This window comes from Trachemys scripta, chromosome 1, assembly GCF_013100865.1.
Source record: "Trachemys scripta elegans isolate TJP31775 chromosome 1, CAS_Tse_1.0, whole genome shotgun sequence".
In the NCBI taxonomy this organism is placed as follows: domain Eukaryota; kingdom Metazoa; phylum Chordata; order Testudines; family Emydidae; genus Trachemys; species Trachemys scripta.
In genome coordinates, this window is record NC_048298.1 from 62,884,732 (window position 1) to 62,956,820 (window position 72,089).

Sequence of the window (72,089 nt, forward strand, 5' to 3'; positions counted from 1 at the left end):
GTGCAAGAGAGATAGGATGGGAAACAGCCAGGGTCTATACAAGTGTGCCATACTTACGCAGCCACTTAGCTCTTTGCTCAGAGCTTCTAAGAACTGTGCCACCTCCTGGATGTGTGGATAATGGTTCCTGGGTGCAGAGAGAAGTACTTCATTCACTATGATCTCTATTACCCTCTTCATTACATAGCAGCGATTAGTCTCCTGCAAAACACAAAGTAGGAGGGTCACACTATATAATAACAGATCAATAAATGCAGCTTAGGCAGCTGGCTGTGTGCAGCATATGTAAAGCTCACCTGGACATTAACGTACAGCTGCTGTCCAATGAGCCTGTTGTCTGTGTCCTGGTCCGAGATTCTAGCCTGAGAGGTAGAAAGGAAGTCAGCATTCTACAACAATAGTGCCGGACACTACAAGGGACACCCTGCTTTGAGTGACGGCTGCCGGATTCGGGGATTATACCTCAGAGGGGACCCTGGTGAGATGGAGAAGGCTCAGCCTACTGGGGAGGAGGGAGAGTCAGAAGTGTGTAGAAGGTTACACTCTTAGGAGGAGCTTACTAGTTATTTCTAGAGTCATGTCCATGCCCAGCTTTGAATGGGGTGAGGGAGAGAGAGAAATGAAAACTCTTGTTTCAAAATTTGCCAGCCCCAGGTAAAGCAGAAGAAATTTAGCTGAGTGCACAGCAGTTCATTAGAAATAAGCTGTGCTTCACCAGTGGGTTATCCCTCCACAGATCGCTGGGGGAGTTACAGTGGGTTGTGGTTTCACAAAGCTATGTACTTAGCAGGTAGTATACTATACTTGCCTCTAAAAGCATCACTGCAGCATAAGTACATGTCCATGTAGAGGTGGGAGGCAGGGGTAGAAAGAAAGTGGAATATGGGAGGGGAGACCCATGGAGAGGAGAGAGAGCACTCAAGTACTACCATAATAGATAGATAGGTTACTATACCAGTTTGGCCAACGTGTAGGTGCGATTCCTGATGTAGGATTCCTGGAAGCTGATCTTTCTGAGTCTGCAGGAGTGACTGGCAGGAGCAACTCCTGCTCCTTTTGGAGGCATGGGGAGGGCCAGGAGAAGGAGAGGAAGACAGCAGAAGCAGAAAAAGATCCATGCCGGGGAGCACCTCATCCAGTTCTGTATGGACACCATGGCTTAAAATCCAAAGTAGTGGTTTCAGCTGGGTCACAGCTACAGTACTCTGCACTGATGAAAAAGAAAGACGGCCATCATCAGAGAGAGAGACTGGGTAAGACAAAGCAAGAAAGCCAGGTAGACTTCAAATCTTACCTTTGCTGGGATTCTTGTTGTGCTATGCAGGAGTCTAGGTGCATCTTATATAGACCCAGCAGCATCTTTTTCCTCAGTGTCTGGTGATGAATTAAAAATGACATCAGCAAGTCTCTTACTTTCCAGCATCCTCTTCTGAGAATAACCACCACCAAAACCCACACAGAACACAACCGCAAGGGCTTTGCACTCTTCTGTTTCTTATAAGAAGTAACCCCATTTTTAATGTTGGGGTAGACAGAGGCTTTTCCTGACGTATTGGTGAAGTTACACAGATGTGAACCTGGGATGTTCTTTTGAAAAAAAGTATTTATTGTAAAGTTGACAGGTTTTGTGACCTCTGTCTTGATCATTACACATCAGCTCCCTCAGCAGTTTGATTTTAGTCTTGATTCAATTTTGCAAAATACGTTCTACATTTATATTTATTATTTTTATTATTGTAGCACCAAGAGGCATTAGTGGAGACTGGGGCCCTATTGTGCTAGGTGCTGTACAAATACACAGTCAGACACTGTCCCTGCCCCCAAGAGCTGGGGTCCATGCACCTGCCCAGAACCCTACTGACATTGATGGAGTTCCGCCTATGTCCACACAGCTCTCTTTGAAAGATCAGGGTCTAAATATAATCAATATAGTAAGACCTCATTTATTGGACCCCCCTTTGCTCTCAAATCCTCATTTTCCAAAACTGAAACATGTCCCACAGTGAGCATCATTTGCACTGAACGGCCTCACATTTGTACAACTGTTTATCTAAATGAATTCCATGTTCTTCATTCTATTCAGATAAACCAGAGTCTTCAGAGCACAAATACTTCACTTTGTGTTTAAAATAATGGGGGTGCGGGGGAAGGGCAGCAAGCTAAGGGGGAATTTAACTTTTTGTAAATATTACCCAAAATCAAATGGTAAGAAAAATGTATTATTATTATTATTTATTAGGCACCGACAATGTGCACAAGTAACAAATATTGAGATAGTCCATGTCCTGTCGCGCTTGCAAATTAAGACCCCATCCTGCAGCTAACTGTGCAGGGGGCTATCCCTGTAATTGGATCCAAGGCAGATGCAGGGCTGTTGCCATGTACAGTCACTGGGGAACTGAGGCATAGAAGACAGACAGAGGTAAGACAAGATGAGCTGGAAGAGCGAAAGGAGAGTTAACTAAGATTATGTTTTATTTTTAATATAATGTTGTGATGGGATGGGCACTTAATATGGGTTAATTATAGTCCTAGGCTGGAAAAAGGATGGAGGGGATTAGAAGATGGGAGGGCTTGAGGATTTGGCTACCCAATGGCTAAACCCAGAAGCCAATGCAGTGGCAGAGCTCATGAACAATATTGTCCTAGAACAGTGGTTCTCAAACTTTTGTACTAGTGACCCCTTTCACATAGCAAGCCTCTGAGTGTGATCCCCCCTTATAAATTAAAAACACTTTTAATATATTTAACACCATTATAAATGCTGGAGGCAAAGCGGAGTTCTGGGTGGAGGCTGACAGCTCGCGACCACCCCATGTAATAACCTCACAATCCCCTGAAGGGTCCCAACCCCCAGTTTGAGAACACCTGTCCTAGAACAATAACGGCACGTTCTCCCTATGTTGGTACAAACCTGGGTTTGATGGTTTTGCCCTACATCCACTGTGGAGGCAGTCAAGACAACTAACTGGTTCTTGGAGGTCAAGTTAGCAAGGAGTGGGAAGGCTGGTCTACCTGTTGGCTGGCCACATTTAGAACGGAGGTGAGAGATGATAACTTACCAACCTAGCAAGTGTCACAGTATTGGTCCACCTTGAGTGACTGAAACTTTCCACCCCATCACAAGCTCCCCACCAGGAACAGGGGCCCCAAGATCCCAGACTTTCAAGAGACTACTATCGCCCTCCCGCAGAGGGCCAGTGGTATGTTATAACTGTGGGCAACTGGGCACATTCAATGGGAATGCCCTACGATGGAATGCGACTAGATAGGATGCCTCTTCAGTCAAGTAGATGAGAATCCAAACCAATCAATAGAACTGATCCCAAGGTACTTCAGGGTCCTGATAAAAATAGGGCCAAACATGAAGGAAGAATTGATAGACTTGGGGTATGAACAAAATCTTCTTCAACTGGATTTAGTCTTACCCAAAGCCCTGGATCCAGAGCAATACGTCCAGTATTCCTGCATCCATGGAGAAATCAATATGCACCCAACAGCTTCTGTCATTTTGTAGGAAGCAGACCAGGTAGGGCGCCTCTGGGCAGGAGTGGCAGATTGCCTACCCTGGCCAGTGATCATGGAATGCAACTGGGAACATCTTTGGACCCTCCTGCGAAAAGAAACTGTTCCCTCCAGCCCAGACCCCCTTCAGACGCAAGAAAAGACACCCCTTGCCCCTGAGGATGCCTAGGACATATTTCCCCATCACTCGATCTGATCTTTTTGAAGTCTCAAGAAGGTCCCAGGGCTCAGAAAAACAGCAAAAGAAGTCTTGGATGGAGGACGAGTCTGGGCCTGTGCTGCAGGCAACTCCATGGAGCCTAGAGAAGAACCTTCCCAAAGGGTAGACCCTGGGGAGGGAACATCCCAACTGTTTGTAGGTTATCCCCCATCCACGAACACTGCAGAGCCCCTTCACAACCTAGACTACAGCATCCTGAGTGACACCCTTGATGTTATGGCAACTCAACACGACAACCAGACACTCTGGGAATGTTACAACCAACTACCCACAGTCAACAGGGTGATTACCACTCAACATGAATCTCATCAGTTTCCCTGCTTTGAATTATGGGATGAGATTTTTTTGTACAAAGTAGAGAATCTAAAGAACACAGATATCAACTCCTAGTCCCCAAGCCCATCTGTCAGGAGCTCCTATGACTACCCCATACCCTTCCCATCGGACACCTGGGTAAGGTGAAAACCCAAGAAAGATTGTTGGCCTGATTCTTTTGGCCAGGGATGTATAAAGAGGTAGCCAATTTCTGTTTATCATACCTCGGTTGCCAAAAAGTAGCCTCAAAGGATCAGGACTGGGCACCCAACATCCCCCTCCCCTCATTGCAACCCCCTTTGAGGGGGTGGGGATTGATATAAGAGACCCTCAGGAGAAGAGCACCTAAGGTCACAAGTTTATTTTGGTACTTGTGGTCTATATTACCTAATATCTAGAGGCAATTCCTTTATGAAACACCTTTTCCTCCACCCTAGTGTGAGAGCTACTCCAAATGTTTTCCTGGGTTGGTCTTCCATCAGAAGTCATCACTGATCAAGGGATGAATTTCATATCCCAGGTGTTCCAACAAGTTTGGGCACTGTTGAAAGTATGACCGCTCTGGACCTCAATCTACTTTCCCTAAACAGATGGTCTAGCAAATATGTTAAATAAGTTTCTGGGACCAGAGACAGCTGCTCCCCTATCATTTCTTTGCAGTGCAAGAGGTACCACAGTCCTCCACTGGTTTCTCCCCTTTAGAGCTTTTTAATGGGAGACAGCCTTGAGGAAGATTAGACTTGGTTAGGAAGTTTTGGGAAGCTCACCTCCACCCACTCTACCACTGTCTTCCAATATGTCATTCAAATGAGGGAAAGGTTAGAAAGCTTAGGCCATTTGGCCCAAACTAACTTCACTCTCTCAGGCCCAATAGACCCAAATGTGACAATATAATTTCTGGGAGACTGAGTGTTCCTACTCCCTCCCCACTCATACAGCAAGCTCCGGCCAAATGGCAGGACCTGTATGAAGTGTTCCATGGGGTGGGACCAATAGATTATAAAATTTATTGCCCAGACCAGCAAAAACAAAAGCAGATTTATCATGTAAATGCATTAAAAGCCTGGCGGGGGAGGGGTAAAGGAGAGCCTTCATCCACCTGGAGAAGGAGAGGAGGATCTGGGGCCTCAGCTCCCTAAGAGGGCCAAAACTGGGATAGAGGACGTGTCACTTGGGGAGGAGCTGTCTAATGGGCGGAAAAGACAAATAAACAAACTCCTGGGAGCTTACAAGGAGGTGTTCTTCCCACTACAGGAACAAACCTTGCTGGTGACTTGCCACATCCACAGAGGGCTGGGGCCAAGCCCATTCGGAAGTCATATCAAATACCAGAAGGGATAACACCTCTGTTAGTTCAGGAAGTCCAGGAAATGTAAAGATTAGGAGTAACTGAGGAGTTTCATAGTCCCTTGTGTAGTCTGATGGTTTTGGTACCAAAGCCAGATGGAACTGTCCAATTTTGTGTTTCAGTCAGATAAATGCCATTTTTGACGTTGATGCATATCCAATGCCCCAAGTCAATGATCTGCTGGATCGCCTCAGTCAAGCCCACTTTATCACATTAGATCTAACAAAGGACTATTGGTAAATTCCCCTTACTCCCAACTGCTGAAAAAAAACATCTTTTCTACCCCAGTGGGCCTATTCCAATTTGTTACCATTCCCTTTGGGTTGCCTGGGGTTCTGGCCACCTTTCAAAGGCTGATGTACCAAGTGTTATGGCCCTACCATCACTATGCCGTGGCCTAACTAGATAATGTGGTTATCCGGACTGGCCCACACACCTCCAGAACCTAGCAGTCATACTTCAAGCCCTACAGGAGGCCCAGCTATCAATAAACCCAAAGAAGTGCAAGATGGGAAAATGGGAAAAGAAATATTTGGGGCATCTAGTAAGGAACAGTAATGTCCAAGCCCTAGTGGACAAAGTTGAGGCCTTAGCAAACACCCCATACAAAAAACTAAAAAGCACATCTAGGCCTTCCTAGGCCTAGCAGGATACTAGAGCAAATTTGTGCCCAGCTTTGCCTTATTAGCCATATATCTTACCGACCTTGTTAAAAAATCAGCCCCTCAACAAGTTACATGGTCCCCATGTCTGATCAAGCATTTCAAAAAATTAAACAGATTCTCTGCAGCACATCCCTGATTTCTCTCAAGAATTTAGTTTACAAAGAGACACCCGAGGTGTGGTGCTATCCAAAACTTTCCATGGGCAAGAGCACCCTCGCCTTTACAAAAGTAGAAAACCCTTAGACTGGGAAACCCAGTACTCTGTCCTCAAGAAGGGGAATGCCTGGCTGTAAAGGCACTGAGATACTTCCTGGTTGGAACATCCTTTGTCTTAATCACTGACCATGTGGCACTAAGGACTCGAACAGCCTTGAAGGACTCAAATGCCTGTATGAGACAAGTTGGTACTTATTTAGCTTTACAACCTTTTTGATTTCAAAGAGAGCACTAGCCCGGGAAGGCAGATTTCCTTTCAAGAACCAAAGAAGGCGGAGGGCTCTGTGGTGAGTGCTTCTATAGGGCCACTCGAATGGAGGTGGCAGGGAGGTATGTCAAGGTATATGGGATACCATTCCTCTGGGGTCAAGGGCCTGCAGCTGGCTAGCTTACTGATTAGCCCTTCCTGCTGCACCTGAGAAAAGAGCTGAAAATTAATTAGCTGATCGTTATAAAAGAGGGCAGCAAGAAATAGAGAGGGGGAGACTGTAACTCTGTCCAGAAAGCTGAGAGCCAGGGTGCCATGCTCTCAACAGACTGCTACTCGAGCTACTGCTGAGATGAATTGCTCCAGAAGCCTAATGGACAGAAGGGGGACACTGTGATGTCCTCTGTTGCTGAGGCTCTGAGGTAAGAACCAGGAAATTTTGGGTTGCTGAAGTTACTGGTTTGAGGACAGACTTGGGGAAGGGACTACTCGGCCTGCACGGGCTTTTGAGGGAAGAGTCTGTGAGGTTTTGATTTGTTTTGTTAAGAAGGCTTAAAATAAAACAACTAACCCCACTGGAAACTGCTTCCCTGGATTCCTTGAGTGAGCTTGGGCAGATCTGCCTCAGGGAGTGAGCTGGCTCGGCAAGAGCAAAACCTGGCCCAGTGGAAGGATGGCCCAGTGGAAGGAAGGCGCTATAAGACAGGCAGCATGTGAAGAGGTGGGAAGGAGAGTGGGAGGAAAGCTACAAAGAGAGAGGTTGGGTATGAGGCTCAAGTTTCTTTCAAGTTTCCTTCTTGAACCATTCCCCAGTTACTAATTGCTGTCCTGTAGCCAACTCCCTTTTGCCTTAGTAAGGCTCTGGTGGTCTTCTCTCACCTTTCCATCCACCACTGCAAGAGAACCGCCAGGATCGACCATTGTCAATGAGGATTCAGACATCCTCCTTCATAGTAATTAACTACTGACCCCTGGGCTTGGCATCTGTCTCCTCTGATCTGACCTGACCCCACCCTGGGTGTCTGTTAGTTCTGTCAGTCACCCTCTCCATGAGCATGCTAAACAAGATCCAGTTTTGCCTGCACTCTTCTCTCTGGGTTTGAGTCCTCTGGGCCAGATTCATCAGCTGTGTAAGTGACTACACTGACTTTAGTAGAACTGTATCAACCTACACCAGTGGTCCAATCCCAGCCAGTCCTTTTCCTTTCTGCTGAAGGCTTTGAAAGCCCAGTTCCTCACTGCTTTTGGTCTTGTTTCATCATTTATACCTATGAAACATGGGTGTAAAATGCTACTATTCAGCTGTGGTAGCATTTCACATGTGCCCTCCCCTGACACGGCACAGGTGTAAATGATGACATGAGGTGCAAGGCAGTGAAGAATTGGGTCCTGAATCTTTCCTTCATCCCTACTTTTATGTAGTGATCGAAGGCTTAACCTTCATCCTTTTCTCCATCTGGCTTCCCCTGTATTGCTAACTGCAAATTTGAACATATGTTTTTTTCCAGACAACACAAGTAATGCTTCATGAGCCTCTCTCTTCCATCTGTATAGTAAATGACTGTCTCAATCATATCATATCCCCTGCCTACTTCATAATGTCTTATTGCTAAGTCCTCCAAAGAGTGAACCTCCTCCTGGTAAAAGCTTTTTTACACCACATGTCTGACTCCATAGTCACCCTTCTTTGCTCTTCCGATCAGAAATCTTGAGAGTCATAGTTGGCCATGAATTTTCTCTTTCCTTCCATGTTGCCCTTCACTGCATCTGCCTAGTTCCACAGCCGTAGTTCAGCTTTAATTTGGCTATACTGACAGTCTCACCCATGTATTAATTACTTCCTATTGTACAGTACCCACTTTTATGAATTTCCTAAATCTCTTTAACCTTGGGGAGTCCCGGATTCTGGAATAGATCAGCCCATCCTTCTAGCCCTTCCAGTTGCAGAGGAAAGCTTGAAAGTGCAAACTCTAAAAGTCTCAGAAAACAGAAGGCAAATGAAAAGATCACAACTTATTTTATTTTAAAGTCTTATGACTTTTTTGCAGGGTCTGACTCATAATTTTAAATGACAGGTTTCAGAGTAGCAGCCGTGTTAGTCTGTATCCGCAAAAAGAACAGGAGTACTTGTGGCACCTTAGAGACTAACAAATTTATTTGAGCATAAGCTTTCATGGGCTCCAGCCCACTTCATCAGATGCATAGAATGGAACACACAGAAAGAAGATATTTATACATAGAGAGAATATGAAAAGGTGGGAGTAGCCATACCAACTGTAAGAGGCCAATCAATTGAGATGAGGTATCATCAGCAGGAGAGAGAACAATTTTAAATGTGTGGGGGTGGCCACCCTGTTTAGCAAAGATGTCTGCCAGAGGATAGCTGGCCTTCTGAAATGGTCAGGGGTGCACATACCTCTGATAGGCTCCACAAGGGAAATGAGGCAACTCAGATTCATATGGGACTAATTAACTTAGGGTACATCTACACTACAGGGGGGAGTCGATTTAAGATACGCAAATTCAGCTACGTGAATAGCGTAGCTGAATTCGACGTATTGCAGCCGACTTACCCCGCTGTGAGGACGGCGGCAAAATCGACTTCTGCGGCTTTCTGTCGGCGGCGCTTACTCCCACCTCCGCTGGTGGAGTAAGAGCGCCGATTTGGGGATCGATTGTCGCGTCCCAACGGGACGCGATAAATCGATCCCCGAGAGGTCGATTTCTACCCGCCGATTCAGGCGGGTAGTGTAGACCTAGCCTTACTGAGTAACTGGAAGGCAGTTAATTAGGCAGGGAAGTCCCTGGGCTTGATGTAAGGAAAGGAACAGCCCCCTGTATGAGAGTGTTCCCAAGGGGAGGGCTTCTGAGGAGGAACCATGTGATGGGGGGGCTCACCAGGAAAGGAAACTAAGAAAGAATGCTCCTAGGTGGGAAACGTTTTGAATGGGATGAGCTACGAAGGCCTAGTCTGACCAGAATGTGCCTCCCATAGAAAGACTTCACTAGGTAGCACCAGAGTCCCCAGATCAAAGGGAGTATATGCTGTTCTGAGGAAGGGTTGTCGCAGTTTCCCCTCTGTGGGCACCTAGACCCAAGAGGAGATACACTTCCCCAGCTGATAACAAGAGGCCCTGGCTCCAGAAAAGGGTTTCAAGTCAAGAAGGCTTCACTGTTAAAGGGACTTGGACATAAGTGGGGTTGTTGGACTAAGGGTAACTCAATCCCCTCCTCCTCCTGCTTCAGATGCTGGGGTGAGGCCTATTTATATAAGCTTCATCTTTGAGTTAAAGAAAGTAGACCCATGAACGGGCACTGCACATAGACATAAGCCTTTGTGCGCTTATTGAAAGACCATTAGGGGAAACTGAGACAGGGATGTAATGGTGGTGCTGCACTGGGCTGCCAGAGGGTGCATGCATAACAGTGTCTAAATCAAGTAAGTGGATCCATGGTAACTCCGTTTAAACTGCAAAAAAAAAAAAAACCTTTGATCCTCAGAAAAATGTTCTTCGTAACGTTTTTTTAAAAATCAGCCCAACTAACTATATTAAAACTGCACACGATGAGCTTCCATATCTTTAACCTCATTTTTTCCAGTGACGTCTCAGAAATTAGCAGTGTCCCCCATGACTGAACCCCAATGATAACCCTTTAGGTGTAATTACGTATGGAGTTTCCTTAATTCACTGGGAAACTATTGTGGTTTTACATTCTCGACAATGACTTACTAACCCATATATCGTTTTTGGGGAGGACTGGAAGTTTACATCACTTCTGCCCCTAAAGCCACAAAAGCTTCCTCCTTGCTTTTCAATCAACTCATAGGTAAACAACCAACACTACTTTGATGTACATCCATTATGCACACCATCAGGACGGTCATTCAAGAATTTTCTTGTAGTTGACTAGGGATAGGTTAGGGAGGTTCAGTCCTTCCCAATTCATGGGCTGGTCCTTGGCACAAAGCCTATGTACTCCAGCATTGCATGAGGGACGTGAGTTTCACCCATTTCCCATGGTTATAACACTTCTAGTTTCTCTTGTACTACTGGGGCTCTTCTACAAGTTGAGTTGTCTCTGACTTTAAATTGGTGCAGTTATGGTACATTAAATAAGAGATGCTACTTAAATATTATAATCTAAAGGTTTTGTTCTTGAAAGGGTCATACTGTGATGCTTTTTTAATAATAAAGAAACTGAATAGAGAAGGAACTATTAGCTAATTGTGGCCTAAACTTTAAATAACTTTGTGCGGCTGATTTTTTAAATATTTTTATTCTTCTACCAAAAGCACTGAGATGAATGTGGTCTCAATCGAACCCCCTACTGAGCCAGCTTTATGTATCAATATATGGGTGCTATATGTATTATTCTGCTAGATGTGATTATAACTTCCGTTGTAGTGACATGAAGATTCAACATAATTTGCAAACAAAATTGGACTCAGTTTGTTTATTTCAACAGCGCTACAATAGGCAGGAGGCTAGCCCATTGTCTGGTGATAGTAATCATCCATAGATGTATTGTTGTACAACAGTAATGCATAAATAAGAGTTATTAATCAAATCTGCTGTGGTAGGCGCCATCCCTCTGAAGAAGTAGAAGTTTACAAACAGAAAGCAGAATCTCATTTTACCTGTTCACAATTTTATGGTAAATAAGTTCTAAACCATTATCAGCTATTCCACCATATGTATGATTCCTTTGAATTTTAGAAATGAAAACCAAGCTATATCATGCTAATTATGAGATACCGCTGATCTACTTAGTGACCTACATATATACAACTCTTGAGAAGTTAGGTCAGGTGTACTGAAATTTCTGTATTTCCTGTTGTGTGGTGGTGATGGTGGTTACTCTGACTGCAAGACAGTGACTCAGTGACTTGGCAAAGTGGAATTACTGACATATGCAAAAACCCCACTGCTAATGGGAGTAGAATTTTTCAAAGCTGTGTTAAAATCTGAAATTCAATGCTGCCTTAATATTACCCCCATTGAATTTATCCAGTAGACTAGGTCTTATTACATAATCATTCAAGGTATCTGCAGCAATAGTAATTAAAAAAAAAAACAAAAAACAAAACCACACACACTGCACATACATCTGACCTTAGAGGAAAAGGTGCAATTGAAACATACTCAACAAACATGGTTATTTAGTCATTGAGAGGGCATGTTAGAGTCATCTTCAGAGAAATAGAATGGAATACAACAGATGTAAACAGCTTAAAATAAAGAGTAAAGTTAAGACCCAAACTCCCAGTGGATGTGTGTGATTAAAAAATGAGCCAAAAGGTAAATTGAAAAACAAAAAATACCTCGTCAATTATTTCCATTTAATGTAAATAAACTTAAAATAGAAATATTTAGGGTATTAGGTCCTTCACACACACTGCTGGAGGATTTATCAATCTCTGGAGGATCTGAATAGTGATGTGATACAAGACCACTTCAGCTGTTGTCTTTTCTCCCATCTGAGGCCATGTCTCCATTAGAAGGGGCTTCCCAGTATAGCTATATTGGTATATATCTACACAAGCAAACTCTCCTATTGGAGAGACAGTTTATGCCAACTGAAGAATCCTTTTGCTAGTGTAGCTGATATCAGTTCCCCCAAACAAAATAAGCTCTACTGGCAAAAGGACTGCATTAGGGCTTTTTGCTGGCATAGCTATGCCCATTAAAGGAGTTAAGTCAAATTTAATTAACTCTTTTTTTTTTTAACAAGCGTCGTCAGCATGGGAACATGTCCTCTGCCATAGTGGCCGAAGCATGAAGGGGTATATGAATGTTTAGCATAACTGGCACGTAAATACCTGGCAGTGCCGGCTACAAAAGTGCCATGCAAACACCTGTTCTCACTTTTAGGTGACATTGTAAATAAGAAGCGGGCAGCATTATGTCCCTTAAATGTAAACTAACTTGTTTCTCTTAGCGATTGGCTGAACAAGAAGTAGGACTGAGTGGACTTGTAGGCTCTAAAGTTTTAAATTGTTTTGTTTTTTGAGTGAAGTTGTATAACAAAAATCTACATTTGCAAGTTGTACTTTCATGATAAAGAGATTGCACTTCAGTACTTGTATGAGGTGAATTGAAAAATACTATTTCTTTGTTGATCATTTTTTCAGTGCAAATATTTGTAATAAAAATAATAGAGAGAGAGCACTGTACACTTTGTATTCTGTGTTGTAACTGAAATCAATATATCTGAAAATGTAGAAAATAATCCAAAAATATTTAATAAATTTAAATTGGTATTCCATTGTTTAACAGTGTGATTAAAAGTGCGACTCATGGCGATTAATTTTTTTAATTGCGATTAATTTTTTGAGTTAATTGCATAAGTTAACTGCAATTAATTGACAGCCCTAATTTGAAATAGTGCTTTCCTCATTAGATATGTTGAAGAGCAAAGCATTAGCTGCATGTAGGAGATTGTACTGTGTTACAAAATGTTAGGCTTCTGCATAGTCCTCATCTTCTGGTCCTGAGACTCATTTCTGTAAAGATTAGAATAATTGCATGGAGTCAGGATGCTAATTTAGGTCATTTCTATTGAAACACTTTGTGACGTTGCACCACATAATGCTTTATAGAAATATGCTTATGAGTGTAAATATGACATAACTGGAATATGTTTTATGCTAGATATGCCGTGTAACATATCTTTGCAAAGGTTATGTTCTACTTAATGTATTCATCCTATTCGTAAGCATGTATCATTTTTATATCTGAAGTTATGAGCATTAGCTCTATGCTTGTATTTAAAGTGTTTTCTGTAGGAAGCACATAAGGCAGATTTGGTCAACATAGTGTGAAGGGGTTATTCAAGTAATTGGGAGTACTTAGTTAACAACGGACCTTGGGAGACGCCAATCCACATCTAAGCTTTACTGGGAACGTTCAAACAAACATGTAAACAATGGTGTCGGCCTGCAAAAAGCTGAATCGTTCATAGACATGTGACTTGCCCAGGTGGCTAGAGACTCCATCTTGTGGCTGTGATGTGGCACAAGAGAAAGTTTATATAAGGCCCTGGAAGCCCCTCCATTTTGTCTTCAGCTGGCTCAAAAGATAGCCTCTCTACATGGGCAGCGAGTTCTATGGGCCCATGGTGCCTGGGCGCCAGGAATATTCCTGGTGCCCAGGCACCACGGGCCCGGCTCCAGTACTGTCTGAGGCCGGGTCTCTCCCTCGGCCCCGCCTTCCGCCCCAGGCGCCCCCGCCCTGCGCATCCCCCAAGCCATTTAAAACAGCCCAGGGCCCCCACTCACCGCCGGCAGTGTAGCGTACCTAAGCAGCTTCCTGACTGCTCACTCCACGTGGCTGCCAGCCCCTCCCTGCAGCTCCTGGGCGGGATGGGTCTGTGTCCCGCCCCAAGTGCCCCTGCAGCCAATGGGAAGCTGCAGGGGCAGTGCCTGGGGGTAGCAGCACATGGAGACTCCTGGCCCACCCTGCCTAAGAGCCCCAGGTAAGCACCACACCCTCCCATCCCCTTCCAGAGCCCGCACCCCCCCCTTCAGCCTCCAACCTCCCTCCCAGAGCCCACATCCCCTCCCTCCACACCCTGTCCCGTCCCCAAACTCCCTCCCAGAGCCTGCACCCTCACCACCATCCCGGAACCTGCACACAGCATGCAAACTCTGTCCCAGAGCCTGCACCCCCACCCTCTTCCCACACACCCCCTCCTGCCCCCAAACTCCCTCCCAGAGCCTGCACCCAAACCCCTCCCAGAGCCTGCATCCCTCACCCCCTCCTACACTTCCACCCCTTGCCCCAGCCCAGAGCCTACACCCAAATTCCATTCCAGAGCCTGCACCACCTCACTCAGCACTCCCTCCATCCCCAAACTCCCTCCCAGAGCCTGCACCCCCAGCCCAGAGCCAGCACCCAAACTCTGTCCCAGAGCCTGAACCCCTCATCTCCTCCTGTACCACCCACCCCCTGTCCTAGCCCGGAGCCTGCACCCAGCACCCAAACTCCCTCCCAGAGCCTGCACCCCAGACTCCCTTCCCCACCCAAACGCCCTTCCAGAGCCCAACCTCTCACCCCTTCTGCACTCAAACTCCCTTCCAGAGCCTGCACCCTGCACCCCTCCTGCACCCAATCCCCTGCCCCAGCCCAGGGCCTGCACCCCAGACCTCCTCCCCCCACCCAAACTCCCTCCCAGAGCCTGCACCCCAGCCCTCCGCACTCCCTCCTACAGCCTGTACCCCTCGCCCCCTCCTGCACTCCCACCCCTTCCCCAAGCCCAGAGCCTACACCCAAACTCCATTCCAGAGCCTGCACCACCTCACTCAGCACTCCCTCCATCCCCAAACTCCCGCCCAGAGCCTGCACCCCCCGCCCCGAGCCAGCACCCAAACTCTATCCCAGAGCCTGAACCCCCCACCCCCTCCCCTACCCCCCCCCCCTGCCGCAGCCCAGAGCCTGCAACCAACACCCAAACTCCATCCCAGAGCCTGCACCCCAGACGCCCTCCCCCACCCAAAATCCCTCCCAGAGCCCAACCTCTCACCTGTCTTGCACCCCAATACCCTGCCTCAGCCCAGGGCCTACACCCCAGACCTCCTCCCCCACCCAAACTTCCTCCCAGAGCCTTAGGCAGGTGGGGGGCAGAGTTGGGTGCCCAGAACCTGCCCCCCACCAAAATTTCTACAAACCTACCGCCCCTGCCTCTCCACCCCAAAGAGATGCCTGAAAGAAACTGGAACAAAGGACAGTAACTACGGGGGTGTGAGTGATAGCTGGACCCAAACTAGGAGGAAGTCTAGTCTGTAAAAGAAGCTTATTGGAACCTCTCTGAGGGTGAGATTTACCTGCATTTAGTTTCTTACTATATTAGGCTTAGACTTGCATATTTTATTTTATTTTTCTTGGTAACTTACTTTGTTCTGTCTGTTATTACTTGGAACCATTTAAATCCTACTTTTTATATTTAATAAAATCACTTTTTATTTATTAATTAACCCAGAGCAAGTATTAATACCTGGGGGAACAAACAGTTGTGCATCTCTATCAGTGTTATAGAGGGCGAACAATTTATGAGTTTACTCTGCATAAAGCTTGTACAGGGTAAACTGATTTTTTTGGCGTTTGGATCCCATTGGGAACTGGGTATCTAGGTGTTGGAGACAGGAGCACTTCTTAAGCTGTTTTCAGTTAAGCCTGCAGCTTTTGGGGGATGTGGTTCAGACCTGGGTCTGTGTTTGCAGCAGGCTAGCGTGTCTAGCACAACCAGGCAAGGTACTGAAGTCCGAAGCTGCCAGGGAAAACGGGCTTAGAGGTAGTCTCAGTGCATCAGGTGGCACTCCCAAGGGGGTTTCTGTGACCCAACCCAGTCACACACTTCTTGCAAGAAAAATTAGTCTGTTTGAATCAATAAAAAATGTCAGAATAATTTAAATCCCAATTAAGACTTTCCTTTATCAGTCATTTGTATCTGAGCAGTGGAATTATTTTGTTCCAGTCTAACTCTGCTAAAACTTGGCTAACAAACTTAACAGCAAAGCTTCCATTTACTTCAGTGGATGAAGGCGTGGACTCTTTGCCTATAGTTTCACGCTCTACAAACAGCTGAGATACTAAAATGTCAAGCATGAAGCAGAAATCTGGGGACTTATGTAACTCAAACAATTTGACATCAAGCAACCAAGTTCACTGTGCCTATTTTCAAAGGAGGCTATGTTACCAAAACACTTTTCAAGTAGCTTAGTTTCCTGGATAGCATGGATAGCATTACAGAATTACAGCTCCAACTGAAGGGGTGGATGGAACCACTTGACACTTTTCCTACCCAGCATGCCTATCTATCTGCCAGGAAGCGGTAACTCCAAAGCCATGCTTAGAAGATAATGTGGGAGGGAGATCTGTTAATAACTGAGTAATCCAGTGACTGGGAAGTAGTTTGGTTTTCTCGATCATCTACCTTCTTCTAACTATAATACAAACATAGTGGCTAGGCAGCAGCAACTTAATTATAGGCAGAGTACTGGGTAGTCTAGGGCTATGAACTTTACCCTAGAATTTACTTGCTGCTTCAGAACTATGCTTTAGAATCTAAATTTTCCTGTTTTCAAAAATTTCTGGCTCAGATGGTTATGATACTCTTTAAGCTTGGAAAAGTTAACTAATGCAGTGTGACAGCCTGAATTAACAGCTCCACTGCAATTACCCTATTCATCTCACTGAGGCATTAAATCTGAAAATGACAAAATGTCAACACTAAGAGCTGATCTACAGTAGAAAGTTAGGTTGACCCAGCTACATGGCTCAGGGGTGTGAAAACTGAGAGCTGTAGTAAGCCAAATTAAGCCCTGTGTATAAGAATTCTTCCATCGACCTAGCTACCACCTCTCAGGGAGGTGGATTTACTACAGTGACAGAAGTCTGTCATGTAGTGTCTACAGTGAAGCACTACAGCACACACTGAGAACCTAGGTGCAGATTAATAAACTGAATAATATAAAAATAATAAGCTGCTGATTATTTTGAGTAAACTCCTAGGAGCAGGGAGCATGCCTTCTCTTGGGGCTGCTGCTGGCAACAAAATATTTTAATCTTTAATTCAGTAAAAATAAGTTTGCTTTCCTTTCAAACTTGCCTCAATATCCAGCCTGCTTCAAAACAGGAGGGGCCTTGCTTAACAATGACTTCGGGAGTTAACTGAAGGAAAAAACCTGCATTGCTAATGTGGTATCTGAACAGTACTACTGAATGAAAATGTGCACTGAGCTTTCTGTGGCTGCCTTGAAAAGCACAAGAAAATTATCTCCCAAAAGTTTCAAAGTTGGCCAAAAAAACAAATTGTGGAAAATTCTGACATTCATTTTGTCTAAATTTTCCATGGAAATCTGATGTTTATTTTCCCAGTGGCAATTTAACAATTGAAAATTTTTGGCCAAAAGTATAAACATTTTGATTTGGAGATGCTGCCACAGTACCTCACAAGAGTTCTAGCCTCTTCCATAGGCTGAGCCTGACTCCATCTCCCATGAAACACCACGATCTCCTCTTTTGGAGAAAGGAGGCAGTGCATCATGGGAGTCCTTGGCCATGGTGCATCCATCATGGGACACTATAGTCCAGATAGGAAGCTCAGGCCAAAGATTAACATAAATGAGACCACCGAACTACAACTCCCATAAGTAGGGCTACCAAATTCATGGCTGTGAAAAACACATTACGGACTGTGAAATCTGGTCTCCTCCATGAAATCTGGTCTTTTGTGTGCCACATAGATTTCACAGGGGGAGACCAGCGTTTCTCAAACTGGGGGTCCTGATCCAAAAAAGGGTTGCAGGGGGGTCACGGTATTGCCACCCTTACTTCTTGCTGCCTTCAGAGCTGGGTGGCCAGAGAGCAGCGGCTGCTGGCCAGGTGCCCACTCTGAAGGCAGCAGCACAGAACTAAGGGTGGCAATACCAAACCATGCCACCCTTACTGCTGCACTGTTGCTGGCGACGGCGCTACCTTCAGAGGTGGGCAGTTGGAGAGCGGCAGCTGCTGACTGGGAGCCCAGCTCTGAAAACAGTGCCACTGCCAGCAACAGCACAGAAGTAAGGGTGGCAATACTGCAATCTCCCTACAGTAACCTTGCAACCCCAGCCCATGATGTTATTTGATAAAATATGACCATATAGATCACTGTTGCTACCACTGTTATATAATTGCAACAAATCTTGTACAGAGGTTGTCAAGTAAGGTGTCGATGGAAAGGTTATGATTTGCTGAATATCATTATCTATCTGTATGCATGTATCATTTTTGTATCTGAAGTTATGAATATTAATTATGTACCTGTATTTCAAATGATTGCTCCTGTGGTAACCCCCACATGGTATTTAGCCTGCACATCTTGGACGGACTATTCAAGTTAAATGACTCATCAAGGAACACTTAACTCACACTGGACCATGGAAGACGCCTATCTACACTTAGTGGACTTTCCTGTGATGGCCTCTGCTATGACTAAGCGAAATCATGCATGGACATGTGACTTGGACATGTGACTCCAAACACCATCTTGTTACCTGTAATTTTCCACAGTGAGAACAGTGGGATTCCCTTCACTTGACAGAAGCTATAAAAGGCCCAGCTCCATTTTGCCTCTTTTCTGCCCAAACCTCTGGACTATGAACTTGTACGAATGGGAGCATTCTAACCAAGGGAATGAGGGCCTTCCAATGATTTGGAAGCAACCAGAGACTTAACAAGCCAGCAGTTTATTCTATCACTGCTACAAGCCTGAACCAAGAACTTCGTAATTATTGTGTATTTGATTCCTTTAACCAATTTTAACTCGCACCTTTCTTTTTACAAATAAACCTTTAAATTTTAGATACTATAGGATTGGCAACGGCGTGATTATTGGGTAAGATCTGAGTTATATATTGACCTGGGTGCATGGCTGGTCCTTTGGGATCAAAAGAACCTTTTGTTTGATGAAATTGGTTTTAAATAACCACTCATCATGATGTCTTGTGTCTGGGTGTTGAATCCAGGACTGGAATACCTAAGGAGGCTATATTTCTGACTTTTTGTTAGGCAGTGTGGTGAGACAGAAGTTTACTTTTGTTGCTGGTTTGGTACATCTCATGGAAGAATAAGCACCAGTAGTGGGGTGTGTCTGCCCTTTTTCCCAGCACCTTGTCCTAAGTTGTGACCCACAGAAGCATGGTGACACACTCCACAACCCCATTTTGGGTCAGGACCCATACAGTTACAACATGGTGAAATTTCAGATTTAAATATCTGAAATAATGAAATGTATAATTTAAATCCTGTGACTGTGAAATTAACCAAAATGGACTGAGAATTTAATAGGGCCCTATCCATAAGGTATCGCAGCACTATTTCCAAATAAGTATTTCTGATTCCAGCCATTCCATTTTGGCAGAAAATGGAAAGATTGGGTGGAAAACTTTTTTTTACAAAAAATTGCTTCATCAAAACCCCAGTTTTCTATCAAAAACTCTTGAAAATTTTCAACCAACCCTATTTTAAATGGCAGCTGAGTCCTCTTGAAATGGGTATGAAGAGCTTGATAGGAAAGAATAAACATTTCTAAAGGAACTCTTTCAGCTGAGGAAACTTTTTTTTTTTAAGACAACCTTCCCTTCTGGGGTTAACAGTTGTATAAAAGTTTCTTACATCTTGTTTATAGTGGTAGGAGCTCATTCCTTATACCAACATAGAGCAACAAGCTGGTTTGTAGGGCCCAGTTCAGAGAGAGCCTCGGTCTTTCAACTTGGACTATGGTCTTTGGTTCTGGATCAAGTTAATCAGGATTCCAAATGTCAACTTGTCTATAGTGCATGAGTAACTGAGTTTTTATAAAGAGCAGTTCTGGATTCTTCCAGGGCAGCAGCTTGTCTTCCAGAAGGCCACAGAGATTGTCTGAACAGCTGCCTCTGTCTGTTGGAAGAGACAGGTCCACTAAGACTGACTCTTAATGGCCTTCTGGAAGGCAAGCTACTGCCCATGTTGGGCATAATAAGCGGAATGGAAACAAGGCAAACTTGATTTTTCTTTTTATTATTTTTAAATGTATACAAAATTCAAATTCTTCATTGTACAAATATATTTAAAAACAGCAAACATTAACTTCATTTTTTTTAAATGGCTAAGCAATTATTTTCACCTTCATGTAACTTGCTTTTGTCAATTAAAAAGAAAAAAATAGGCCATCAGCACAAATCATAATCAATTTTAGCTGTGACCATCATTACAGTAGTTCACTCACCCAGAAACAGACAATTAGAAGAGGAGTATGAAGAGGTAATTGAGGAATACGAGAGGGTAATTAAATACCTGTGTTTGAAATGAAGGTTACCCCCTTCTATCTAAAACCAACATTAGAAGCTGGTCTTGAGAACAGTACAACCATCCATATGGATACTCCAGACACGGCTAACAGTGATCCCATACAGTAAGCTGTCAAAGTCTTCTAGGCAAGAAACAAGTGCGTGAGGTTTTTTTAATTGTTTATTTTTAACTAGAACAATCCTGGAGTCCTAACCAAAACCTCAACACTTGTTGCATATATCACATCACATTTGTTGAAATATTAAATGTGGGGTTTTGGGTAGTAAGGTCAGATACTGCTAAATGACTTCGAGACAACACAGTTCTGTACATATTCAGAATTCATACAGGATTATGAACAAACACCTAACATAGTTACTATGTTATGAGTCTCCTAACTCAGCCATGCTTGAAATCAAATGTCTGAGGTACAGTATTAGGTGAATGATGGTATCGTCCCAGAATACTGTTCTTGGTGTACTATATTCTTGTAGTAAAACATCTTTAGAAATTATATACACGTTGTATAAAAATAATTACGGTCAATTTCAAGAGATGCCATAACTGAAAGATTAAAAGAAGGCTATTGTAAAATAGTAGATACTGTCTACCCACAGCTCCCATCTCTTTCAACAGACGTGTCAAATGCTTGACATCGCACAGGGTCAGGCCATCTTACCAGTATATGAAAGGCCAAAAATACAAAATTTCCCAAAAATCAAAAGTACACAACTGTGCAATAAAAATACATCATTGTACAAAACAGTGACTCCCTGGTGGAACACACTACGACTTTCCCCAAAAATTCTCTTTCCTCTTCTGAGCTCGTTCCAGAATCTGAGATGCTAGTGAGCTAGAGGCTGCAGAGCGAGCAGAGATCTGGGACAATCTGTCATCTGTGAGTGCATGCAACAAGAAAAACAAATCTATAACTAAATCCACAGATCAGACATAAATTTTAAACAATTAAGACAGCTGTGGCTGACTTCTCAAATGCAAAAGATTGTATACCACTTATGACAATGGATGCTACAAAACCAAATACAAACAAACTTCTAAATTATTGTTAGCTTTGTTGTTGCAGGGGAAACTAATTAGAAAGCTACAAGGATGCTGACTGGGATTTTTAAATTAGGTGGCCAATACTCAATGAAATGCAGCGGGAGTCTGGCAGTGAGGTCTCCTTTGAAAACTGGTGCCATTGTACCCAATCTTTACAGCATAAAATGATCCTCCAGTAGTACAGAATTGGCATAGTAACGCCTTTGCTTTTTCCCCTTCCCCAGCATATTTGGTGTGGTTTTGGTTCGTGTGTTCTAGTAATCCCTGGGTGCTGTATTGGCAGCTAGTGTAAATCAGAGCTGTCCTCAAGCTGCTCTCAGTTACTCCAGGGGACCAGCTGCTGCACAGCTAGCCTAGAACTGGGAGCACAAGCAGAGCTTAAAGCTCCTTTGTACCCCCCCTACCCTGGCCTTGAGATGCTTTGTGTGCTCCTTGGTTGTAGCTGAGGATCAGGGCAATTCTTTTTATTTTAGTCACCGCAGCTGGCTGGAAAATGTGTGGGCCGCGATTATTGCTCAGCAAAGCATCTATATGTCTACATAAAGCATGTGAAATTCAACGGTACTCTGCAGAATCCCACAACCTCACCACACATTTTAGATAACAGTGCTGTACCAGACTGCATCTTTGTTACTAAAAACGAGTGATGAAGCATGAGCTGTCATAAATAGACTCGACTGTGCCCAAATACAGGTATTTTGAGTGTATAAATCTGTTACGCATACAAATGGATTGAAAGCCCAACCACATACTTATATAAACAGCTACAATTAGCAGTTTGCTCATAAAGGGGATTTTTTTGTATGTGCAACTTAGGAATCTATTTAAGAATGTTTGGACCAAAGGCTTTCAAAGATTTAAGGCAAGTTTCAGAGATGGTACTAAATGTTAAACAATCTGATTTAAACTCACAGAAAACACAACACATTGTAGGGTATAATGTCAAGTTCTGTTTGATTTCTGAAAAGTCACAGTACTATTTATTCTCCTTGTCTGGAAAATTGACAAGACTGTTACTGATAGTGACCATCTTGTTAGAGCAGTGACAAAAATCTGTAATGATACTACGGATGTACAGCAGTGCATCAGGTCAGAGAGGCAGTCTCCTGGCACAGACACTCCATTTTGAAAGCTCCCTTGGAGAATACATAGAGCCTATATTCAAATTCTCATGAGAACAGAATATTCAATAAGATTACAAATACTTCTATATTCTATCTAGTTGGATTAAAAATACCAGAGCACCCTCAGGCATAGTACTTTTGCACTTTGCTTGTAGTCGAGGCTTAAAGCAGAAAGGCTTGTGAAAATGTGGAGGGTGGAGAGGGTAGTTAAATCTGAGTTTGGAACAAATACTTATATTAGCCATACTGAACCACAGCTACGATCTGTTTCATTTTTAATGACATTTCACGGTTTATTTATAGGGTTTGTACTTAGCTTTTCAGATTACTGGGCAGAGAAAAATATTTGGATTTATTTTGATGATATGATGGTCTGGGTTTGCATAAAGGTTTTACTGGCCTACGTATGGGATGGCTGCATTATGTCCTATATACATCCATCTCCCATTGGGGTGCAGACAAAGTCAGAATTCATCCATATGATACATACTGTTTAATACTTCAGAATGAAAAATACCTTCATCATTATAGTTTCTTTCTTGCAGCGGTAACTGGAAATGGCTTATCTTTGGACTCGCAACGTTCCCTATAAGAAAAGGCCACAGGTGTTATTTTTATACCATTAAAAAGAGGTGTTTTTGCATCAGAAGTCTATATGGGTTGACACTTCATGTCAAAAACTATTTAGAACATTACTTCTAAAAATGTAACTAGCAATTAGGATACTGCATACTTACTAATTACAGGACTGAGACTCCCTTACTTATCCCCATTATAACAACTCCCATTGTAATAAGTTTATTATAACAGTAGCCTGAAAATGGTGCTGAGATGAGGATGGAATAAGTGTATTGCACTGTATTCTTTTCAAGGCAGCATCTTTGGAGGCTGTTACTGTAGTTACACAGTGAAGTAAGATCTAATGGTTTGCACTCAGGACTTGGAGGTAGGATCTGACCCTAGTTCTAATCCCAGCTTTAACAGTGACTTTTCTCTGGATTTAGGCAACTCACTGAACCTGTTTGCCACTCGCTCCATTGTAAAGTGGAACTATTACCATACTTTATCCATCTCTGAAGATGCAAGGACTTGTGTGCTTTCAAGAGCAGGACCTTAAACATGTGGTTAAAGTTTTGTGAAACTGGGACTTAAGCATATAAATTTCACTTTGGGTACGTCTATACTTACTTCCTGGTCCGGATGTAAGTGATCGATCTTCTGGGATCAATTTATCGTGTCTTGTCTAGATGCGATAAATCGATCCCGGATCGATCCCGGAAGTGCTTGCCATCGACGCCGGTACTCCAGCTCAGCAAGAGGAGTACATGGCATCAACGGGGGAGCCTGCCTGCCGCGTCTGGACCCGCGGTAAGTTCGGACTAAGGTACTTCGAATTCAGCTACGTTATTAACGTAGCTGAATTTGCGTACCTTAGTCCGAAGTGGGGGGTTAGTGTGGACCAGGCCTTTGACAGCTAAGCGATTGAGGGGTTTTGTTATTTATCACATAGATGCCACCACAGTATGGTTATTATTGTCGTTTAAAACGACTCTGAGCCACTCTGGCCCAAATTGCTCCTCTAATAAAGAGTTCACAGAGTATGTGTACACTGCATTGTAAACCTGGGTCTGTGGGACCCAGGCTTATGGACTTGGTGTTTACAATCCTGTGCTTGAGTGACCACACTGTATTGTAAGCCTGGACCCAGGTCTCTCAGCTGTCCTAACACATCCATACTGCAGTATGCAGACCTTCTGACTCTGGTCTTTGGCTTCAACTGCATCCACACTGCAACATGACAAGAATTGGACCCAAGTCACAGCAGGCACTGGGGCTCTGACCCACCCTACTAGCAGGGCCTTAGGATCTGGGTCCTGAGTACTTGCTGACCTAACTCAGATACATTTGTGTGAGGATGGAAGGGTGGCTTGGGCTCAAACATGAGTTAGAGCAGGGACTTACTGTGCAGTGTAGACACAGCCGCAGGGACCAGGAAATGGTGCTGAGATTCCAACAGACCTTTTAAAGAGAGAGAAGGCTGGATTGTCCCCTTCTCTCCCACTCCACACACAAGGGTCCTCAAAAACCTACAGTTCTCTCAAAATCCACATAGATGTCTGGTGATCCTGTAGAGGCCAGGGCCATCCTCACAGATAGGACTATGATGACAGATTTTCGTCTGCCAGCAACTCTCTCCTGAACATCCCAGCCCTACAAAGGTGGGTGCTCCACAGCACATAAAAGGGCATGTAAACATCACAGCCTCAGCTTTTCAGCTGATTCCTCTGGAAAGATATAGTGAAAGGGGGAAATAAGTGTTGTACCACACCTAGCCTACTGTCCTTGCTCTTCTCCCTACACAGGGTGCACTGTAGAGTGGTATGATGTTGTTGTGGAGGTATCCAATTACTCATCTGTGTGAGTAACCCTACAGGGAAATGTACTAGGTTTTCCCCCTGCTGCCTACAGAAGAGAACAAAACTGTTCACACAGAACCAATTATTTGAGGTATCTAGTAATTCCTTACTAAAATCAAGAAAGCTCTATTAGACAGACAGATACCGGAACCTAAGCATAGAACAAAGGCCAGATCTCCCCACAGCAGTATAACTCAAAGTATCTCATTTAGATGAAGAATAGTATAGTTGTTCTAGCAAGATGAAACATGCTGGTAGAAAAGAGTTTCTCTGCAATAGGCAGTCATTCTTTGTTGAAGTCATAAAATTTTGGGCCCTGCATATTTGCAAGATAGCAATTACCACACAAACTCAGTGGATGGAAAAATCCTATTTAAAAAAAAACAACCATTATGCTGGAACTCTGGATCCCTGAGAGTCCCTTGAATGCGACAGCATGGACTCCAGTAGGGGGTAGTAGCACTTTTGACTGATTTCTGCACAGGAGCTGTAGTTGGATGTGCTGAAGTGGGAGAAGCGCTTTCATCAGAAGCATTGATAGTGGGCCACGAATCCTTCCTCAGAGGCAAAGGATCTAAAGTTTTCAATCCAGCAGCTGGGGAGGCAAGTAGTGATACAGCTTCTGCTTCCCCTTCAAACTGAAATACCATAGAAAAGGCTACTATTAGTTTATACACAAAATTGCAAATTTGTTTGAGTTATATCAAACATCAAGTACATAGGCATATGCAGCTGGTATGTGTTGGCTGTGTCTTGCTGGAGCTTCCAGGCCAGGCAAGTGACTTAAGGCATTGGGACAGTGTTAAGCAAAGCTCGCACTATGGGGGATAATCTAAACATGACCAAAAAAAGGCTTTACACATGTGTAAAAGCATTAGACTGCTTTCTCAATATAATCTGGCCCTGCTCTCTTAGGCCATGTGTGCATTCACATAGAATACCAGGTCAGATTCTTTCCTTTGGAAAATAAATCACTTCCAAGCTTCCATGACCATCTCTAGGAGCAGAGAAAACATGGAGACAGTATAAACTAATGGACTGAGCAAAAGCCTGGTAGTTGGATTCCTGAATTTCTAATCCTACATCTAACAACAACTTTGTGGTCACAACCTCTGTGTTTTGATTCCACATCTGCAAAATGGGACTATGAGATTAATATGGGGATTAATACTGAGTTACCTCAGAGGAGCTTTGTGAAGGTTAATGTTTATGAATTGCTCAGTATTATTAACACTGAAGACCTATGTAGGACTTAGAAAAGTGGGCTGACTCTTTTATAACAATAAAACAACATTAACTTAGTCACAAAACCCCTAAAGGGTTTAAAACTCTACTAAAAGATGTTTAGAATACTTGGGAAGCGAGGAACATTGCTATAGTGACAGGATCCTAGGGAGACAGGATGCAATAATATTTGTGGCACTGTTAAAATACCAACCATGAGATACTGAGGAAAATCTTGAATAAAGGAAACAACCAATATTTTATTTCCATGACGGGAAACAGTGAAGGATATAAAGATAGAAGGAATTATGATTATGAATAAATTTTAGTGGGTAGCCAAACAGGAAAGCAGAAGACATAGGATAGTTACAGCTGACTTGTCATTTCAGACCTGAGGCTTATTACCCAGGGTAAAAGTTGAACTCTGAATTTAAAAAAAAAAAAAAAAATCAATTAGTGTTCCTGCTTCTACTATGTATTTTACCACACTGGGAGAAATCTGCAGTGAAATCCTATACGTATTTAGAAATTGAGACCACACACCTGCTTGTGAAGTAATGCAACTAAGGACTATGAAGATTTTTGGAACACAAGGAGCTCAATCTATTTAGCTTAAGGAGAAAGCTAAGGGTGAATTTATCAGAATTTATAAGTACTTACATGGGGAACAAAAATATAATGGGCTCTAGAACACAGAAGTATAAAAATCCAATTGTCAGAAATTGAAGCTAGATAAACTCAGATTGGAAATAAAATGTACATTTTTAACAGTGAGGATAATTAGCCTTTGGAAAAACTTGCCAAGTGTTGTAGTGGATTCTCCATCACTGGCAGTTTTTAAATCAAGATTGGATGTTTCTCTAAAAGATATGCTCCAGTTCAAATGGGAATTAATTCAGGAAAATTCTGTGGCCTATTACGCAAGAGGCCAGACCAGATGATCACAGTGGTCCTTTCTGGCCTTAGAATCCATAAGCCATGAAGACCCGTGAAACTAAATACCGTCTTAGTATCTTTTTGACCCCTATGCTAGGATGTACAGAGAAATCAAATCTGAAGTAAAATGAAGCAGAAAATTCCAAAAACAATGGAAAGGGAGAATGACCCCAATGTGGTATACTTCCCTACCCAACCCATGGAGTTTGGAGCTCTGCATGACTTCAGGAATGAGCTGGGATATGGGTAGCAGGGAATTCAGCTGCTCTTGGCAGCAGGCTTTTCTCTGGACTCCGCACACTTCAGAGCAGAAATATATATGGGAGATAATGCAGCATTCCCTCCCATAGTCCTTCAGTTTCCATTGCTTAACAAAAATATATAACTATCAGCTTAGGCTCCGACTCCATGGGTGCTCCGGGGCTGGAGCACCCAAGGGGAAAAATTAGTGGGTGCACTGGCAGCCCCCCCGTCCCACCTCCTCTTCCTTCCCCGAGTGCACTGCATCCCCACTCCTCCTACCTTCCAGCGCTTCCCACCCAGCCGCCACTAAACAGCTGTTTGGCAGCATTCGGACGCTCCGGGAGGGAGAGAGAGGAGCAGAGACGTAGTGTGCTCGGGGGGGAGGCGGGGAAGAGGCAGGGCTAGGGCGGGGATTTGGGGAAGGAGTTGGAATGGGGCAGGAACTTTGGGGAAGAGGTTAGAATGGGGATGGGGGGGGTCAAGGACCCACGGGGAAGAGGGGAAGTAGGTGTCTATGGCTATCAGCCTCTCCATCACAGATGACATTGAAAATTTTAGACTGGAACATCCCAATCCTCAAACACGCTTAAAACAATTATTCAAACTGACATAAAAAGAATATCCTATCTATATTTTTCTACACTGCATATTGACAATTGCTTGCTTTGTCTCACCCCTCTGGATTTTCTTTCTCCTGAGGCTTGTTTGGATGAAGAATAGTGTGTTTCTAAAGACTTTTTCTTTCTCTGCTGTGGGGATGAAGACTTCATTTTAGATGGCGACACTAAAACTGCACCTCCTAGAGTAACAGAAGATAAAATATTTTGTTACATTAAAAACTTTTAATAAATTAATTCCCTCAAAATGTTGCTTTTCATTTTAAATATTTTTACCGACAGCTGGCGTGGTAAGATCATGATGAGTTCTTTGGGCTCCACCAAGTGTTTTCAACTTTGGAGTAGAAAGCCTGCCACGTTTTCCTGATGATACTGAAGAAGAATCTGACCTATCTGCTGAAGGTTTCAGTAGTGAGGCATTTTCTCTGAAAAAATGAGGAAGGATTGTCTAGTGGTTAGGGCTCTGGCCTCGGTCCCTGTTCTACCACAGACTTCCTGTGTGACCTTAGTCACTTAGTCTCTCTTTCCCCAGTCTGTAGAATGAGATAACAACACCTCTTTACCTCACATGGGTGTTGTGAGGATAAGTATGTTAAAGACACAGATGCTCAGCTACTACATTGATGGAGGGTCATAAAAGTATTTTCTAAGATAGAAAATATGACTGAACATCATGTGTTACCAACAGAGTTTGTAAAACATGCATGGTAAAAGACCTAGAACTCAATTGTAATTAGAGGAAACATGGGCAAGCCAACTGTACTCAGAAATAAGTCCTTGATATTTCTAAATATCTTCCTACTTTTTTTCCTACACCCAGGCATTGTCAGAACTCCAAGGTTACCAATACATTCCCTCCCTCTCTCTGGTATCAGGAAGCCACACCCAGGGAGATCTGGACACAGCTTCCTGCAAAGCCCATCAACACTGTTCAAATTTGCTGAAAAAGTCAAAGGGTATGTCTACACAGCAGCTAGGAGGGTGCTTCCCAGTGCACATAGATAGACACACTAACTCTGCTCAAGCTAGCAAGCTAAAAACAACAGTGTGGATGCAGCGGCATGGGCAGTGGATTGGGTTAGCCACCTGAGTACAGTCCTGCCTGATCCTCTGGATACATACTCTGGCTGCCAGCCCATGCTGCCCCCAGTGCTGCCATGCCACCCTGCTATTTTGAGTGCACTAGCTCAGGCAGAGCTAGTGCATGTCTGTCTTCCCACACTGGGAGGCACTCTTCTATCTGCAGTGTAGACATACTCTTAAGCACTATATTATGCAGTCCGTTCAACAGTGACAGATCAGACTATCCTTTCAGTCCTACCAATCCTTCAAAATTGAGTCTGAAGCAGAAGCCTAATTTTAATTTTCCACATGGTTATATGTTGTGCTATCACTTGCCTAGTCTGAGTGGCCTTCTATACAACTTTTAACATTTTAAATGTTATGCATTAGATTTATTCATATTAATCTAAATAGTATTTTGTGTTTAATTTCTACAAATTGCACTTTTTTAAAAAAAGTTTTGCATTACTAAAATCTAATTTTCTTTGACGGAAATCATTCGCTGAGCCAAATCTGCGAAGCAGCTCAGGGTCTATTTCTTCCTCTATTTTGCCCTTCACCTCTGAAGGGAATTGGTGTAAGAAACAAATCCTCTCTTCTTCTGAAATTTAAGACACTTGTTGCTAATTATTAGCATACAGACTCTTGCCAAACTAGTGCCCTAGCTAACTACCTGTTAAGTGCACTAGCTTGTAAAGTTTAGTTTATTTTTAAATCACCCCATAAAGCATGGAAAAGTAAGAAGACAATGAAATTTTAAAATGTACCCTTTTATTCTGTTGTCCACAATAGGATTCTTATCATTTTCTTCCAATTTCTGAGCCTTTGCTGACTCCTGTTTATTTTCTTTTTCTTCGTCTTCCTCTAATCCTGGTGGCTGATTTTCCACTTGTTCAGTACTGTCTTGTTCACCCCAAGCTAGACGTCTTCTGACTGGTACAGTGGAGGCATCTGACATGCCTAACTTCTCTGTATTGTTCTGTTGGGACTGTTCTATTGAGTCAGGTTGCTGCAGTATGTTTTGGCTTGCAGACATCTGTTTCTCAGGAGCTCTATAAAACAAAGCAAACAATGTTTCATTCACCAAATATTCACTTGTTTTTTTCCAATTTACTATATATGTATGTGTTTCCATAAACTGCATACATCCAATTCAAGAACCTGTCAGAAATTAAGAGTTTAGTTATTAAAATGAATACAGATTAATCAGTCATTTTCAAAAAAGGAGCTTACAGTAGACTTCTAAGTTTAGCACCTACTTGATTTTCAGACGTGCTGAGCACCTAGCAGACTTTCAGTCAATGGGAATTGTTTGATGCTGAACACTTCTGAAAATTAGGCTGGTGTTAAACAGACTTTAGAGCCTATCTTACAGCTCCATCTTTTGAAAATCTTGGTCTTTAAATTGTTCAAAGAAGTCAGGCATTTGTGCATGCAAATGAGACTAGTGTACAAGAATCCATTTTGCACAAAAACAAACCAGCCAGTTTTGAAAATCTGGCCTGGTATTTGACATCAGACATTATGGTGTAATAAACACTCTTAAGTTTCATCTTGCTTTTATTATAGTTACAATTACACAAATAGATCAATTATTCTCCCTCCCCACTAACCGCATGCCTCCAAGACACTGCCTGGGAGAAAAGGGGTTTTATATATAGTATCCCATACAATGTTTTGAACAATCAGATTTAAGGTGAAGTGACCAAACTGCTTTTTTGGGTTAGGAATAATTAGCTATACAACATTATTAATAAAAAGCTTTAAAACTTACTAGCAAAAATGACAGATTTAGTATCTGCTCCATCCAGCTTTATGGCCTCCAAAGGGCAGAAGAAAAAAACTTGAATACATAATTGCTTTTTCTTGATTTTAGAAACAGAAGTGCAGTGGGACTAGATCTGCTAATCACAAGCCTATTGATTTGTTTCTACAAAAACACCAATACAAATGTATGTAGGCATGACAAAATTTACATAATGTAGGGTTGTGATGGAGTGGGAGTAGCCTAAGGCTAACTCACCACTCTGTAAACTTCCCTGCATGTGCTAAATTAGGAGATAATTAATTAAGGACTGGGTGATTAATCAGTTAACAAGAGAATTCAGTTCATCAGATTGGGATGGTTAAAAGGTCAGGAAAAGAGAGGGAACAGGAAGGGCAAAGTAGCCCACGATCTCAGAGAGAAGAACAGGAGTACTTGTGGCACCTTAGAGACTAACAAATTTATTAGAGCATAAGCTTTCGTGGACGACAGCCCACTTCTTCGGATGCATATAGAATGGAACATATATTGAGGAGATATATACACACACATACAGAGAGCATAAACAGGTGGGAGTTGCCTTACCAACTCTGAGAGGCCAATTAATTAAGAGGAAAAAAAAAACTTTTGAAGTGATAATCAAGCTAGCCGAGTACAGACAGTTTGATAATAAGTGTGAGAGTACTTACAAGGGGAGATAGAGTCAATGTTGTAATGGCTCAGCCATTCCCAGTCCTTATTCAAACCGGAGTTGATTGTGTCTAGTTTGCATATCAATTATAGCTCACCAGTCTCTCTTTGGAGTCTGTTTTTGAAGTTTTTCTGTTGTAATATAGCCACCCGCAGGTCTGTCACTGAATGACCAGACAGGTTAAAGTGTTCTCCCACTGGTNACACTTTAACCTGTCTGGTCATTCAGTGACAGACCTGCGGGTGGCTATATTACAACAGAAAAACTTCAAAAACAGACTCCAAAGAGAGACTGCAGAGCTAGAATTGATATGCAAACTAGACACAATCAACTCCGGTTTGAATAAGGACTGGGAATGGCTGAGCCATTACAACATTGACTCTATCTCCCCTTGTAAGTACTCTCACACTTATTATCAAACTGTCTGTACTCGGCTAGCTTGATTATCACTTCAAAAGTTTTTTTTTTTTTCTCTTAATTAATTGGCCTCTCAGAGTTGGTAAGACAACTCCCACCTGTTTATGCTCTCTGTATGTGTGTATATATATCTCCTCAATATATGTTCCATTCTATATGCATCCGAAGAAGTGGGCTGTCGTCCACGAAAGCTTATGCTCTAATAAATTTGTTAGTCTCTAAGGTGCCACAAGTACTCCTGTTCTTCTTTTTGCGGATACAGACTAACACGGCTGTTACTCTGATCTCAGAGAGAGATCTCTCCCTCCACCCCCAGCTTGTACCTAGAGAAAAGGGTGAAGCTTGGTGCAAGTCTTAAACTGCAGAGACACAACTGTACATGACAAACATAGATGCTGGAAGTAGGGATGCTGCTGCACACCCTGGCTTGAAGTGGTTTCCATTATATACAGGGTTTACAGTTTGGTTCAATGGCTCTCAGCGTCCCCACTATACAAATTGTTCCAGCACCCCTGATGACAAATACAACACTGGTGAACTTACACAGGCGTGAGTAAGGACTGCTTGCCAAGTGAGAAACAGGCTGCGGGGGAGCGTATCCTATCTTGTTCCTTCAGTAAGGAACCTTATTTGGGTTCTCAACACATTACAATAAAATTTTAGTAGAAAAGTATTTGACTTTCCATCTGCTTTAAAAACATTTATGCAAAGTCTAGTAAACATTAGGGATCTTAAAGTTGTGTTAAATCTCAATTTAATTTTTAAAAATTTTAGTTTTTAAAGCTACAATTTTACATTCCCTTCACATCCAGAATAAGCACCTTACCCAGCTAGATCTAGAGCTCTGATGGTGTTGCTAATGGTTTCTTCGGAACTGGAATTTGAGGACACGTCCCAAAGTCTGTTGTTATCTGAAAGAATCTGATTCAGATGATACCGAGAGAAGTGGGTTCCCTGTACTCGTTGCCTGTATGCCTCTGCTTTCTCTCGAAGTTCTTTCACCTGCATATACAGATGTCACAGGTACATTTGTTTGATATTTTAAAATTCAGTTAAGTTACTGTGAAGTATTATTTGCACTAGCTAATGCTAATTACAGTCGAAAGGCATGTTACACACAGTACAGGACAAGTCACAGCAAAAATACTGCAAGGTGCAATAAAAGCAACAAAACAAAAAGTTAAGCCAAAATAGCAAATGTATTTATTTAGAAAGCATGTGTTTGAGCAGTCAAGCTAATGCATCGTTGCCGATCACTTATTCAATAAGCATGAAAAAATTATGCAGCATCTATGAACAAGTTTAGTGCTGGATTCTATTTCTTTGTCAATGTTCAGAAATCATGTAATTGTTCCAAGCATTAAAACGAGAACTTAGGTGCAACCAACCTCCATATACCACATGTAATTTAGGATGTTTTGAGAATCCTAGGGGGAGGAATACAGAAACAGTCTTAGTATTTCTTTTCTACGACATCACATGTTAACATAACTACTGCGTGAACCATTGTAAAACTCACTGTAGCGCTATGCTGCCTCCTAGAGATTAGGTACAAAAATATGATGTTATATTTTAGCAATATTTTGCATTTCTTGCAGTAATGCATTTAAGCATCTGAGCCTAACAGATCACTTTTAAATCTGTACCTTCTGAACACTTCAAGGTGGATGTTTATGTCAATGGACCTTCTCATATGTATAAAGTTAAGCACGTGCAAATGTGTTTGCAGGATGAAGACCTTGGACTGTGAGTTCTGTGACACTGCAATAGTCACTTGCTATATGTTTGTACAGAGCCTAGCAGAATGGGGAACTGATTTTGCATGGGGCCTCTAGATCAGGGGTCTCAAACACGCGGCTCGTGGGCCGCATGCAGCTCACGGAGCTCTTCCCTGCGCCCCCCCAAGTTATTTTATGTGGCAGCTAAGCTCCCTGCTTGCTGCTCCCCAATGTTTGGGGCCGGGTCTCTCACCCGGCCCTGCCTGCCACCCCACGCGTCTCCCCCGAGTGTCCCCCTGGCTCACTTGCTGCCCTTCACTGCCCCGGAGCCTGCAAGTCATGCTGACTCCACTCCGCTCTGCCGGCTTCTGGCATCACCTGCTGCCGCAGGCACCTAGTGCCCCCCTCCACTATGCCAGGGCAGGCTGCCCTTCCCCTTCCCTTCTGCCCTTGTTCTGAGCCTCTCCAATGCCCCAAACCCTTCATCCCCAGTACCACAGCCCTCACCCCTGCACCCCCTCCTATCCCCAAACTCCATCCCAGAGCCAGCACCCCCTACCCCCTGCCCCAGCCCGGAGCTTGCACCCAGCACCCAAACTCCATCCCAGAGCCTGCACCCCAGACCCCCTCCCCCACCCAAACTCCTTCCCAGAGCCTTAGGCAGGTGGGGGTGGAGTTTGAGGGAAGGCAGGTTCTGGGCACCACCAACATTTCTACAAACCTGCCACCCCTGGAAGAGGCAGAGCAGGGGTGGAGTGGTGGTGCAGCCCAGTGCAGTGGAGGGGCTTTAACAGAAGTAAATCTAACTAAGTGTGTGTTTTGTCCTTTGAGTGGGGTGCATTACTGTTGGTGGAGCTTAGCACTTTCCAGGAGGGATGGGGGAGGAACAGGGAACCGCGCGCTCAGGGAAGGAGGTGGAGAAGAGACGAGGTAGGGGCAGGACCTCATGAAAGGGGTGGAGTGGGGGAGGGGGCAGCGAGGGGTGGGGTGTCAGTGATGCGCCCCTTGGGCCAATGCACTAGTCCTCATATGGCCCTTGTGGTCATTTGTGTTTGAGATCCCTGCTCTAGATGCTACTATAATATCAATATTAGTAGCTACAGCATTCATGCTAAGACACCAGTCACTGTAACATCTAGGCATGAGATGGAAAACATACATTTTAAGAACAGTAAGAAATTACTTTTGTTCTTAAAATATAAACATTTTAACCCCCTTAGTTTTAGTCACTATAATGCCATAATTTTATTGCTAAAAATATTTTCACAAAATTAAGAAATTAGATTGTGAGAGCTCCCACATCACACATACACACCCCATCTTGCCCTCCACCCAAATGTTGTTTGCTAATAAAAAAATCTTGCTCATATTTTTATATTCTTAAGAATTAAACAAGGTCCCTCAGCAGCATTATTGCTGTACTGATACTGGCTCATGAAAAAGGTTAATGGAAATGCAGTAGGATAATATAATGGCTGCGAGAAGGCATACTTTTGTATTAAATCTCAACTAGTTTCTTTTATTTACCCTTCATTCATATATTAGATTTTTCTGTTTATCTGCTGGAAGAATTATACTAAAGAGCCAAATTCTGCCTTCTGTTGTACCCATGTAATCACAGTGAAGTCAACTGCATAGAGGAGTGAAAATTCACTGGGGTTGCATTGATATAACTGCAGACTTTGGCTCACTGGGCCTCTCAGTTTAAAAAAACCCAAACTATTCTTTGAGAATTTGTCACTTAAGACTACAGCATGCTTGATAATACAATGAAATTTGTAAGATTATTCACTTTAAATAGAGGGATGAAAATTAATGATAGTTGATAGGCTGAACTATAACAGGCGGAATATAAATTCAGAGCAATAGGACTCTGCAGGGGGAGGAAAGGCATACTGAGAATTCTCTGCCTCCAGTGAATTGTGAAGTACAAAGCACAACCAACCTCTTTCAGTGACCCAGGAGGTAGCATTATCCCAGCAGGACACAGACCCTAGACAGTCCTACTGTGATTATGAATTACCTTACATTAATTTTTTAAAGGGATAATTCAAAGTGATTTCTATTCTACTGCTGAAAAATAACCCTTACTAATACATATTAGAACAGTTTCCTGGAAGCAATCATTATAGCTAAAGCTATACTGAGATTTTTGTTATAACCCTTGTTTTTGCATGCTTTAGAACCTCTCTTTTGGGGCTGAAATTGTTTGTGTGGTCTCAGTTCATAGGGGAATGCTTTTGCAAAATTAGAGAACAGCTTCAGGTGTTTAAGTTACTAAAGAGTGAAAAAACAGTTTTGTCTATGGGGGTGAAGGGTGTGATGATGTGTGACCCCCAACTGACATGTGTGTGCTGGGCAAGGACCCCAGATACAGTTACAGTAACTCCTCGCTTAATGTTGTAGTTATATTCCTGAAAAATGTGACTTTAAGCGAAACGATGTTAAGCGAATCCAATTTCCCCATAAGAATTAATGTAAAGGGGGGGGTGGTTAGGTTCCAGGGAAAAAATTTTCACCAGACAAAAGACTATATTATATATTTATACACACACACACACACACACACACAGTATAAGTTTTAAACAAACAATTTAATACTGTACACAGCAATGATGATTGTGAAACTTGGTTGAGGTGGTGAAGTCAGAGGGTGGGATATTTCCCAGGGAATGCCTTACTGCTAAATGATGAACTAGAACTCGGCTGAGCCCTCAAGGGTTAACACGTTGTTAATGTTGCCTCACACTCTACAAGGCAGCACAAATGAAAGGAGGGGGGACAGCACGGCAGACAGAGACAGGGACATACACCCTGTGTGAGAGAGAGATGCACATTGTCCCTTTAAGTACACCAACTCCACTCTAAGTAGTTTGCCTTTTTAAGTAGATCAGCAAGTTGAGACAGCAGCTCCTGCCAGCACACTCCCTCCCTCCTGAGCCCTATCCTGTCCCCCCTGTTGTATGGAAATGGGGGACATCCTGATATTAGCCACCCTCTTCCCCCACACAGCAAGCAGGAGGCTCCAAGGCAGAGGGCAGGAGCAGCACATGGCAGTGGGGGGGAGGGACAGCTAAACTGCCGGCAACTGAAATCCTGCTGGCCGGCTGCCACACAGGGAACTTAGGGGAACTGGGAGCTAATAGAGTGGCTACCAGTCCACTCTGGTTCCAAGCCCCCACCAGCTAGCTCCAACGAGCTGCTCTTCCTGCAAGCCGTGGACAAAGCAGGTGGCTGCCAAACGACGTTATGAGGGAGCATTGCACAACTTTAAACGAGTATGTTCCCTAACTGATCAGCATCGTAACAATGAAACAACGTTAACCGGGACAACTTTAAGTGAGGAGTTACTGTACACCAGCAAAACTGCTCTTTTGCTCAGGAGATGCTTGAATAAGCTATGTGGCCGACTGACAATATCCTGAATAAATCTTACGGAATTAAGAATCGTTTTTGAATTAGGTTAAACCTTATTGAATTAGGGTTAGTACCTTTGGGGTATACTGTATTAAATATGCAATTGTGTATGTGTTATTGTGGCACCATATGTTCCTTCACTAGTAGGAAGGGGGAAGCTAATGTACTTCCTCCATTATCAGCCCTTTGAGGCAACCCCTCTGGTAAGATGTACATATGCTAATTCAAACTGGATTCTCCAGAACAATAGACAAAGAAAGGGTTTTTGGATAAACACCCTGGTTTTAAACTGGCTCCTGTTCTTCTTCCTGATCTAGCAAATGGAGAGGACTCTTGGTCCATGGAGGGAGGACCAAGGAAGGAGGGGAGACCAGTTGGAAAGACTGGATCTACTGAGGCCTCATAAATCTGAGGGCTTGTTCTGAGCTGAAGCTGTGATGAACTTGTAGCCACAAGCAATCCCCTTGGGTAAGGGGTTGAAGGACTGCTCCTGCCGGAATCCATGTTAGGATATGTCTACACTTGCAGAGTTTTTGCCCTGTAAATTTCACTGCTGATAGGGAACCGGTGGAAGTAAAGCGCTGGTTTGTGTACTCACTTAATTCCTCAAGTGTCAAAGAGCATTTACATTAGCACAGGGGTGGGCAAACTTTTTGGGCTGAGGGCCACATCTGGGTGGGGAAATAGTATGCAGGGCCGGGGCAAGGGTGCGGTGTGCAGGAAGGGGCTCAGGGCAAGGGACTGGGGCATTGGAGAGGTGCGAGGTGTATGAGGGGGCTTAGGGAAGGGGGTTGGGGTGCATGGGGGTGTGGAGTGCAGGAGGGGGCACAGAGCAGGGGGTTGGGGTGCAGGGTGCAGCAGGGAGCTCAGGGCAGGGAGTTGGGGTGCAGGAGGGGTATGAGGTGCAGGCAGGGGGCTTAGGGCAGGGAGATGGGGGCAGGGTACAGGAGGGGTTCAGGTTCCGGCCCCGCTTACCTCAAGTGGCTCCGGGGTGGCAGCGGCACGCACTGGGTCCAGGGCAGGCTCCCTGCACGCCTACCCTCTCCCCAGCCCCACACCGCTCCAGGAAGCACTGCGGCCCCTGGGGCAGAGGGCTCTGCGTGCACTGCCCTTGACGCGCCTCCAGGTACCTCCCCCGAAGCTCTCATTGGCCGGGGTTCCCCATTCCCAGCCAGTGGGAGCTGTGGGGGGTGGTGCCTGGAGGCAAGGGCAACGCATGGAGCCCTCTACCCCACTGCTGCCCAGGGGCTGCAGGGACATGGTGCCGGCAGGGCTGCAGGCCGTAGTTTGCCCACCCCTGCATTAGCAGCACTTCTATCCCCAATTTGAGCAGCTCTCTAGGGCAGCTATCCCACAGTGTAGTTCTCTCCAGTTTGACAATGGGTCTTGGGGGAAGGGGAGGGGAGTGATGGGGGGGAATCCTGGGTCGCTGCACAGCCTCCTCTCCCCAAACACTGATAAACACTAGTAGCTCAGCCTTGCTCCAAGCAGAGGATCGTTTGCTCTGTGGAGCAGGCATTGTCACCTGGCCAGATAAGTGAGCACTTGCCAAGAAAACAGGAAGGGTAGTTTCAAAGTTCCAGGGACTTTACTTCGGGAGGGGTGGATGTCTGTTTACCTGGCATCAGAGCAGCAGAGCTGCTGGTCAGAATGGTCACCTAGGCCACCTGTGGGCTATCCTCCGGAGGCTAAAAGCTGTGTAAACAGGAAGAATGTGTCTTCATTTGCACATCACCGCAAAAGCATCATAGGTTAAGAGCTATACATCTCTTGTGGAGGTGGCTTTCTTTTTGCGGTGAAACTTCTGAGCTCCCATGGTTTTTGTGCAAAAAAGGGACTTTTTCTGCTTTAAATGGCAAGTGTAGACATGCCCTCAGGGTGAACTTGGTAAACTTATTAGGTTCTTTTATTTTTAAATATATTTTCTCTGTAATATTTTTTACCTTAAGAATAAAGTAGGCTTGCATAGGAAGTGCTGTGTGGTACCTTATAACTGTATTAACCATCTCTGAAGAGAAAGCAACCATGTGTCCTTAAGCAACTGTCTGTGCTGGGGATAATACAGTGAAGGCAGAGAACTGTGTACGCTGGAAATACCCCTGTCGGGAGGGAGAGAGATGCAGGTCTCCACCCAGAAAGGCAATAACTGAGGACCTGGAAGCCTGAGTGGGTGCCCTTGCTGTGGAAATACAGGTGCAGTTGCCATAACTATACTAGTAAAAATGCAGTTTCATCACTATATTCTGCACCTGCTCTAGGAGCACATTGACAGAACAGAATACTGATATAGCTATATTGGTAAAACCTTCAGAATGTAGATCTGACCAAAGGACTTGGAATGGGGATAGAACACTCAAGGAAATAAATACAGGCATGACTGACACAGTTTTGTTACACTTTTTAAATTGGAGGTAGAGGTAAAGAGGAATGGCAGGAATCACTAAGAATAAAAAGATTGGAAAATGAAGGAAGGGGAATTGGAACAGTCACAACTCATCACCTATCTAGCTACGATCATCAGCAAGCAATGTTTTGTAGATGTCAGAGCAGAGGCCAGTCTTAAGGAGAGATTTGATAGTGTTAAGACAGTAGTTATGTAGATCTTTTCATGGAACTTTTCCCCATGCAGCCGGGATGGCATGGAGAAGGCAGGATCGTGGTTGAGGGGAGAAGCTGACAGGGTGGGCATTAAAAGATAGTAGTGTTGGCAAAGTGACGGTGGTGGATAAGTGTCATAAGTTACAAGATCAGCGAGGCAGAAGAGGGCTAAATTGTGAAGGGCCAAAGCACATTTGTGTCACCGTTTTTAGTGGCTTTTTTGGGGAAAGGGGGGGTGATTGTTTTTGTTTTTCATTTAACTGATCATAGCTTCACTTTTTCTTCCAGTTAGGGATTTATAGTTGTCTCAGTGTTTTGCAGAAACCTATTTCTCGAATGGTGGAATGCTTTTAAATTGAAAATGTATCTGAAATATTTTATTCAGTTCTATTTATTATTAGTCACATAGGGCCTGATCTTGCAGGCCTTAACTCAAGAAAAACTAGTGGAGAAGCAAGGATCAGGTCCATAAGAGTTTTTAACTTGTTTTAAATTAGCTCCTCTAGGAGTTAATTTAGCCCTTCTTGTACCTTTTCTCCTGGAGCGTGGTAAATTCCTAGCTTTAACTTACTTTTCAGCCTTTACTACTTCAACTCATTTTTAATTAATTAAAAGATATAGTTAAAATGACTGCAAGCCTCCCAAGTGAAACTATTTCAGAGACGGGGTTATATTGTATTCGCATTTCATTGTGTGGGGATATTAGTCAGACACTGTAGCAGTAATAAGTGCCATATGGTTAAACCCCTCAAAGCAAGATGAAAACACCCCTCCAGGACAGCGGTGTTGGAACACTTTTTCTAGTGGGGGTGCTGAAAGCCATTGAACCAAACTGTAAACCCTGGATATGATGGAAACCACTTCAAGCCAGGGGGTGCTGCTGCACCCCTGCTCTAAAAGCTATATACTGCTCTATGTCTACATGCAGAGCTAGTCTGATATGCTCACAGGTGAAGTGTAAATCAGAATCTGAATGGCAGAGCCCAGTCAAGGAAGATGAAAGGGAAAGTTAAACAACTTTTGAAGTATACACTATAAAATATATTGTCATAAGTAAAAGAGAATCTGGTGGAGAGAAGAGTGTGTGCGTGTGTGTGTGTATATAAACATGAGATTAGTAAAATACAGACATTCCATTTTAGTTAATATTATTTTAGTATTAAAAAGTCCTAGTTTTTTCAGCCATCCAACCCAAATCCTTTAGTAAGTATGCTCGTAGGGAAAATATCCCACCAGTTTTGTTTTGAATACTTCATCATGGAACCTCTTCATTTCCCATGCAACTTCCAACTAGCTTTCTCTGCGATTCCCCATAAACAAAAAGTCTTCCTGGGAATGCCAGTCTCAACTGGAAACACAGCTCTATTGTCCTAAGGTGTGGGAATCTGCTCATTTCTCTTACTCTCTAATGAAAGGCCACACACATTTACCTCCTACAACTCTCCACCTGACCCCAATAAGGATCATTATTGCCTGAGAAGGCACAAAGTAGTTAGTTCTCCATTAACAGCATCTTCATCCGTGACTTTGATATGTACTGCATGACTAGACTAAAAACTAGTAGGAAAAAAGATTCTAGCAGATAAACATTTTATTTTCTTGTCCTCACCCACCCCATACCAGTTTGGGTTACCTCGCAGCCACACGCTGTCTCAAACTCCCTCCTTGGAGTTTTGAGTGTTACCTACACAATACCTCAAATCCTAGAGGCATGGGAAGTCGTCATCTGACAAAATGGTATTTCACTTTAAAAGCAAAGGGTTTCCATAACACTTGCAATCAGAGTGTGCTCAATAACTTAGAAATTCCTAAAATTTTAATTGTACTAAGCTGAGGTTTAATGCATACCAAAAGTAAAAAATACTGTTTGTTTTTAGTCCTCTTAGGTCCTCATGAGTTTGGTTTCACAGTAATTATTATAAGGTTCAGTTGTTCTAAAATTTTACAATGACACATCTCAACAAACTACAAAATTAGTTCCCTATACAATACACATTTAGGCAAAATGTATCTTTATCTCAACAAAGCAAAGTAAACTTGCTTGGTATAGCAAGTGAAGCAAGGAGTGGGAATACAATTCCTTTTCACTCCCTCTGCATTAATTTCTCTGGACAATGAATCTGCAAAAATTCAGAACGAGAGGCCTTTCCCACAGACCATGTCAATTACATTTCCATTCTGGTTTGGTCATAGCTAGTTGGAACCTACCTTCTCAGCATGTCCTAGACAGAAAGGTCCCACTGTGGAGTCACAATATCTGCCCCATGGACCATACAAAGATATTGCAAGGATTTGATAGACTGGAATACCTTGGGGTTGGTCCCTCTACAAAGCAGGTGAATCCTGAATTCCCTCAATGGGAGATGAGGACCCTCAGCATCTTGCTCACTGGAGCCCTAAAAGAATGCTTAGAAAATTTTTATATGGATACTCACTTGATCTGGTATGTTTCTCCTGATACGTGACCAAGCTCCATCTTTATATAAATATTGAGCTGGGGACAAAAATTTTGATCTATATTCAGTGTTCACCTTCCTAGAACATTAAGAGGGGGGGGGGAAACAGTAAAAGTTTTTTTTTTTTTTTTTGGTTTATCATCTATGAGACTGTTAATTTCATAATTACATAAATAAAATTATAAGTGCTCTTGCATGGTAAAAGCTGCATGACAATTAAAGATGAATTCCAAAGCCAAAACTTTGAAAAATGTGTGCCTCAAGTTAGGCTCAATCATATTTAGGCACCTAAAAAAGTAATGGGATTTTCAAAAGTGCTCAGCACTTACTAAAATTAATTACTTTTCACACACTTCCCCTCTTGCGAAATATACATACATATAAGCAGATACAGAAATTAGCTCTGTCTACTTAAAAAAGTGCTGAGCACTTCAATCATCCTCTTTTAATCTTGGCCCAAAATACAACTAACTTCATTTTCAGCACAAACTTGAAATAACCCTTTTGTCCAACACCTCTTCAGGAATACAGACTATAAAAGGCAAAAGTTAAAAAGTAAAATTAACCCAGTATATACTAATAGAAGGAAAAATTCATAGTTGCATCTCTCCTAACTTTTGGCCAAACTGAGTCCTGTTTTCCCTTCCCTGAAACTGACACAACTTGGTCCCTTATGTTCTACTTTTCATGGTGTGAAACCATTGAACCAGTTCATGAGGCAACACTGCAGTGCATATACACTAGTCATTCCGTTTCAGGAGTATATATTGCAAAGCATCAACACATATCAGATGCAGATTCTTTCTGTGAGTGTTTGCATCTGTTCACAATTTCGGTTTGCTCTAGTAACTGCTTTGAATGCTTCTGTCCTGTACAAATAGCCACCGTAGGAGAATGAGGGACAGGGGCTACAGTCTTACAACAGCAGATACCATGACAGAGGATCACCAGCCTTCCCTCAAAAGCCACTGCCAAAGTGACACTGAGCCTGAAGGCCAAAACACTGATGACCAAAGAATTAAGGAGCTTAATCTCATTTTATTTTCATTTATTTTTCCATGAATAAATGCATCTGTTGCCTTTGTGTTTTTTCTTGGTTTGTAGCAAAACAAACTTATCTTCCAAGGTCCAGAGACAGGAGTGGTCCAGGCCTGGACAGAAGACACTGAGCCACCCCCATCCCAGTAAAACCTTAAAAAAGACAAGTGGGTGAAGGAGCACAATGGGGAGGCACATGGATTTACTAGAGAATGAAGGTGGTAGGGGTGGATTGTACATTTTTGATTAATGTCCATTTTCTGGGGTTTTCTTTCTCCTTTTCAGATCTCAGAAGCATACGACCTGCTGCTTTAAAAAAAACAAACAAAAAAAGGGTATGGACTGCCAAGGCAATCCTGGCAATGTAAGTAATGCTGAGAGGCAGAAGATGTATGCAATACTCATAGCATCATCTAACTAACTCAGTTTTCTCCATGTTTTTCAGGTGACTCTGGCTCAGGAAAGTTTTCATGTTAAGCTTGTGTGCCTTCCTATGCTGAGGCGTGGCGGGGACTGGGCAGAGCAGAGAACAACCTCAGGGCCAGCATGCAAACAGTAAGTGAGCAGCTAGACAGGTGACTGAGTTAGCAGTCTACATTTTTAAAGCAGTCACTGAAAGATAAGCAGCAGCAACAGGGGCCTGGACTGGGAGAACTAACCGAACTCCTGCGTTTGTTTCCAGCACTGCAGTGGTCCAGAGTGAGCTGGTGGAGGATGCTGCAGTGTTTTGGTTTATCCACAGCAAGCACAATCACAATGCTGGTGTGAAGTTGAAAAAAAGAGGTATGTGGATATGAGGTGTTATAGCTATGCTAAGGTAATGCACTTGATTTCAAGGTCAAAATGATGAATGCCCACCACCCCTCACAATATTAGGGTGCTGAATACCTAAGTTCGGTATTCCTATATATATATACATACCCAAGACTTGTATGTAAAGAGAGGGGCTTTTGAGTAATATGTTGCTTATTTTTTTGTTTGGGTGGTTTCTGTTCTGTTTCTGATTTCCCTTGTTCTGGTGAATCTCCCGCTGGCTTTAGGAATGTTTCTTTCCTTTCATTCTAAGGCAAAGACAATTTTAGAAATACCATATTAGCTAACAAACTAAACAAACTCTACAAATGTCAATTCTATGTGACACTAGCCTTTTACTTTAACATTTTAAAAAGACAGAATCATAGAAATATAGGGCTGGAAGGGACCTCAAGAAGTCATCAAGTCCTGCCCCCAGTGCTGAGGCAGGAGCAAGTAACCCTAGGACATCCCTGACAGGTGTTTGTCCAACCTGTTTTTAAAAATCTCCAATGATGCAAATTCCACAACTTCTCTTGGAAGCCTATTCCAGAACTACCCTTACAGTTAGAAAGTTTTTTCTAATATCTAACCTAAATATCCCTTGCTAAAAATTAAGCCCATTACATCGTGTCCTACCTTCAGTGGACATGGAGAACAATTGATCACAGTCCTTTTTATAATACCCCTTAATATATTTGATGACTGTTCTCAGGTCCCCGCTCAGCCTCCTTTTCTCAAGATTAAACATGTCCAGTTTTTTTAACTTTTCTTCACAGGTCAGGTTTTCTAAACCTTTTCTCATTTTTATTGCTCTCCTCTGGACCATCTCCAATTTGTCCACACCTTTCTTAAAGTGTGGCGCTCAAAACTGGACACAGTCTCCAGTTGAGACCTCACCAATGCTCAGTAAAGTGGAACAATTACGTCCTGTTTTTTACATATGACACACCTGTTAATAAGTCCCAGAATTATATTAGCCTTTTTTGAAACTGCATCACATTGTTGGCTTATATTCATCTTAATATCCACTATAACCCCCAATCCTTTTCTGCAGTACTACTGGCTAGCCAGCTAGCCAGTGCACACTAGGGAACTTTTAGTGTACGCCAGCAGGGCCCACAGGGCCAGTTAGTGCACACCAGCATGTTGCGCACTAACGCACATGTAGACAAGCTCTCATATATATGTTTAATGCAAACTCTAAAAGAAAGCAACGTTAAGCTTGTTTATTTTGAAAAAATCTCAAAGCCTGGAAATACCAATATTCAGGTTCCTACTGCAACATTCACTCAGCCACATCATACAGCCTATATACTTTATGGAATACATTTAACATAAAACTACACATTTAACAAAAAACCACAGGAATAAAATAGCACTACACCTATGCAAGGTGGCTAAGTTAATACTGCTATATAAATCTTAACTTTGCATTTCTGACATTTAAAAAAAAAAAAAAGTTGTTGATGTTGCATTAAAGTGGGGGGAATTTTTGCATTACTTTTATTATTTTGTGACAAAGCCCCTGAAAGTGACCAGAGAAGAATTTTAGAATTTTTTAGAAAACTGGGTTTGTGCCCTTTTTTGCTGCATTGTGATTTACAAAAAGGTTTGAGGGTTTTTCTCCTGTTCAAATTTTTCATTTTTCCTGCTTGTTTTTTACCTGAAATCTCAGCTTTGTCACATGTGGTTGTCTGGTTTTGCTGGAGGCCCTCAGATGTATATTGCAAGAAACACACTGTTCTCCAATATATATTCATCATTCAAGATAAATATGTATAAAAAATATTTCAGACAGTGTAACTAAAAATTCCTTACTCCTTCATTTGCTCATCTGTCTCTTCTCTTGTAATGTTATAATTTTACTTAATTCTCCAGTTCCCTTCCAGGGTACACAATGACCTGTATTTCCAATGTTTAAAAATAAGCAGAAAACTTAAACAAACCAAACCCCAAACTTTTCAGACTTTCTTCATAATTGCTAGAGAAGCAAGAGAAGGCTCAAGCTGGTTTATCAAGAAACAAATATGATGGACTGAACAGAGTCCCATCCATACCTCATTGCTGAAGAATGCATAGCCTACTCTGTATGGCTTTAAAATGGGGTAAAACAGTGAGCAGCATACCAGAAAAATCTTGTTTATCCTACTACTGTGCAAAGTAGGTTAGATTTTATGTATTCTGGAACTGAGGTCACTATCCTCTGATACTTCAAGGTTCTTCAGCCGAACAGAATACCACTGTTCCAGTGGATCTGAATTTAATAAAAAAACTATCATTATGTTCCCTGAAAGCTGCGTCTACACAGATTTTTTTTCTAAACATTTTCCACTATTGGTATAATTGGTTCAGCTCTGCTACCGGGGAAAAAAGCCCCTGTCACCACCAGTATTTTTACCATAGTGTATTCTAAACCAACTGGATCAAGATGAATTGGTGCCAAACCTGGCATCAACAACCCACACCTTCTCTAAACTTCAAGTGCACTGGTGGTAGTGCAGCTGAACTGGCAATAGCAATGGTAAGAAATCTTTGGCAAAATAACTTAGTGTACGTAAGACCTAAAAGGTAGCTGACTGCTCTCTGGGCTTTACAAAAGACATCCTAATGTTTGAACTAGACACTGGAATCTATCTATACTACATGGTGTGCTATTAATTTAAAAAGTGAGTTGAATAAAAATTACAATCCCTGCACCCATTTTTTTTTTAAGTGTAACTATAGTCTGAAAATTGACTGTAAAATTGGTACATTTACACACACTGGATTTGTTCCTTGTACATGCTCAAATGCATAGCTTTGGACTTTTGTGATTACAAAAAAATTATTGCTTTTTACTCCTGTTAGACTTAGACAACCAACACACTCAATAGAAAGTTAACTGAATTCTACTCCTTCTTGGGCATCAGGAGACTGCACAGGTGCCAAGCAGGGCATAAGTTGGCTGGCAGAATCCTTATTGCTGCCAGCAGTACACAGAAAGGAAAGAATCTCAGAGCCAAACTAAGGATTTGGGTTGGCAGTTAGCAAAAAGAAAAATCTTTTCACTTATAAACTGAACATACTTGACACAGAAATCACAGACACAACCATGGAGCCCCACAATGTTATTTTTAGAGTCTCTTTTTAGAGCAGAACCATTCCCAATGGACTGCAATGTCAAATGTAATAATTATAAAACTTAACAGAAAAAAAAACGCTAAAAACATACTACCGAAATACCATTCAAAGATGTATATACCTTTCTTTCAGGGGAGATATTTACTGGTGCACATACAGGAAATTCTCTCTCTTCCAAATCACACCTCAGTTTTGGTCCCATCGCTGGAGGAGAAACTTTGAAACTTCTCTCATATTCAGTTTCAGGGATAATTGCGGAAGACTTAAATGGGGGAATGGATTTACTTGTATTGTGAATAACCTTTGAATTTAAAAAACAAAGAAGTTAATTTGCTAATCTTAAGGTCAAATTTTCAAAATTAGTTACCTTAGTGACTGCTCCAATATGCACACAGAAAGGAAAGGGTGAACAAATACTGCATGTGGAAAAGTTACCTATTAGATTTATAGGATAAATGGGGAAATGACTTAATTTCAGTAATTATTTTTAAGTTTATTTCTTAGCATGGATATAATTCAGAGACATCTCTAAGTCTAGACCCAACTACTTTTCCTTATTTGTGACTTTATTTTTTTTTTTTTTTAAAGAGCATATTTTCTTTGGTTGGGAATGAAGGCAGTTGACAAATCTTTGCAATTCACCTTTAGATTTATATATTCAAGATCACAAATTTTTGAAACAATACACGATAAAACCTACATTACAGCTTGTCAGCAAGTACTGATGGACTTTTCTATGGTTTAAAATAAGGCTCTTATTGCACAGTAATTTGATCCATTCCCTTTTCTGCAATTAATTCTGCGTTATAAACTAAGATGTAGAATTTGCTTGACTATTACAACTGATCAGACCTGATCTTCCCACAGACTATTGAGACTTAAAGGACATGCCATATGCCATAGAGATAAATTTTACTTAGCTTTGCTATATGAGCTTGGATTAGACCAATTATCTCGAGGTCAAGATAATTTGGGTATTCTTAATACACCTGTTCAAGGATCAGGTATCTCTACTACTGTAATATTCAGATGTACTTTTCATTAGGTTGTTTATAGATATAGGTGAGAAAGTCAAGATACAATACTCTCTTAATAACACTAGAATCTCATGATAAAAATTCAAATCTTAAACCCTGATACTCCTAACACTTCACATGTGTATAACTTTACTATTCTGAGTAGTCCCATTGATCTCAAATTTGTAGTAAACAGTAGTAAATTTAAGCACACTTGTAAGCATGTGCAGGATCAGAGCCCTTACGCTGTATGTTTTTGGAGTAAACTGTGCAAAAAAAAAAAAAATTATTTCTTCAGACTTCCTGCTCTTTGCTATGGAACAGCAGTTTTAATGAGCACCAATTAGAAGAGCATCATACAGATTAGTAATAGAATCTCAATGAAAAGGAGCTCTCTGTGAAGTCTTTCATAATTTAAACAATGTGATACTACAACACCTACCTATTATTGAACTGATCCTGCAGACTCTACACAAGCAAAATTCCCACTGAAGTACATGAAATTGCAATGAGAGTTTTGCTTACACAGGGGGATGCAGGATCAGATCCTTTTATAAGGGAACATATGTGAATTAATGTGCTTTTATATATTAGAAAACAAAAGTGGCACTGTAAATAACATACCAGTCTACCACAACAAAATATAAGAAAATTATGGTAATTAAATGACTTTCTTGACTGAAACTAAACTATATATTTCAGATTCTTTAAAATTACCTGGTCAGCTGCAAGCACTGGAGAGTTTTTTGGGGGGGTTTTCCATAAAAACTGCCTTTGATATTCAGAATTTCTGGGGAAACTATTTGAAGATGAAATATTCATGCCTGATTTCTTTTGCAGGACTCTGTGAAACTGTCAACATAAAACAATGAATCAGAAAAATCTCCATTTATTGTTCTCCTCTACTTTCTGTTGCTGCAATTTTCTTTTAACTAAGCTGTTATAATCCACATCCTTAGATCAGGCCAAGTAACTCGATGAAAGATATGCTATCTCCTTCTCAACACCATCTTTGAAGACTACAAATTATGGACTAAATTCTAGTTCACTTGAAATAAATGGTAAAACTCCCATGAACTTAAGTGGAATCAGAATCTGGTCCTAACAAACAGTTCTTCCAACATAATGGGGTCTTAACATAGATTAACATCAAAATACAGAGTTGCATAGAGACAAAGTTATAACAAAAATAAGAAATAGTTTTAAGCAAGAGCTTGCTTAACTGTATTTAATTTATTGTAATAGTCACATTATTAACTTCAACCATAGACTATAAGAAAGGGGAAAAGGTTTTCTAATGATCCCTACCCCATTATCCATTTTTTCTAAGTGCTTTTTTGGAGGTACAAATACTGCTTTTTGGTTCACTGGAGTTGGGGGTGACAACTTCTTCCTACTGTTTTCTGCAAGGGTGATGGCTGATTCAATTCTAGAATCTGCAGAGTGGGACCGAATTTTTTTAGGAAGCCTGGGTGCATCAGGTGTTTCAATGTTTTCCAGATTTCTATCATTACTGTGGTTATCTGTGTGTGACTCTGCAGGCCCAGTGCCTTCAACTTCTGGTGCGTCATCCAAATATCCCTCCAAATCGCTGTCCCCTCTCCATTCAAAGGACTTTGAAATCTGTGGGTTGAAGTAAGGCACCCTTCTCTTGGAAATGAAGTTTGGCTCTCTTGTGATTCCTACAAAACATGCATTAAACTTGAGCACAATAAAATACGTCTATTAGGATTTAAAGACACTGGAACACAAGATCAGAATGTTAACATACTGGGATAAGAATCTGAATATATAACACTAGACTGAGTTTTAATAAATTTTGTATATCTTTGAGCAAAGACAGTTTACAAACTATGAGCCTGTGAAATGTTGAGCTCTTACATACATGCTGAGTGCCTTTAATTCCCAGCTGAGTCAGTGCGAGATGTGGGTGCTTAGCCTGTCACACGATCAAGCCAAATTCTACCTCTTTTGCAACTTCCAGTGTAGTCAGTGGGAGTCAGTGAGCATAGTTGAGGGCAGAAATTTAACCCGCAGCCACTAAGAAGATTAATTTGACTAAAATTATCAAATCTTCAACCTGCACTGGCCAAGCGTGGTATGGAACGTCCTAAACTACTTATGCATGTTGAATAGGTGCATTGCTGAATAGGTGTTCACCTCACAGTCACTAGAGAGCAGTGACCTGTTACCATATGCGTAATAACATTCTGCACAGACACCTGCACAGATTCCTTCTTTTAAGAAACAAAATCTTCTAGAGTAGCTTTCAAAATATCTTAACATCTTTAATACATTACACAATATTTTTAAAGCTTAGGAAACATCTTTTCATATTTACAAAAAAAAAGAGACACTGATTATCTGAGATGGTTTTAAACAATAAAAAATAGCTGACTTATGTAAGATAATATGAACAAAATTACTATGTCATTTTAACAGGAACATGGGTGGTTAAACATATAGTAGTTAAATAAAGTGTGACAACAGAATCCTGCTGGAGAGTGTTAAACAACTAACAAAGGACTCTATTTGGCTGAGATAAATAGTTGTGGAGTATATAAAGTAACCTGTGGGGAACTAGGATGCAGCTGGAAAGAGAATAAACTGTTTTTCAGGCAGAAGGTAGCATATAAAATGTCAGATGCATAGAATGTTTGGGCTACAAAGAATATAAATTCCATTAGTAGTAATGTAACCTTTGAAGGAACACTGGGAATATGGCAGAAAGAAATTTTCAGCACTCAAGCAGACTTATCTGTTTGTTTGGGTAACTGTTATGAGTAATTCTTAAATTGCCACAATCTGTTAAGAGAAACTATTAAGTATGCATTTCAACAGAAAGAGCCAAAAGTGAGCCAAATACTAGCAGCCTGTGGAGACACCAATTTGTGTCTGTGAGTAGAGTTCCAGGGATGTGTGTGATTAAATGTGACCAGAAAAAGAGGTGGGCGCATAAAATGGAAGCAAAGGCCTGGGAGGCATAACCTAAGCACAACAAAAGCTATGAAAGCAGATGGCTTTTTTGCGAACCCACATGATTTTGAGTCTTGTGATATTTGATGTTTAGCTTAAATCCCTAGCTCCCAGAGGCCTGTGATTAGTTGAGAATCTTAGTTTAAAGTTTCTAGTCCTCACGGTTATGGAAAAAAGCTTGAAAATGTGACAAGTTTACAAAGGCTCAAATCAGAAGGGTAATTTTTATTTCCAATTTTTTTAATTGAGATGTGAGCCAATTCTGTGACTTTGGGGCTAAGACATGATTTTTGAATATTTGGTGTTAGCAATTCTGGATTCAAATCAAAGGGAATGCTCATGGCTTTCTTGGGATTGCTTTGAGAGTCTTGCTGTCACTGACCACTTGAAGACCATGTTGGTTTGAGAGACCAGAGAGAACCAGCAGAGATTACATAGTTCCGACCTCTTATTTTGTGTCCTGGGACGGACGGACAGACGGACAGTCAGAAAAAACTCTGATGGCCAGGTAAATGCTACCTGCAAAACTCCATCTCAGGACTTTCCAAAGGAGGTGGGGGGAGCTGTTTAACTTAAAAATAAACACTGCTAAATACATTCAAAGCTCCCCCGTCAACTCCGCCTGCGCCTCTCATGGTGGAGTACAGGAGTCGACAGGAGAGCACTCTAGACTAGGCTAGACGCGATAAATCGACCCCCACTGGATCGATCGCTGCCCGCCGATCCAACGGGTAGTGTAGACATACCCTGAGAGCAGAAGGTGATGAGGTGGAAGGTAGCTTTGGCAAGACAAGTAATTATCCTATCAAATTGCCTGGTGCTTACATTGACGACCAATTTTACTACCAGTAGGTGGCTCTTATAATGCTTAAATGTCGAGCTCAAACAAGGCAACCAATCTTACTCTAATATGTACACCCTGCAGACTATTTCATATCTATACCCCTTCATTAATCTCTTATGCCTATATACTAGTTCAAACTTTTCCTACTCATCTCTTCCCATTCCTGCCTCTGTCTTCTTTCATGCAAAGAGCAATACTGCCTAATTATTTCACTATAACTAATTTGCTTTACTACCTCCACCCTGTACCCCTGCAATACAACCTATCTTGTGCTAACTGACATACACCATTAAATGACATGTACATTTCTGGCTTTAGATAAATAATGTGAACTAGAAGTTCACCCTTTGCAAAACCTGGGCTCTGTGCAAAGATGATGTATGAGTTATGGCAGTTATTTCTAATAGCTTACCAAGTTGATCAGATCGAAGTCCAGCCCTTGAGGATTTTTGCTCTCCTGCAGGGTTACAAAACTCTGACAGATCTGATTTTTTCCATTTGAAGTTCCTCGTATATTCACTCAATCCCTACAGCAAATGGACATACACTGTGAGTAGTGTCATTTTTTCACGAAGCTCCCAACAGCAACAGATCTCCCAGCACTTTTAAATATCCACAGGTACATTGTAAAGCATAATTGGTCAGATAAGCAGCTAGGTAACTCTGCTTCTAAAACAATCTTGATCAAAGTAAGCAAAAAGTTTTTGTTCTGTTTTCTGACAGTAATGTCAGAAACAGTGCAAATACAGAACCATTTCACATGTCAAGGATACCACCTAGAATCTGCATACTATTTTAAGTTTTAACTACGTTTTTAAAAATAAATACCATGGTTCCAGTTCATCTCAAACTTGTTCCTTGGATCATATTTGTCTGAATCAATCTTCTTTGGAGCAAGAACCTTATTTTTCTATATATTCTGCATCTTGTGCTAGCCTGGTGCCACAAAGGTCCTGTACCAGGACACAACCCACATCCTGTACTCTAGCTCAGTACCCCAGTGCCCACACAAACAATCCTATGCCGGCCCAGTGCCCACACAGATCCTGCACCATCCCCCCATCCCGTGCCGGCCCAGTGCCCACACAGGTCCTGCACCATCCCCCCATCCCGTGCCGGCCCAGTGCCCCCACAGGTCCTGCACCATCCCTCCCATCCCGTGCCGGCCCAGTGCCCGCACCGGTCCTGCACCATCCCCCCNGCCCGCACAGGTCCTGCACCATCCCCCCCATCCCGTGCCGGCCCAGTGCCCGCACAGATCCTGCACCGACCCTGACCCCACCCCACGCAGCTCATCGCTCGCACAGCGCCGGTGCCCAGCCCGCAAGGCGGGACGGGGAGACCAGGCCGGAGACTAAGGCAGGTCAAGTCCGGAGGCAGCCCCCAGGAGAGCCGGGCTGGCGGCCGCCCTCACCTTGAAGCGCACGGGCATGGCGGCGGCGGCGGCAGCAGGGCCCTGGCCGTTGCGGGGCCGCTCCGGGCAGGCGGCTGTAAACACTCCCGTTTCCCCGGCGAAACCCCCAGCCTGGCTTCCCTCCCCCGGCGCCTGCGCGGGGAGCCGCCCAATCAGGCGCCGCAGCCGGCTCCCCCCGCCGCTGCTGCGGGGGGCAGAGGTGCCGCTGGGGGCTGCGGACACGGAGCGGCTTCCCCACGCCTCGGCTGCCAGGCAGCTGCCAGGGCCCTGCCCATCCGCGCCCGGCTGAGCCTGCTGGGGGCCGCCCCGAGCCATCGCCCCGAGCCTCCCCACCAGGGATTTGCCTACACACCCTCCCCCCGAATGTTCCCAACACCCCCCAGTTTTGTGAACTAGTTACATGCCAGTTTAGTGACTGTTTGGCAATTTGAATTGAAATGGAAACATTAATACACACTTTAAAAGCATATACAGTGTATGATAAAATACATGTATCTGAAAAAGTATAATAGATTTGAAAACTATGAACATAGACTAGCTTTCTTATACAGCTGCTGTTTTTTATGACAATGTCAGTGCATTCATTTCGGTGATGCTGGCCAACCTAATAATTTCAAATGATGATTTGTAAGCGAAGTCTAAATGAGCTCTCCCTGACACCTAGTGATAAACTGGGGCTGGAGGGAAAGGCTTCAGGACCAGATTGTATTTACATTCACTCCTAATCTACCTAGGTATCCAGCAAACAGAGCTGTGTTGCCCAAGTGATAGATTTTGGTTGGGATTGGGTTACAAATCACTTGAATGCTGGGGAAGGGGATGAAATATTGTTCTTTAGAAAGCCTGTGCTGATTGAGGGCATCAAGAGAGAGGGTGGGGACCTGTCCCTCTCCACTGTTCAAAGACAGAGCTGATTAGGCTCCATAGATAATCTTTTGTTCTGTTAAGTGACCACTGCAGCTGAAATCACTGATAATCAGGTCTAAGTGGTTAGTCCTGCTGTGGGGACAATGTTTCTGTGGAAGAAACAGCCCAGACTTCTAGCAGTGAGGTTCCCCCACTAAGAGCTCAGCTGAAATCACTGAGAGCTAGGTGGAACCTCAAGAGACCAACTTGCAGAAGTCACAGTGGCAGGTGGCAGCAGAAGGTGACTGCGCAGGGCCATTGGCAACAGAGTGGTGGAGTCAACGGTGGCACAACAAACAGCAGTGGCCAGAGCGAACAGTGAGCAGCTGGAGGAATGAGCAAGGTGCCTTCTTGCCTCCCACCTGGGAGGTGTATTCATGTGAAAGCACCTCTGAACTCTGAGTCTCCACTGACCAAGGACAACACTGGTGAGTGGGATGCGGTGGAGGGAAAAGTGAGGGGCATGTTAAATAAACATTTGTTTGTTGGACTATATTTTAGTGACTTTGCTCCAGAATGCTAGTTTTGTGACTGGGAATGGAAACATAAACATATATGTATGTGTGTGTGTGTGTGTGTGTATATATATATATATATATATATATATATATATATATATATATATATAAAGCAACAGAGGGTCCTGTGGCACCTTTAAGACTAACGGAAGTATTGGGAGCATAAGCTTTCGTGGGTAAGAACCTCACTTCTTCAGATGCAAGTAATGGAAATCTCCAGAGGCAGGTATTATCTCCATACTGATTTATAATTAAAATTACTCCAGCTGTTATTACTGGCTTTGGAAAGTATCTACCAAAATGGGATGGATCTAAGTAGTGAGGCTGGTGGATTTCTTTTGCTACTATGTTCAGAGAAGACTATTGCCATTCTCTTTCTCGTAAGTCTACTGTTGAAACCACTTGGGTCATTAAACAATGCCATCCAGGCATCTGCTACAACAGTAGTAGTTCTTTGTCCAGCAACAGAAGCTACATTTGGATCAGAGATCTATCCAGTGAAAAAGTACTGGAAGAAGCAAAGACTTCAGTCCAGAAGTTGACTAATGAAGGCATTTATATTGAATCCTTAAGCGAAGGAGTGTTTATTAAGACAACTGAAAAAGTACACAGACTTGATTCTTTAAAATCTACAGCAGGGACTTCTAGATTCTACTTAAGCTCTACATAAGTTTTACAGATGCCTGTCCTATAAAACACCAGCAGTTGAGTGGAGTGAGGCACTACCAGCAATGGGGCTGCCATGTGATTAGGACAGAATAGAGAATTTCAACACAGAGTGGAATATCATATGATGAATGAAGATTTGACTTCAACTTCTTTTTTATCATCACTAGTGGCTCGACCTGATCTTTGTGTTCTGTTTCCTGGGATGAAAGAAGTAGGAATTCATCTCTTGCTACTCCCAGTCACAACAGCTACAGTTGAGCATTCTTTTTCATCATTGAATAGAATTGTGTTCTGAAAGAAGTCACCTTCTGCCTGATCAGGTGAATGAACTAATGAGCATATCAACTGAAAGAATGGAAGTACCGGACACATGAGAAGCCACCAAAGATGAACTCACTGCATTCAAGAAGTTCATTAACAGAGTTGTGCAAAATAATAACAAGAAACCAAGAAGGATGTAGATGTAGTGCTTCCTAAAAGGCTTGAGTAGCCAACTTTAATTTGTGTGATGATTTTAAAACATGAGTTAAATCTAATAAAATGGCCATGAAACATTTTTTTTCAGTTTTTACTATGGTGCCATACGGCCCACCTTCACCCTCAGTCTTGCCCCTCATCGGCCCTGACACCACCCCTGTAAATTCGAACACCGTTCCCCACCCCCCATTTCAATTCCTGGGGAAGCCACTGCTCCCCACCTGCCCCAAGCCCCGGTCCCGCTCACCGGGCTGCTCCCAGGAACCCTGAGCGCAAGGCCCGCGCCCAGCACGAGCCCGCTGCTTTTCCCCCACCGCAAGAAGCTGCCAAGGAGGGGATGGTCGCTCCCTGCGGGGCCCGGTGCTGAAGGGCTCCAGCAGCAGGCTCGGCCCCACCCGCGCTTTGCTGGTGGGTTGGTGGGGAGGGGGTTGCGGTGATGTGCGGACACATGTGCCTACCTGCCTGCTGCTGGGAGCGCTGTAGCTAGGTGTCAGAGTAGCAGCGGTGTAAGACTGTATCTGCAAAAAGAACAGGAGTACTTGTGGCACCCACTAAGGAAAGCACCATGCACTCCAACTGAAATATGGCCCAGTCCAGCTCCCACTGATTTCACTGAAAGTTAGGTGGGGCCAGGCCTTGTATAAAAGGTAATAATATTCATTCCTCTGCAATTGTTGATTGGTGTGGGGTGATGGGGAACTTAATAACTACCTTCTAAGCAAAATAAAACATTTGTGTATATTCAAGGAAATAAAGGAGGAAGAGAATTTTGATATGTAATATACCCATAGGATATTTTAGTCACTTGAAACCATGAGGTTCGCTAAGTCAAACAACTTGATTTGCTGCTGTTATGGTTCTTTGTATTGTTAGAGAAGCTCCACCTCGATACACTTTCTTAAAGAGCCAATTAAGTGGCTAAAACCCATTAACCGCTCTGTGGGTTATGTATGGCCTCCTATTGGTCAACAGGTTCCTTGTTCAAAATGCAGACCTCCAAGTGAGAGCTGATGTCTGTTTCCTCAAATATACTGAAACTGGATTGAAACATCACTTGCATTATATCTGTCAAGACTATTCCCAGTTAACCAAGTTATAGACACAAGCCCACTGACTGCTGATAGACTCTTAGGGTATGTCTACACTATGAAATTGAGTTGATTGTATAGAAGTCTATCTTTGTATAAAATCTCTTTCTAGTCAATCATGTGTGTCCCCACTAAGCACATTAGGTCGGCAGAGTGCATCCTCAATACCGTGGCTAGCAGCAACTCACAGAGTGGTGCACTGTGGGTAGCTATCCCACAGTCCCCACTGCCCATTGGAATTCTGGGTTAAGCTCCCAATGCCTGATAGGGCAAAAACATTATCGCAGGTGGTTTCGGGTACATGTCAGTCTCCCCTCCCTCCCATCTCCCTCCTTGAAAGCAACAGCAAACAATCATTTCATGCCTTTTTTTTTTTTTTTTTTTTTTGTGGGTTACCCATGCAGGCGCCATAGCACAGCAAGCATGGAGCCTGCTCAGCTCACCGCTGCTGTTGTGAGCATTGTAAACATCTTGCGCATTATCCTGCAGTATTTGCAGACCTGGCTAGGAGACGCCAGCACGAGGACGATTGTGAGGAGGACGTGGACACAGACGTTCCCGAAAGCATGGGATGTGGCAATTGGGATATCATGGCGGCAGTGGGGGCAGGTTGATACAGTGGAACGCTGATTCTGGGCCCGGCAAACAAGCACAGACTGGTGGGACTGCATAGTGTTGTAGGTATGGAATGATTCCCAGTGGCTGTGAAGCTTTCGCATGCGTAAGGCCACTTTCATGGAACTGTGTGAGTTGCTTTCCCCCGCTCTGAAGCGCAGGAATACCAAGATGCAGAGGTTAAAGTAAGCCGGTACGGGCCAGTATGGAGGACCGGCAAGAAAATGGAGCATTCTCTCCCTCCGGCACCCACCAGAGGGGAGGTGAGGGGGATTCCTGGACCTGAGAGGGGCCCTAGGAGCATGTGCAGTGACAGTGGTGGGGGGGGGTGAGTGTGCTGCCGGTGGGGAGAAGGGGGTCCCTACCCCAGAGCTTGCTGCTGCCAGCAGGGAGAGGGCGGGGGGGGGGGGGTTCACCTCTCTGGCTCCAGTCCCAGGGCAGCCTGCCTGCCTCCAAACTCATCCCCAGCCCTGCCCCACCCCAGAGCCCACACCCCTAGCCAGAGCCCTCATCCCCCTGCACCCCAAGCCTCTGTCCTAGCCCTGAGTCCCCTCCCACATCCCAAAACCCCTCATCTCCAGCACCAGCCAGAGCCCTCATCCCCATGCACTCTAACCCTCTGCCTCAGCCCTGAGTCCCCTTCCACATCCCAAAACCCTCATCCCGAGTCACACCCCAAATCCACCCCCAGCCTCACCCCACAGCCCTCACCCCTTCCTCTGCACCCCCTTTTATCCCCAAACTCCCAGAACCTTCACCCCTTCCCTCCCCACTACCTCCCATCCTCAAACTCCCTCCCAGAGCCTGCACCCCTCCTGCACCCCAGTCTCCTGCCCCAGCCCAGGGCCTGCACCCCAGACCTCCTCCCCCACCCAAACTCCCTCCCAGAGCCTTGGGCAGGTGGGGGGGCAGAATTTGGGCAGAGGCAGGTTTTGGGCACCACCAAAATTTCTACAAACCTGCCACCCCTGCCGCCAAGAGCTGGTGTGCCATACCGGGGTGGACCGGCTTCCTGAGGCAGCAATTTAGGCAGGCTGGAGCCCAGGGCCCTTTAAATTGCCACCAGAGCCCTGCTGCCAGAGCCCTGGGGTAGCAGCGGCGGGGCTCGAGTGGTGATTTGAAGGGCTCAGGGCTCCTGCTGCCGCTACCGCCCCGGGCCCTTTAAATCGCCGCTGGAGCCCCACTGCTGCTACTCCGGGGACCATTTAAAAGGCCCGGGCCCTTTAAATAGCCCCCGGACCTCTGGGGTAGTGGCGGCAGGGCTCTGGTGGCTCTTGAAAGGGTTCGGGGCTCCCGCTGCCCCTACCATCCCGGGCCCTTTAAATAGCCACCGGAGACCTGCCGCCTCTATACCAGGGCTCCAGCAACAGGGCTCCGGAGATGATTTAAAGGGCCCTGGAGGGTAGTGGCAGCTGGAGCCCCGGGCCCTGCTGCTGGAGCCCCGGGGCTCCATCAGCAATTTAAAGGGCCTAGAGCCCCGGGCCCTTTAAATTGCCCTTAAACCCCAAGGCTCCCAGACACCTCTGCAGCTGGGAACTTAGGGGGTGATTTTAAAGGGCTTGGGGCTCCCAGCTGCTGCTACCCCTTGCTCCCATAGCTCATGAAGTCATACACAGGCAGCCTGGACAGTAGTAAGGAGCAGTTCAACTATAGGCTGAGCAAGTGCAGAATGGTGCTAGAATGTGCCTTTGGACGTTTAAAAGCTTACTGTTTGCTGACTAGGTCAGACCTCAGTGCAACCAGTACTCCCATTGTTATTGCTGCTTGCTGTGTGCTCCATAATATCTGTGAGTGTAAGGGGGAGACATTCATGGCACGGTGGGAGGTTGAGGCAAAGCGCCTGGTGGCCAATTTTGAACAGCCAGACACCAGGGTGATTAGAAGAGCACAGCAAGGCACTCTGCGCATCAGAGAGGCTTTAAAAACTAGTTTCATGATTGGCCAGGCTACGGTGTGACAGTTGTGTGTTTTTCCTTGATGCAAACCTGCCCCCTTTGTTGAATTTACTTCCCTGTAAGCCAATCCCCCTCCCCCCTTTGACCACAGCTGGCAAAGGAAATAAAGTCCTTTTTTTTTTTTTTTTTTTTCTTGATTCCTTTGATTTTTATTTTAAAAAAAGAAAAAAAAAAAAAAAAAAAAAGTGAGATCACTGACAAGGTAGCCCGGCTGGGGTGGGGGAGGAGGGAGGAGGGAGGGACAAGGCCACATTTGTAGTGTGGCTACAATAAGCAATCAAAACTGTTTGTATGACAACCTTCTGTTGCTTGGGCCATCCTCTGGAGGGGAGTGGCTTGGTGGCTGGAGCCTGCCCCCCGTGTTCTTGGGCGTCTGGGTGAGGAGGATATGGAACTTGGGGAGGAGGGCAGGTGGTTATACAATGGATGCAGCGGTAGTCTGTGCTCTTGTAGCTTTTCCTGCAGCTCCACCAGGCGCCTCATCATGTTTGTTTGCTCCCCCATTAGCCTCAGCATCTCCTCCTGCGTGTTCTGATCATGCTCACTCAATGCTTTCCTGGCCTTTGCCGCCAAATGCCTCCATGCATTCAGCTGTGTCCTATCAGTGCAGGAGGACTGCATGAGCTCAGAAAACATGTCATTGCGAGTGTGTTTTTTTTCCACCTTCTAATCTGCAATAACCTCAGGGATGGAGATGATACAGAGAGCATAGAAACATTTGCACCTGCAGGGGGGATAAAAAGGGAGAGTAAAATTTAAGAAGGTACATTTCTGAGAACAAAAGGGAGACTGTTTCACACTGAATCAAGCAATTCACAGCCGATAGCACATGTGCTTTAGGTACAAGGACGCATTTTGCCTTTTATATTGAGCGCCTGACGGTATGGTGACGCATCACACACGGCTGGGCAACAGAATTTGGTTTCCAGGCAGCCATGGTAAGCCAAAGGGTACGCGGGGTTGGCTTCTTCTGCCTTCATAACATGTGGGAATGGTTTCAAACTGCAGCACCCTCCTTTCCCATAGCAAGCAATTCCAGTTGGGTTTGCCATTTAAAAGGAGGGGGCTGTGGTTTTGGGTTGGATGTGCAGCACACCCCTCCCCGCACTGCGTGACTATTCTCCGGGATGATCCCTTTTAGCCAAGTGCAAGCAGCCCAGCATGAATGGGGTCCTTTTACTGTTCCCTTACAAAAATTCCCCTATTTCAACCATGAATTATATCACCCCTTGCTGGGGAGGAGTACAGCAGTCGATTTTAAGAGCCCTTTTGGTCAACGGAATGGGGTTGGTTGTGTAGCTGCATTGCTTATAAAAATCGACCTAACGCGGCTAAATTCAACCTACCCTCGTAGTGTAGACCAGGGCTTAGGGACTCAAAGGGATGGTGGGTTTTGACCCTTTGCCTGAAGAAGCAGTTATAACATGGCATCACCTCCCTTGGTTATCTTCACCACCATCCAAAAATACATTACAGCATATTTCTTTACTATGGATTTCCCCTGTTGAAGATGATAAGGCACAATAAGTTATCCTGCAGAAGTGAAAAACATATTCCTGTGCAGACATTGGTCACATTTGAATCATGGGAATACAACGTATTCCTTTACAGCTGTGTGTGAGGAACGGCTAATGAGGAGGAAGTCCTGCAGCAATAAGTCCAACACTGACCCTCCAGAGTCCTCATTATTGTTTCTGTAATGTTATTAACTAGGCAACTGTGTTAGTTTGCATCATCAAGCCTATCTGCCTCTGAATAACCCATAAACATTAGTGAGCAATAAAACAGTTATACAAGGTAACATAATGCAATAGTGTTGAAGCACTCAGACATTTTTATGTACACGCTATAAATATACAAATGGTTTGTGGTCTTACTGGATCCAAATGTTCAGAACAGTTATACATCCCAAAACTTATGGAAATAGGATACTGAAAACGTGGAATACATTATGCCTATAATATTAAATGGATCAATGTGTTTGTTGCATAAAAATAGTCTGACACTTAGGGGACTATATATGATATAAACAAATGGTTTGTTTGTATGATTATTGCCTGGCTATCTTATTACAAGACAAAATTAGGTGGTTTTGGACTTGTAGATCTGCTAATATAAGACACTTCTGCCTTCCAAACATTCATGAAATCTGAACAACGCTTCCTTTTATTTCCTATGATATACACATAAGCATTTTATGTTGTTTGGACAATATTTATTACAGATTCTGATGGATTCTTTTCCTCCCACTGAATCAACAAATTCAGCTTCTGTGATTGAGTCACACATAAAGCTCTATTTTTATTTTTGGTGTGTGTGTGCGCACATGTGTCTCTCTCTCTTTCTCTAACCCTGATGATGGATATTTTTCTGGTCCAAATTTTCCCCCTGACACTCACCCATCTGTTTGCCTCTTGGCATCAGTGGTTCCTGCTGCATATCCTGACCCTTGCCTTGGTTCTGGGCTGACCTATCTTCTGACCTTGACCCTGCCTCCAGGGTTCTGATTTCAATAAGCTTTGCAAGTGCTCAAAGCCTCCCAGCATTTGATCCATTAATAACTCTGGCAAGATTTGTGATTAAGTGGGCTGAGCTGAGCTGCCTTTCACTTGCTTGTTAGACTTTTGATAGCAAAAAGCTTATCGTCTTTATTAGGAACACAGAGATCCCTTCATAACTCTATTACCCATATTGCTTATAAGTTACAAATAACCTTCTTTAAAGAGAAATTCACAGATCAGTTCCACAGAATTATTTTTTTACATGGTGGTCCCTCTTGCCATCACTCAAAGGCTTCATGTCTCTGCAATCCTCCCTCTAGCTAAAGAGGGCTAGACACAGCTTGCTCTGGAGCCTGTCAGTTCCACTCCATGTGTCAGCCTCAGGGGGTCAAATGAGACATGTTCTCTTCCTCCAGAGTCTATAGCTTCCAGCGCTTGCTGTTATAGGAGCAAAGGGGGAGCGATAACCCAGCTGGGTTGTCCTAAGTCCCATAGTTTAACACTTTAAATAGCCAGTGTTTCTGAGACAAGCTTGTCAATTTATTTCACGTGTCATTTAATAACTACAACTTACTGTGTCATAATTCTGTTTAAGTTGTGGAGCTGCTTCACTGGTCATCAGAAGAGTGGGTTTTGTTGCCATGCGGGACTGTGGATTCAAAAATAGCCTCCAAAGTCTATAATCCCGGCATGATGCCTCGATATTGTTCTATGTCTTCAGGGGAGAGTGTCTGACTCCTAAAACACCCTCTTCCAACTGACAGATGGTTTGACTCAGTTTTGGGGAGCCCATTACCCCATCTTTCTAGTTGCAGAAGTAGACAAAGTTAAGGATACCCTGGTTCTATTTTCAACTCATCTATTAACTTTTGTGTCATGTGAGCAAGTCAATTGGGACACATTTTCTGAAAGTAACTATTGATTTGGGGTGCCTCTATTTTTTGGGTAGCCAACTGGAGACACTTTGGGTCTGGTCTTCTGGAGTGCTGAACGCCCATAACGTCACTGACAGTGAGAGAAGTGTTCAGCACCTCTGAAGAGATGCACTGGGTGATAATGCTTATGTATTCTTGTAACACTTTGATATCTGTGGCTCATCCATTTTTATTTCTAAAGTATGTCACAACAAGAAGAGCAGAACTGGTGTTAACAGTGGAGTCAGTACAAGTCTGGAATAAGGAGGAGGTGGGGGATGATCTGGCACCTTAAAGGTAGTGGTGCCTAAGAGTTAATCCACCCCGCACGTGGCATTCTCCCTTTAAGATTTTGGGATGTCTAATATACAGGGACCTAGGAGACACTGTCAGAGAGAAAATGGTCCAGACAATAAGTAGTGTTTGGGGAAAAAAAATCCCATTACTGTTCCTCTGAAGGCCGGAACCAGGAGCCTGGAAGAGTGAGTAGGGTAAGACTTCCCTCTCTCCCAGCTGACTGGGATGAGCTTTAGGAAGGGGACTAGCATATATGCTGCCTCTTCCCTCATAGGAGGAGAGGGCTGCCTTGCTGAACCCAACCCTCTGAGCTTGGGGTCTAGTTAGGGGGGAAAGGAACCAGCTGAAGGAGAAGCTGGCTAAGGTCCTACAGCTGACCTAAATTGCAACTTCACCTCTGAGGAGGAGAGCAGGGGGACTCCTGCATTAAAGGATGAGGGACTGGCTCTCTGAAGTGCAATCCTAGCAGGAAAGCTGATCTGTTTGAGGGAGGAAGTTATTATCTGCCTGACCCACAACCCCAGCTTTAGGATAAATGCTGGGAGGACTCCTGTCTTGCAGAGGGAAACCAGAGGGACTGTGTGAAATTCAGCCCAGTGGCTGCCAGAGAGGTGAGGTGCAGTGAGCTCCTCAGCAGCCAGCTGTGAGGAGCCACAAACTCATGGTGGGAACAGCAGAGTCTGCAGACCAGTGGAAGATGCTGACAAACAGGGAGAGGCAAGAGTGGCTCAGGGAAGTGGTGAGGGATTGAAGAAAGAGTCCTTAACCACTTAAAACAGGATCTATGGGCTGGAACCCAGAGGAGAGGCTGGGCCTGAGTTCCCCTGCCTCTGACCCAGACCAAGTGAGTACATACAGCCTTCAAGAGCAAAAGAGGTCAAGAATGATGAATCTCAGATGGGGTCTGCCATACAGTCCACTGGATTCTAGGTTTTCCTGAAATTTTTTTGACTCTTCTATTAACTTGCAGAAGTTACAGGTGGACAGACAAGGGTGTATTAGACTGGCAGAAACCTGCAATTCAGAGTCCTGGCACAAGAGGCTGCTCTGGCAATGAGTATGCCCCGTGACATAGGACGAAGTTAAAATGTGTATGGTGTACCATGGTATAAAGAAGTTAGGGGCTGGCTGCATTTCTGAGTACTAGAAGAATGAGGGAAGTAAAACAGCTAGTGGTGATATGTCATTTATTGTGCTAATGTTTGCCTTGGGAGTGCAGCAAAACAGCAGCTGCTCATACTCCATCAAATGAGCACATACACCGCTTGTAGCTATGAACTCATGATCACTGCTTCTGTGGGAAGCACTGAGCATTACTATGTAATAGTCACACAGCAGTGTAGTCTCTCATTACCCTTCACATGAGTCCAATCCAATGTAGCAATCTTTTTTTGGTTTTTAAATGTAGCACATACACATTGCCAACATGAGTTACTGGAATGTGTATGTAATTCCTGGGTGGCCTGAAGGATTGGTAATACCACTGTGACAATAGAAACAAGAGACCAAGCCTGGCCTCTGGTATCTCATTACTTGGTTTGGCAGGCTTAGCTGTATTGGCCAGGTAACTTAGGTGGACTTCAGAGGGAGACAGAAGTGGATGACAGTCATTGACTGCATGAGGGCTAGATGATTCAAAGTATTTATACACAACTCATATACAATCCTTCATACAAAGGTTCTCTAAGTACAAAGGCACATGCTAAACTGCCACTTAGTGTTGCTTTTGTCACTTCACATTTCCCTCTCTCTATAAAAATCTAGTTATGGACAGTGCATGAAGTGCTAGCACCCTGTTGGTACTGTACAAATAAACTAATAATTCACAATTCTGTGGCCCTGACTTTAAGACTGCATAGCCATTTAGAGAAAAGAGGATTCATGGAGTGACTGGAAATTAGGCAAACAATAGAAAGAAAACTGCACTTCACCTTTTGGCATTCAAATATGCTTCTCCTAGTTCCTGATCCTAGTCAGTTCCATGTTATTGAAAACAGGGAATCACCATCGAATGGTTATGTTTCTAGTGGAGTGCTGCAGAGATTTGTTCTTGGCCCTATGCTATTTAACATTTTTAGCAATGAACTGAGAAAAAACAAAGCCATCACTGGTCAAATTTGCAGATGACCACTGTGGAAATACTGTGTCCAGTTCTGGTGCCCTGTGATGGGGGTGTACAAACCCCGCACTGGAGAGCAAGGGGTTAACAAACAGCTCAGGGCCCAGGAGGCCCTGCCCAGCCACATCTGCAAAGCCTATACAAACTGGAGGCAGGGCTCTGGCAAGGGAAACAGAGCAGCTCAGAAGGAGGCAGCTGACAGGAGCAGAAGGCTGCTCTGAGCTCTGAAGGGAAAATACTACCCGGGATCTCATTGCCTGAGACCTGGCAACCCACAAAGGAGAGGCAGGCAACTGAGATTGCAGGCCAAAGACTTCATTAGAGTGAGTTACGATGGGAAGCAAGAGGGGACTGGGGTAGGGAGTAGTCCAGGGGAAGACAGTAGCTTAGCACCCCAAGGTGTCAAGTGTAGCTGCCCACTGTTGGGCCCTGGACTGGAACCTGGTAGAGATTGCAGGCCCGGGCTCTCCTACCCACTCTGAGAAGAAATTACCACACCAGGAGTCTTCACCTAGGTGACAGACCTGCTGGAAAAGACCTGACTATTCAAGAGCCTAGCCCCAACGAAGTCTCTATGCTAAAGAGGAGGATTGGTAAGCCCAGGGGCAGTGGCAATGAAGCACTGGACCATGCTTTAAACAGGGAGGTGCCCTGCCAAAACTCAGCCTAACCATTAGGTGACACTGTTGAGTGTTGTGCCTTCTACATGCCCACAATTCAAGAAGACTGTTGATAAATTAGAGAGGGTTCAGAAAAGCGCACGAGAATGATTAAAGAGTTAGAAAACATGCCTTATGACAGACTAAAAGCTCAATATATTTAGCTTAACAAAGAGAAGGTTAAAGGGGTGACTTGATTAGTCTGTATGTACCTCTGTGGGGAACATATATTTGATAATGGGCTATTCAGTCTAACAGAGAAAGGTCTAACACACTTCAGCTTCCAGCCATTTGAGCTAGACAAATTCAAATAGAAATAAGGTGTAAATTTTTAACAATGAGGGTAATTAACCATTGAAACATTTTACCAATGGTCATAGTGGAGTCTCATCACTAGAAACTTTTAAATCAAGATTGGGTGTTTTTCTAAAAGATCTGCTCTAGGAACTATTTTGGGGAAGTTCTATGGCCTGTGTTATACAGGAGGCCAGACAAAATGATCACAATGGTCCCTTCTGACCTTGGAATCTGTTAATCTGATGGCACTCTTAGGTGTGTGGCAAGGCAGAAGTCTGCCTGATTGCCTTGTAGGATAGTGAACAGTGTATAGAAACAGTGCAGTCTTTCTATGCATGAATTGGCATATGTGCAAAATTTTTCATTTGACAGCATGATCCCGCTATCCCAAATGTCTGTCACAATGCTGACCACCACTCATTAAACAGTATTTTTATTGCTTCTGCATAAAGACTTATAAAGCACAATGCAAAGAAGAGAGTCCCTGTCACAAATAGTTAATGGTCTGAGAACCAAATTGCAGCATTTAGCCACTGGCCCACAGATGGGGAAATGCAGAGCTATTCTACCCTCGAAGGAGCTCAAGGAAGCACAGTCTATCCTGAAGACACCTGGTGTGCAGGGATATTGCACATTCTGTAGTATCCTAAAGGATGGTGCAGACTATTCCCCTAATGCACCTGGCTGGCTCCACAGGCTACCTTCATCTGCTTCTTTCTGCCCCCTCTAAGGCAGCATACAGGAATGGCGGTTGTTCGTAACTCTGAACAAAACATTATGGTGGTTCTTCCAGAAGTTTACAACTGAACATTGAGTTAATACAACTTTGAAACTTTACTATGCAGAAAAAAAATGCTGCTTTTAACCATCTTAATTTAAATTAAACAAGCACCAAAACAGTTTCCTTACCCTGTCAAATCTTTTTTTTTAATTTTTCCCTTTATTTTTTTTTTAGTAGTTTACGTTTAATACTATCCTATCCAGCATTTGCGTTTTGGCGTGGGGGTTGTCCCTGCTGCTGCACTGCCAATTGCGTACTTCTGGTTCCAAATGAGGTGCCTGGTTGTGGTAACTCTGGTGTTCATATCTCAGAGGTTCTAGAATATACCCCAGGTATGTTCATGTGATCTAGTGTAGGGATTACCTAGGAATTACCACATAGGTTAACTTCTGTACCACCCATGGTCCAGCTAGTTCAATATTTGTCTGATGGTGGCCAGTAAAAGATGCTTCAGAGGAATGTGCAGGAACCCTCAGTGGACTTGTTCATAAGGAAACAGCTTCCTAATCACCATCAGTTAATAGCTGGTTTATTCCTCAGGATGTTGAACTTAATTATATTGTTGTCACTGCTTTTAGGAGGTCACTATAGCTGCTGCTTGCACCAACTCCTGTGTGTTTTAGGACTAAATTGAGACTAGCCTCTTCTCCGGAGAATGCAATTGAGAGAGGCCTTTGCATGTGGTATGCAATGTGGGGCACACTCCTTAGATATGTTTCCTCAATGCTTCGCTCTTGTGCAGCTATGGAAGAACCGGTCCCAATCTGTCCCTATATGAAGAGAAACAGCAGGTGACGAACACAGAGAGGAGCTGGGCAGGTGGGATGAGGCAAGGCTGAAGACAGTAAGATCATATGGTTGCTCAGAAGAGTAGTGCATTCCTCTTTGGGCTTGCAGGGCTTTTTGTTATATAACAAAGTATATGTAATGCTCATGGTGCTGTAGGGCTGACAGCAATTATTCTTTCCTAATGAAGTCTCTCTTTCACTAATTTGCTAGAAGTGATTTCCAGCGAAGATGCACAATAAGCTAGCTAGACTTAGGGTGTGCAAGAAGCACACTTTTTGAGATAAAAGTAGGCTCAGTTTTCCCTAGGATGGGAGTATATTAGTGTAATCATGGTTATCAATCATTTCACATATCCTGTCTGCACATACATGTGAATACAAAGAAATCTAATGTTAAACAGCAGGACTGTTTCCTAGCACCTTCCCATTCTGCAGCCTCCCGGAACACTTCTCTAATATAGTACTGTATAAACAGGATTTGGGCCAAATCATGCACTCCTTAGTAAGGCAAAACCATCATCACTCTAACACAAATATCAAACTTCCAGATAAAACCTCAGGAGAAATTCAATAGATGGGGGTTAGATAGTTCCCTGGGGGGTCTGATGCAACTTCCATTGAAATTATTCTGAATCTTTCAGTCTGCTTCAGTTGGACTGAGAGTGAGAATTAGCCCTGCACAGTTGTGCAGTGAGCCTTCCTCTTATCCCTAGTGGACCTGTGCAGACGTCAGGCACAGCCGCTGTGGCCCGGAAAGCCAGGAAACTAGGTACCCCACTGCTTCTAGGGCCTCTTAAGAGCAGTGTAGGTGTGCTACTATCATCTTGTCCCCGCCCCCTTCCACACCAGCTAGCAGAGCTAGGCAAACAGAGGAGGTGTACATGAGGAGAGTGGGTTATTTTACAGTCTTTTAGAGGCTGCACTAGCAGCCACTGTTGTGTAGGCTTACCATACGTCCGGATTTTCCCAGACATGTCCGGCTTTTTGGGCCTCAAATCCCCATCCGGGGGGAAATCCCAAAAAGCCGGACATGTCCGGGAAAATAGGGAGGGAGAGCCCGGCGTTGCTCTGCCGGGGTCGCTAGGGCCGGCGGTGGCGCGGTGCTCGGCCGGGGGCCGATGGGGCCGGCGGTGCGGGGCCGAGCCGGGGGCAGCACGGTGCTCGGCAGGGGCCGAGGGCGCAGTGCTCGGCCAGGGATGCTCGGCCGGGGGCCGGCGCCCCAGAGCCCGAGCCGGGCGGGAGACGCCGGGGCCTGGGCCCAGCTGGAGGGAGCCGCTCGGCCAGGGGGGCCGGATTGGTCCGTGCCGCACCTAGCCCCAGCCTACCTGCTGCCTCCCTGTTTCAGGCTTCCCGTGAACATTTGATTCGCGGGAAGCAGAGGAGGGGGAGGAGCAGGGGGCGGAGCATTCAGGGGAGGGGGCAGAGTTGGGGCGGGGCTGAGGGCAGGGAAGGGGCAGAGTTGGGGTGGGGCCGGGGCCCCATGGAGTGTCCTCCTTTTTAAAAATTAAAATATAGTAACCCTACTGTTGTGTACTCTTTCCCAACACTCGCAGAGGTATTCTGTTTGTCCTGGGCACAGTCCCTCAGAACTGCTGCTGGTGTACAATCCCTTCTCCCCATGAATGTGCACAGTAGCTTCAACTAGCACTCTAGGCCTCTGTCTTCCGTGGGGAGTTTTCTTGAGAAAAACGAACAACAGGACTTGTTCCTTTTATAGTGTGGCACATATGACCTCAGTTGAAAGAGTAAAGTGGGTGGGGATTAGACCTTGCCAAGCTTGTATATTCTCTCTCTCTCTCTCTCTCAATCTGTATATGCAGTAGTGTAGCTGGGGGGGAGCAGGGGGAGCGCCTGCTCCCCCGAGCCCAGAATTCCCCAAGTGGTGCCTTTTCCAGCGCCGCTCCATATTTCGGCGGCCCTGCACATGCACCGCTCTGTCTTTCGGCGGCCCTGCACATGCGCTGCTCTGTCTTTCGGCGGCATTTCAGCACATGTGCAGGGCTGCCGAAATGCCCCTGAAGGACATGCGCCTTTTTTCTCCGCCGCGCCTCCTCGGCAGCAACCCTGGCTATGCCACTGTGCAGATATGATCTTTTCTGCTGTCTTTTTTAAATATTTGTAGCAAAATTTAAGCAAAATCTAGTTCCCACCTATTTTGGGAAATAAAAGTGCTACCCGGCCAGCAGTCTGGTCCATGTCACAGCTGTTTGGTCTCTCAAAGTCCAAAAATCAAATTTCAATTAGTTTTTATCTTGGATGCATTTTTAATTTCAATTAAACTAGCTCTTAACACCATTTCACTGATTTGAGAAAATATGTGCAATTAAATATGATGATTTGGAGTCATTTAATAATTAACTTCTATTTAGTCAGCAGTTGAATGTTGCCTTAGCTAATTTTATTAGGAAGCCTCAGATCTTTATGTATGTAACAATAATGGGCCAATTCTTTCAAATTTACTCCTATAAGGAGTCCTCATTGAAATCAGTGGGACTGATCACATGGCTAAGGTTTATAAGATTTCCGTTTCTGCTAGAGACAAATTACTGATGCCACTTTACTGAGTTACAGGATCCAACCCTTTGTAATGTTTTAGTTGTGATGCACTGCGGCAATTCAGCCAAAAAGGATACCACGGTGCATCATGGGGGGATGCTGCTCAGTTCACAGAGGAGAATGGGGGCATTAGGCATCTGAACTATAACTCCATTTGGGATTGTGGCAGCTCAGGCAGACAGAGGTCAACATCAGACGGACCTGAAGCTAAATATTTCACAGACTTCCCTTTCCCCCCCGATGGAGAATCAAAAAATTCTTGAAAAAAAAAATCTATTTTTTCCCCCCACAGAAATTCTTGGGGGTTTTTAGGGGGGGGGTTGGAGTAGGGTTTTTTTTTTTGTTTTGTTTCCCCAGAAACTGCGTTTTTCTTTCAAACATCTAGGCAGAAAACTTCTGATCAGCTCTAATGCTCTGTCTCCAAATGATCCTCCTTTTTTTGGTTCTGTCCACACCCCAGATTACCCTACTTATAGGGCAACAACTCCTTTAAAGTATCATAGCTAAACCACTTTGGGGTGTGTGTGCGCACATGTGCGTGGGCGAAAAAGTTCCCAGACAGCTAATGTATTGGCTGAAACAGAAAATGTAGTTTTGGGTTGAACAAAAGTATTAATGAATTAGACACTAATTTGCCAAATACTATTGCCCAAGAAGTTTTTGGCCTAGATTCACAAGAGGACTTAGGTATCATGCTACCACCAATGGTTTTGTGGTATTGTGATCACCCCGGTTCAAACGCTCACTAGGGATTACAACACAAAAAGTGTACAGTGTTAATTTAATTTTTATTACAAATATTTGCATTGTAAAAAAGATAAAAGAAATGCTATTTTTCAATTCACCTCAGACAAGTCCACTCAGTCCTACTTCTTGTTCAGCCAATCACTAAGACAAACAAGTTTGTTTACATTTATGGGCGATAATGCTGCCCACTTCTTATTTATAATGTCACCTGAAAGTGAGAACAGGGATTCGCATGGCACTGTTGTAGCTGGTGTTGCAAGGTATTTACATGCCAGATATGCTAAACATTTGTATGCCCCTTCATGTGTCAACTTGTAAGCTCTAAAGCAGAGATCTTGAGTTCAAATCACCACAAGGGCCACATGAGGACTAGTACATTGGCCCTAGGGTTGCATCACTGAAACCTTTTCATACAATGATACAAAAGTATAGTCAAAAATGAAAAAAAGAAGAGTAATATAGTATGCTATTAAAAGTCAATACATTAACTTTTTAAAAACTGTAATGCGAAGAGGGGTTTTAATAAAATATAAACACCTGTAACTATTCCTTATGTGGTCAGTAACACTGATGATGAGCTACACTAACAGTCTAACATAGCTGTAATGGCAGGAACTTTTTAAAGTAACTATTCATAAAAAATACGTTGCCACTTTTAACAAACATTTTTCCCAACTACTCACAGCAAAGAATCATACATGCTGAACTTCATACCTAAGACTGCTCGTTTAGTCCATGAGGCCCTGCCCCTGCCCCACCTCTTCCCACTCCTTTCCTGCCCCCATTCCAACCCCTTCCACAAGTGCCCGCCCTGGCCCCGCCTCTTCTCCGCCTCATCTCCTGAGCGCGCCACGTCCCTGCTCTTCCCCTCTCCCTCCTGGAAAGTCCTAAGCACCGCCAAAAGCTGTTTGGCGGCGGAAAACACTGGGAGGTAGGCGGAGGAG

At 43.7% G+C, this 72,089-nt stretch overlaps 2 protein-coding genes across 4 annotated transcripts in view; both read right to left on the reverse strand.

Moving 5' to 3' along the window:
• The window catches only part of IL22 (interleukin 22), a 2,816-nt gene extending 1,660 nt beyond the window's left edge, over positions 1 to 1,156 (reverse strand). Inside the window, exons 1-3 of the mRNA XM_034786036.1 lie at positions 956 to 1,156; positions 297 to 362; positions 58 to 201 (exon numbers count right to left, since the gene is read on the reverse strand). Of these exons, the coding sequence (XP_034641927.1) occupies positions 58 to 201; positions 297 to 362; positions 956 to 1,156 (411 nt within the window). The remainder of the gene's footprint in view (positions 1 to 57; positions 202 to 296; positions 363 to 955) is intronic.
• Positions 1,157 to 20,058: 18,902 nt separating this feature from the next.
• Positions 20,059 to 53,418, reverse strand: MDM1 (Mdm1 nuclear protein). Of its 3 annotated transcripts, XM_034770953.1 has the most exons (15): positions 53,259 to 53,418; positions 52,257 to 52,371; positions 49,333 to 49,706; positions 48,742 to 48,876; positions 47,130 to 47,309; positions 44,015 to 44,154; positions 42,035 to 42,134; positions 33,255 to 33,293; positions 32,693 to 32,868; positions 29,761 to 30,045; positions 28,208 to 28,356; positions 27,989 to 28,113; positions 25,300 to 25,549; positions 23,012 to 23,080; positions 20,059 to 21,204 (listed from the first exon to the last, which is right to left on the reverse strand). In XM_034770953.1, the coding sequence occupies exons 1-15, from the start codon at positions 53,274 to 53,276 to the stop codon at positions 21,095 to 21,097; spliced, it is 2,265 nt and encodes a 754-aa protein (XP_034626844.1). In that variant the 5' UTR covers positions 53,277 to 53,418; the 3' UTR covers positions 20,059 to 21,094. The 3 variants fall into 3 exon arrangements, with proteins under 3 accessions (XP_034626844.1, XP_034626852.1, XP_034626859.1); XM_034770961.1 differs by lacking the exon at positions 33,255 to 33,293; XM_034770968.1 differs by lacking the exons at positions 49,333 to 49,706; positions 53,259 to 53,418 and having other exon boundaries at positions 52,257 to 52,352.
• Between the last annotated feature and the right edge of the window lie 18,671 nt (positions 53,419 to 72,089).

Excerpts from the sequence above, each read along its gene's own strand:
- MDM1 (XM_034770953.1), bottom strand. Across the intron at positions 48,877-49,332 it reads TAGAAAAAATGGATAATGGG|TTTCACAGAGTCCTGCAAAA; the intron begins GTAGGGATCATT and ends TTATGTTGACAG. Across the intron at positions 42,135-44,014 it reads TCTTTACATACAAGTCTTGG|GAAGGTGAACACTGAATATA; the intron begins GTATGTATATAT and ends TTAATGTTCTAG.